Below are 72,089 nucleotides of genomic sequence, written 5' to 3' on the forward strand. Positions count from 1 at the left end.
ATGGGTTGGAACACCCCCTGATGTGTGTGTGAGCCAATCGGTATCCAGCTTTGAGTTGTAATGATTCAAAGCTAGAGACACTCCCTGAGGATATTCAAATTGAGACATGTTCCCAAATTCAGTTAGTTAGCCAGTTGAGAGTCTTCAGAGCGAGAGAGCAGCAAAGAGAATAGTTCTCTCCCTCCTACCCCACCTGGGTGGGGAGGGAGGGGAATTGTCCTGCCCTAATGCAGAAGGCAGAGTAAAGAGCGAGACGCCTATGATGCTGTGCTGATGCTGTGCTGTGCTGTGTATGCTGATCTGCTCTGCTATTAAAGAACCACCAAAGAAGCTGCTGTGTGTGTATCACTGTCACTGTTCCTGTCATGAGAAGGAGAGAGTGTCAGTGGGGGTCTCTCCTCTGGAGACCCCAGGGGATCCCTACTAGCTGGAGGCACTGCACCACCTGAGGAGAACAAGGTAACCTGTCCCACCCTCCTGTCTCTGTCCTGGGCTCTCCCCACACCACCGCGGAGCCTCAGCCTCCTGTTCACCAGCAGGTCACAGCACCAGGACACTGTAATGTAACCAGTGAAGGAGTATACACCCCCCAATCTCACGTAGGATGGGGGAGGGGGAGGTAAGTGGGTTACATTTTGGAGGCACTGCTGAGATGAACTGCTCGACAGGACAGGTTTTTCATACGGGACAGGTTTTCAGGGACCCGTGGACCACACAGTGGCTTTGTATGCAGCAGAGAACAGCAGCCAGAGACTTTGCCGTAAGGGAACCTCTCCTTGACGCTTCCCCAGGGAGGGGGTTACCCTACACAGGGACTTTTGCATTGTTGGGGCTCTCCCTGGTGGCTATGGACCAGGGAGCGTGGATACCCACATGCACTTCAAGGGGACAAGGGCTGCACTATAATGGCATAGGGACCCATGTGCACCCATCTACACCACTATGAAGAAAATAGGGGCTGGCTCCTGAGGCTACACAAGGGAGCGGGCTGCCTATTAATGGCACTGCAGGAGGGGTGACTTCACTGAGGCGCCCTTAGGGAAGAGTAGCTACCCTTCTGTACCCCACCACGGTGTAAGGAATCCACTACTGGCTTTGACTACAGCCTTGCATACCTGTGCAGTTGCAAGCTTCCTCTGGCAATATATGGCACAGGTGCTGCCTCTCATTGCAGCTTCTGCCCTGTGCTCTTTCATTGGAGGAATTCTCACACACCCTCCTCCTGTGATTGGATCTCCGCCCTTTATATTCTAGGCGTCGGCACTGAACCAGTGCCGAGCATAACTATTCCTACCTCATGTTACTGTCTCTGCCACAAACCACCCCAGGCCTCTCTCCTAGCGTTCTTACCTTCCAAGTTCCTGAGTATCCAGAGGCCTGGTCCTGGACGTCTGTGCTGAAGCGTTGTTGCCAGCACTGGCCTGCTGCTATCTCCTCGCAGTGGCCTACCCTGGATGTCTGTGCTGAAGCGTTGTTGCCAGCACTGGCCTGCTGCTATCTCCTCGCAGTGGCCTACCCTGGACATCTGTGCTGAAGCGTTGATGCCAGCACTGGTAACTGCTGCATTCTCTCCTAGCAGTGGTTACCCTTCCTTTCTTGCGGCCTGCTGCTATCTCCTTGCAGTGGCCTACCCTGGACGTCTGTGCTGAAGCGTTGATGCCAGCACTGGTAACTGCTGCATTCCCTCCTAGCAGTGGCTACCCTTCCTTTCCTGCGGCCTGCTGCGATCCTCTTGCAGTGGCCTGCCTTGGACTTCTGCGCTGAAGCGTTGGTTCTTCCCAACGCTGCCCTGCGGTGAACTTCGGCCAGCCTGCTGTCTCCTCCTGCTGAGATCGGCGTCATGGGCCGAGGCCGCTCCTCGCGCAGAAGCCACCCCCGCGCTCACGCTCCTAAGCTGAAGCGGGGCACTCCTGACTTCCTGTTGCCGAACTCCTGCTTCATTAACGACGATGCTGCCTTCTCCAATCCTGACCCTGCGATGTACGACTACGAACTGCGCACTCCGGATCAGTCTGCGTGGACTAAGGTCGGTGATTATATAACCCCACCTCAGCCCCGCGGTCCGGTCCCGGTTTGTGGCGAGCATCGGCGTAACAGTATGCTCGGCCCATTAAAACCGGACCGCGCCATGGCGAGGGATGGCAATTTACCAACTGAAGTTATGTCCCGGCCTGCGTATCAGTCCCACTATGAAGGCCAGTATTTGTGTGAAGTACTACCCCTGATTGATGAAATGTTTAACCCCTTTGCAAAGACAATGCCGTTGTGATCTCTTTATTAAGGCTTACTGTATCCTGAACTTAAAACAGTCTCTGGCCGCTTGTGTTCGCTCCCCTGATTCCCCTTTAACCTGGGATAACGTGTACCCTATGGAACTGGCCGACGCCCAAGAGGCACTCTATGCCCTGGCCTCTTCACTGGACATTCATCTAGTACACCAGGGCGCCCTCCTCATGTTGGCTCAGTCTCAAGATACACTCCATGTACTTTCCTCAACACTAGATATTCACATAATAGACCAGGATCCCCTCCTTGCCAGCTACGCTGCTGCTTGGCAGAATCTCTATGCTGCCAGTCCTGTTGCTAAACCTGTGGGGGTACCTCTCTCTCCTAAGAATGTTCAAACCATTTCTCTGTCGCTGCCCGCTAAGGAAGAAGCTGCCACGCTCCCTAATCCTGAGTTAACCTCCCTAAGTTCTGTCCCTGAGGTTATTTCGGTCTTAACCCCTGCTAGTCAGGCCTATGAGTCCCCCACTGTAAATCCCTGCAGTCCCCAGGTCAGTGTGTCTTCCCTAGCACCAGAGAATGAATCCTGTTTGCCTTCTTTTTCTAACCCAAAAATTCTAAGCTCTGTTTCCGAGGTTTTTTCTGTATTAACCCCTGCTAGTCTGCTCTGTGAGGTCCCTACTGCTAACCCTAGTATTTCACCGTCTAATGATAGGTCCCTAGGGCAAGAGGCAGAACCCCCTATGACCCCACTCTCGGAGACTAGCTTCTATTTCTCTGATTCTCAGGTACAGAGTAATTTAACCCTTGAGGTTTTTCCTATGTTAACCCCTGCAGGTCAGCCCTATGAACCTTCCTTGGTAGATCCCTTTAGTTCCTCAGTCAGGGACACCTCCTTAGCCTCAGAGGATCAACCCCTTACGTCCTCTGACTCGGCTAAAATTCTCGGGGCTATGCCCCCTGAACTTTCGGCAATAATACTGGCTCCAGTAAAAAGTATTCTGGAGCCGTTTGTTTCTCTAAACCTGTTCGCAGAATCCTTACTCCTAGGTATTTCACTCACCCCGTCTGCCACTCAGAGAGCTGAGACCCCTGCTTCTGAGCATAGACCCCTTTTCGTGGAATCTGTTGTCGTTTCTGATGTCCCAGACACTCTTTCCCAAATACCCACTTCAGAGACCAGCACAGTCGTGGTTGCCCCACTTGCACTGTCTGAGTTCTCCTTTTCTCAAATCCTAGGGTTTAAAGCGAACAGTACATATTATGCTCCTTTCCAAGTGACCCCTTCTGAGATCAGCGTATCTGCTGTTGCTCCCTTAGTACAATTAAAGTTAGGGCCCTTCTTTTTGAAGGATCAGGCTTTCAAGTTTGAGACTCCCTTGATCCCTGACTTTGTAAATCTGCAGTCCCTTCTCACTGTAGTTAAAAGTTCTCCAGCAGCCACTGAGTTAAGCTTTGCCGCTGCCAAATCTTCTGTTATAGAAGCAACCTTGCCTAGCTTACTTCTGTCTGTCCTATCTGTGATGCCTATCACCTTTACTAAAATTTCTGTTTTGCAAGGTATTTCTCCTATTAAATCTGTGATACCTGCAAATCCTTTAATCAGTTCCAAAACCCCTGTCACTACGTTTCCCATGGAGTCTGATGCCCTCACTAGGGATCCTCAGGGACCCAATTCTGAAACAAGCAAGATGTCCCTTGTGTCTGTTGGAGAGTTTACCCCAGTTTCTCTCACGGATCATGCCACAGCCTCCGGGATGATTAAAAATGACTTTAAGTCTGGGATGCCCATTCCTGTAATAATACTGTTTCACGCTGATTCGCCCACAGTATTCGGGGTATCCACTACTGACTGTATGTCTACTACCACGAACTCAGGGGTATCGCATTTGGAACTTTCCCTTTTTTCAGAAGATCCCGTCTTTAAAATGGACTTATATTTCTCTGTGTCTTCCACAATACTTGGGGTACTTGCTATTGACTGTCCTGTCCCAAAACTAGGGTTACCTCTCAAAAAGGTGCCTGGAGCTACCGATGTTAAAAACCCTATGTTTAAAACAGTAACAATTTGCATTGCTTCTCCCACAGTATCATGTGAGACCTGGGTACCTGGGACCTCCACTCCGAAGCCAAGCTCTAGTTCTCTGTCTTCTTTCTCTGTGTTGGAGGCACCCAGCTTTAACCCCAAGACTTTTTTCCCTAAGGTTGATGCACCGCTTAACCGCCTGCCTTTTTTTGGGGATAAAATCTGTTTTCTCACCTTTCAAACAGACTCCTTACTCGCAGGTCTCTGTGCGGTGCCCAAAGTGCCCTTTCTGTATGGCAATTGGCCTCTCCCTAAGACGAAGACACCCTTACTGGACCTCGTCGCTTTACCTGAAGCGTCCGTCCCTGTTCTCTATGGGTCCACTATGGGTATAGACATGCTTATTATGTCCTTCGCCAAGGCCACAATTTCGGATTTGATTCTCTCTAAAGATCACAAACCAAAGGAAGCGGATCCTCCTTCAACTGCCAGTACCATTACCAAGAGTTGCATACACACTGCTACAGACTCTCGCAAATTGCTGGGGATAGCAACCCTGCTTGGTATCAAAAGTACCGCTGCAATAGTGTGTAGCGAACCCTCCCGCCCCATTCCCTTGCTAACCACCACCCGGAATTCCTTGGAAGCTAAAGACTCTCGCAACTTCCTCAGTGCTGATTTCACCAAAGACATTGCCTTCTCTGAAGGTCCCTCTGCCATTTTTGTCCGACAACCTGTGTCCTGTGTCCCGTACTCTTGGACTATTACTATGCACCGGACACCTGGCTACTGTCCTTCTGATGTTCCCATTCCGGAGCCCTCAGGTCCCATTGTCCATGTACCAAGAACTGCAGTACCACCGCTGTCTTTCATGGCACTCGCCAATGTACACCTGGATTGTGGACCTAATTCTCGCCGGAGACACTTCAGGAACAACTCAATGTCTCCCAGACCTATGAATGGTCCTGTTCACCCAGGCTTCTCACTCAGTGGTGGGGGTACTGTAAGGAATCCCAACAAACTATGGGCTTTCAACGCCACCTCTCGCCTAAGGAGGTTTAGGAACAATTCCATGTCCCCCAAATCTGTGATGGATCTTGTTCGTCCGGAGGCCTCACCTGAAGGGGGGGGGTACTGTAAGGAATCCACTACTGGCTTTGACTACAGCCTTGCAGACCTGTGCAGTTGCAAGCTTCCTCTGGCAATCTATGGCACAGGTGCTGCCTCTCATTGCAGCTTCTGCCCTGTGCTCTTTCATTGGAGGAATTCTCACACACCCTCCTCCTGTGATTGGATCTCCGCCCTTTATATTCTAGGCGTTGGCACTGAACCAGTGCCGAGCATAACTATTCCTACCTCATGTTACTGTCTCTGCCACAAACCACCCCAGGCCTCTCTCCTAGCGTTCTTACCTTCCAAGTTCCTAAGTATCCAGAGGCCTGGTCCTGGACGTCTGTGCTGAAGCGTTGTTGCCAGCACTGGCCTGCTGCTATCTCCTCGCAGTGGCCTACCCTGGACGTCTGTGCTGAAGCGTTGATGCCAGCACTGGTAACTGCTGCATTCCCTCCTAGCAGTGGTTACCCTTCCTTTCCTGCGGCCTGCTGCTATCTCCTTGCAGTGGCCTACCCTGGACGTCTGTGCTGAAGCGTTGATGCCAGCACTGGTAACTGCTGCATTCCCTCCTAGCAGTGGCTACCCTTCCTTTCCTGCGGCCTGCTGCGATCCTCTTGCAGTGGCCTGCCTTGGACTTCTGCGCTGAAGCGTTGGTTCTTCCCAACGCTGCCCTGCGGTGAACTTCGGCCAGCCTGCTGTCTCCTCCTGTTGAGATTGGCGTCATGGGGCGAGGCCGCTCCTCGCGCAGAAGCCACCCCCGCGCTCACGCTCCTAAGCTGAAGCGGGGCACTCCTGACTTCCTGTTGCCGAACTCCTGCTTCATTAACGACGATGCTGCCTTCTCCAATCCTGACCCTGCGATGTACGACTACGAACTGCGCACTCCGGATCAGTCTGCGTGGACTAAGGTCGGTGATTATATAACCCCACCTCAGCCCCGCGGTCCGGTCCCGGTTTGTGTCGAGCATCGGCGTAACACACGGCGAGAGAGGGGAACAGGAAGCTCTGGGATTGCGCTCACGACACCTGTGCACCCTGTGTTCTATGCAGAAAATGAAGAGTCAGGTCCCGATGCTGCACCGGGGAGCTGACGACCCATTATTGGCACTGCAGGAGGGGTGACTTCCCTGAGGCGCCCCCAGGGAAGAGTAGTTACCCTCCTGCACCCACGACGAAGAGAGAGGTGAGGGGGCAGGGAATCTGAGGTGCGCTCGAGATCCCTGCGTACCCTGCAATAAGAGTTATTGCGGTCCCTGTGCGAGGCGTTCCCTGATGCTACCCCAGGGCGCGTGACACTCAAGGATTTACAGGGACAGAACTGTGTATTTGTGGCTCCTGAATGCAAACGGAGACCACACTGTGCTGAACTATGTGCTATCGCACTCTGGCAGTTCCTGCTCCTACAGGGATGTCATGTATTTGTTCTACCTCAAATGGCGGCTCCAGCTCACTGGGGGCCGCATGGACTCTCTATGTGCTCAAAATGGCGCTTCCCGCCTTACCAGGGAAGCCATGTGCTGTTCTGCTAAATTTCTGCACTTTGCAAGCTTGTACTGCTCTTCAGCTTGCAAGAAAGTGCGGGAACTATTCAAACCCCTCCCCCTTTGCGTGCTCTGGATTGGACTGTCCTTTCTACCAGGGGGAGGAGCTCCGTGTGGCTGGAGGATCCTGCAGGAAGTGAGGAGCCAGGCGCACGTGTACCACAGAGACAGCAGTTGTGCCTTTGAACTGCTGCCTGCTATCTATGACCATGGATAATTGTGGACAAGTCTACGAATTGACCGGAGGAGTCTTAGTCATTATAGTCATTAGGGACTCCCCTGAGAATCAACTACTTGGGATCTCCCCTTATGTGACTATCCTGGCGGCTCTCTTCACCTTATGGAAAGCTGCTCCGCATGCCGTGTGGCTAGGCTTGATGGCCTACACCCTGGTGCGTAAGTTATCCCAGCTAGCTCAGGCATCCGCTGACGACGCTGCACACCACTATATCACTATGGTATACGAACTGGTCTATCCTGACCTACAAGTGGTGTCCATGTACCCCTCATCCAGGTCCAGCATGGACCTTCCTATCATCCGGTATGGCGGCTGGAAAGACGGCTCTCTGCTTGGGCCAACTGCCTGGGTGAATGCCTTTCACATTATACCTGGTGCTGCTCCACCTCCGCAGTCGTCCTCTGCACCTGTGGCGCTAAGTGGCCTGCAAGTCCGAGCCCTGCGGGACGCCCCCACCTGCCTACTGTGACGTGCGTCCTGCTACTGCTCCGGTGAGCCGCTCCGTGAGGGAGGTACCTTTCGTTGAAACTGCCGCTGTTCCAGCTACCACCGAGGTATCGGCCGACGCCTCCCACGTACCCAATGCTTCTGGGATCCGCCCTGCTGCGGCTGACGGTGGACGGCTGTGTATCCTGTCTACAGATCCCCGCTGGGATCAAGCCCAGAAAGCTGTGGAGCTGTATCTACGGCGTCAACAGGAGATGTGCTTGGCCTGCGCTCGTGCGTTGACCTACATGCGAGTTGCTGAACGCAACTACGATGACCTGCTGCTCCAGAGTCGACTGTCGGGAGAAGTACCGGCCGGTATCACCCCTGATGACTGCATCGACTCTACTGTCGCTACTCCACCACCGGGAGCTAAGATGGCCACTGAGTCGCCCAGCCGGGTGAGCTCCAGAGAGATCCAGGCCGCTCCGGTGAGTACTACCCTTCTGGTTGAACCTTTCCTCCTGACATGCAGGGAGCGGAAGAAGTCCCGGGAGGCCCTTCAGGCCAAAGTGCTGGCTGAAGCCCGCTGCCATAAGAGCAGAGGGAGGGGCAAAATGAACTTGAACCAGGACTGTGCCATTGCTCCTCCCGGGGAGAGTTCCCTGAACATGACCCCTAGAGACTTTGGTGCTGGCCCCTTGTCACCGGAGGTCCCAGTCCCTGAGTCATCTGCCCCTTTCGCCCCCTCTTCCCCGTCCATCACCAGTCCCACGGTGCGACCCTTGACCCCTAGTCCCTTGTCACCCGTGAGTCCCGTGGCTCTCTATGGACAATCTGATGTTATGTCTGTTATGGCTGATTTGCATTTGGAAGGGTCTGCGCAGTGGGGGGATTGTGATGATTTGGGGATGAGTTCAGAAGTATCCGCCAGTGTATTGTCTCCTATGTGGGAAGGTCCTATATTCTGGGTGCTGCCGGGTACTGCTACTGACCGAAGCCTAGTGAAATTTAGTAGAGCAGCCCGAGTAATTATTCATAGGTTCAGGAACATGGGATATGAGTTTCCATACCTTCCTGAAAAATTGATGCGCAGTGTTGAGACCCACTGCCTAGAGTGGGTGAAAGAAGCCACCCTGGCCCACCTAGCCCTCAATGCTAGTGACTCCTCCTATGTGGATGTTGATAGAGCTCCCCAATGATTAAAATTATGGATGGTTGGGAGAGATATTCACATAGATAGAGTGGAGTATATCTCCGAATATGGAAAGCGCAGGTGCTACTCCGTTAAAGTACCTGATGACATTGGAAGAATGATCAGGAAGCCTGATCCTGCTCATTATTATTGATGTATTCTATTACTGCTGTAGTAGTAGAAATGGTTCTATTCAGTCCTGTATTGCAATGTATCTGTGTAATGCAGTGTATGCCGTTATGTTATGCTGGAATGTATAGGAGTTAATACATTTCAGCTTATGTGAATTTACAGGTGTATGGTAAGGGTTCTACCTACTGTAGTCCAAGCCGGGACGGTTGGAGTTTACCAGGGGGAGTATATAGCCTGGCCTTCGGCAGCTATGTATTCTTCTGGGCTTTTCCTCTGTCAGTCCTGTTAGAACAGGCAGTGGAAAGGTTAATTCCTTCAGTTGGCCTGTTTGTGCATTTCAGCTCTGAGTATGTAGCAATATTCAGAGGCAGGCCTAAGCAACCTATGAGCATGTTAATCCAAAGGGTGGATATGGGTTGGAACACCCCCTGATGTGTGTGTGTGAGCCAATCGGTATCCAGCTTTGCGTTGTAATGATTCAAAGCTAGAGACACTCTGTAACAGGGGACTTATCTCTGTTCAGTAATGTACCTCTAATCCAGCAGTGTGGTGGTTAACTGCTGGTAGTCAATTAATAAACACCACCTGCCTGATTAGATGGCTTAGAAAAGTATGTCTTTTGAGACAGGAAGTAGGACTCTTTAGCTCTGACTGAGAGCTGAACTTGGGAGAGACAGAGCAGTGTTTTTGAGTCTCACAGGAGAGACTGACTAAAAGAACACCGATCTCTGGAGCTGACCGGTCTTGAGCTCTGCCCAGCATAGCTGATTGCAAGACCCCAAATAAGACTTCTAAACCTGGATGCTGATTTTCTGTGCACGCACGGGTGCGGTTCCAGGAGAGCAGAGAAGCTTACTGTACAGCTGATAAACAGATAAGACTTTCATTATTAAGAGACTGCTTATATCTGCTTCAAGATATCTGCTTCAAGATTAAAAAGAGAAAACTTAGAACTGAAAGAGAATTTTCAGTTGACAGAAGAAATCAAGGAAAAGTTTGACGCAGAGCACCGACTGCAGAACCAACTGCAAGGTCTGCGTACACTCCTCCAGTATGCTGAGGAGAAGCAGCAAACGCTACAGGAAGAAAAACTGCAGGCTGCTAAAGAGGCACAAGCGCTGCAGGAACGTCTGAATACCCAGTACGTCCCCACAGAGCAGTATGAGGAGCTAAAGGCCACGCTGCATGTCTTCAGAGCATCATTGGAAGCGGAGCTTCGATACCAAGTGACTCTGTATGAGAGGGAGCGTGAGAAGGCTCAGAAACCTGAGCAAGAGCTGGAGAGACAGAGAGACTGTTCCATTCCTTTCAGTCAGTATACCAAGGAGAAAACAGACGCAACGGCAACCTTGACGACAAAAATTACAGAGCTCCAGAATATGAAGGAGACTCTGATACAGACTCTGCAGACTAGTAACTTACAGATTCCTCCAATACGGAAAAAGGTATTGGCTCTGCCCAAGCACCAGTATCCCACAGTAACTAATGCCCGTGAGGTCAAGGGTACAGTGAGAGTTGGGGACTCCACGCAACTTCAAAACAAAATTACGAAGTTTGAGCCACCTAAGGAAGCACTAGCCCAACCTACAGCTGCCCAACAGGCAACAAACAGAGGTAGGAGTGCAGAATCAAAGCCAGAAGAATCCTTAGCTGAGGAAGCTGAAAAAATAGGACGTTCTCTGGAAAGGGAGGTGGAGGTTCAACTCAGTCCTAAAGAAGCTGAACTGGCGACTCTGTGGTGTGGAGAAACTGCAGAAAGACCGCTTCAAGAGCAGAAAACTCTAAGGGCTAGTTCTAACTGCCCTACAACTGTTGCCATACACTTTGTCTACAAAAAGAGGAGTGCCCGACGCAACAGAAATCTCATGACCACGCACGCAAAAAAAAGACTTTACGTGGGAAAAGTTCTCCTCGAGCGACTGAGGAGTGCTGATCTCAAGCAACTTCGAGAGGAGACAAAAATAAACTGGAGAAAGGGCTCCAATCCCAGCGGGACAGAGAGTTTTCTTCCTCCATCCACTCATTCAAGTCACAGAAAGATCTTGAATGAGAGTGGAAGGATGGGCTTTGGCCATGGTAAGCCCGAGCTTCCAACAAACAGGGGAGGTATGTAACAGGGGACTTATATCTGTTCAGTAATGTACCTCTAATCCAGCAGTGTGGTGGTTAACTGCTGGTAGTCAATTAATAAACACCACCTGCCTGATTAGATGGCTTAGAAAAGTATGTCTTTTGAGACAGGAAGTAGGACTCTTTAGCTCTGACTGAGAGCTGAACTTGGGAGAGACAGAGCAGTGTTTTTGAGTCTCACAGGAGAGACTGACTAAAAGAACACCCATCTCTGGAGCTGACCGGTCTTGAGCTCTGCCCAGCATAGCTGATTGCAAGACCGCAAATAAGACTTCTAAACCTGGATGCTGATTTTCTGTACACGCACAGGTGCGGTTCCAGGAGAGCAGAGAAGCTTACTCTACAGCTGATAAACAGATAAGACTTTCATTATTAAGAGACTGCTTATATCTGCTTATTTTCATGCTATATGTTTTGGGGCTGAGAGAAATGCTTGACTAGGGAGATGTGAATTAAGTCCATGGGATTTCACTAGAAATACTTCCAAGTGGATAGAAGCATTGTTCCCCCCCCTGTTTTTGGATAATTTCCTGATGAGAAGAAAAAGGCACAATAAAGCCTATTATAATTTCACCTTATAAAGCCTCCCAATTGTGTACCTCTGTGAACGTCCGTCTACACACTCCCTGAGGATATTCAAATTGAGACATGTTCCCAAATTCAGTTAGTTAGTCAGTTGAGAGTCTTCAGAGAGAGAGCAGCACAGAGAATAGTTCTCTCCCTCCTACCTCACCTCGGTGGGGAGGGAGGGGAATCGTCCTGCCCTAATGCAGAGGGCAGAGTAAAGGGCGAGACGCCTATGATGCTGTGCTGATGTGATGCTGTGCTGTGTATGCTGATCTGCTCTGCTATTAAAGAACCACCAAAGATGCTGCTCTGTGTGTGTGTGTATCACTGTCACTGTTCCTGTCATGAGGAGAGAGTGTCAGTGGGGGTCTCTCCTCTGGAGACCCCAGGGGATCCCTACTGGCTGGAGGCGCTGCACCACCTGAGGAGAACAAGGTAACCTGTCCCACCCTCCTGTCTCTGTCCTGGGCTCTCCCCACACCCCGCGCAGCGCGTCACACCGCTGGAGCACACTCTTTTCCTACCAAGGAAGGGAAGGAGGCGTTGAGGGGGCCATCTGGGCTGTATGTTGAGCAGGCCTGGGCTATAGCTTCTCTGTGTGAGGCTGACACGTAAAAGAGGAAGAACCTTCCGAGCTGAAGCAGAAAGAGGAAATAAGTGGCAGGGGGAGGCGTGAGCACAGAAAGAAGATCAGCTAGCAGGGGCACAGAGTAAATCACCAGACGTCACTACACACACGGCACAGAGTATATCACCAGACGTCCCTACACACACGGGCACCGAGTACATCACCAGACGTCGCTACACACACGGGCACAGAGTATATCACCAGAGCTCACTACACACACGGGTACAGAGTATATCACCAGAGCTCACTACACACACGGGCACAGAGTATATCACCAGACGGCACTACACACACGGGCACAGAGTATATCACCAGACGGCACTACACACACGGCACAGAGTATATCACCAGACGTCACTACACACACGGGCACAGAGTATATCACCAGACCTCACTAAACACACGGCACAGAGTATATCACCAGACGGCACTACACACACGGGCACAGAGTATATCACCAGAGCTCACTACACACACGGGTACAGAGTATATCACCAGATGTCACTACACACACGGCACAGAGTATATCACCAGACCTCACTACACACACGGCACAGAGTATATCACCAGACGTCACTACACACACGGGCACAGAGTATATCACCAGAGGGCACTACACACACGGGTACAGAGTATATCACCAGATGTCACTACACACACAGCACAGAGTATATAACCAGGCCTCACTACACACACGGCACAGAGTATATCACCAGACGTCACTACACACACGGGCACAGAGTATATCACCAGAGGGCACTACACACATGGGCACCGAGTACATCACCAGACGTCGCTACACACACGGGTACAGAGTATATCACCAGAGCTCACTACACACACGGGTACAGAGTATATCACCAGATGTCACTACACACACGGCACAGAGTATATCACCAGATGTCACTACACACACGGCACAGAGTATATCACCAGACGTCACTACAGACACGGGCACAGAGTATATCACCAGACGTCACTACACACACGGCACAGAGTATATCACCAGACGTCACTACACACACGGGCACAGAGTATATCACCAGGCGGCACTACACACACGGGCACAGAGTATATCACCAGACGTCACTACACACACGGGCACAGAGTATATCACCAGACGTCACTACACACACGGCACAGAGTATATCACCAGACCTCACTACACACACAGCACAGAGTATATCACCAGACGTCACTACACACACGGCACAGAGTATATCACCAGACATCGCTACACACACGCAGCACAGAGTATATCACCAGACGTCGCTACGCACACGGCACAGAGTATATCACCAGACGTCACCACACACGGGCACAGAGTATATCACCAGACGTCACTACACACGGGCACAGAGTACATCACCAGACGTCGCTACACACACGGGTACAGAGTATATCACCAGACGTCACTACACACACAGCACAGAGTATATCACCAGACGTCACTACACACACGGGCACAGAGTATATCACCAGAGCTCACTACACACACGGGCACAGAGTATATCACCAGACGTCACTACACACACAGCACAGAGTATATCACCAGACGTCACTACACACACGGGCACAGAGTATATCACCAGAGGGCACTACACACACGGGTACAGAGTATATCACCATATGTCACTACACACACAGCACAGAGTATATAACCAGGCCTCACTACACAGACGGCACAGAGTATATCACCAGACGTCACTACACACACAGGCACAGAGTATATCACCAGAGGGCACTACACACACGGGTACAGAGTATATCACCAGATGTCACTACACGCACAGCACAGAGTATATAACCAGGCCTCACTACACACACAGCACAGAGTATATCACCAGACCGCACTATATACGGTGGGAGATGGGGGTGAGATTGTCACTATGTTTCTCACCAGCCCACAGCCAGCACCATGTGCAGCTCTCACCAGTGGGCGCTCACCGCACCTTGCTTGGGAGCCCACCAGGGGTCACTGTTCCATATGAGCTCAGGAGAAGGTGGTTAGAGGCGCTCTGGCCTTCCCTCTTCCCTCTCTATAGTCGCGCTGCTGCAGCCGGATGTCCTGGTGTGTGAGGTTTGATTCCGGCAGGAAACACTGACCCTGAGCACAGACTGTCCCACATCCTGAGGGGGGAATCCAGGTCACTCCCACAGGGAAGGACTGAGAGATCACAGGGGCTCCCCCACCCTCCATAGGAAGTACACACACAGTGAGGGGGGGATAAAGTGCACATCTCAGGCACTGAGGGGGGGACACACTGAGGAATAGGCTCTGCAGCCTCTAAGTCCCTTTTCCTGTGTCCCCTCACATTGCCCACCCCCTGCTGCACAGAGATCTTCAGCCTGTGTTATTGGGTAAGTGCTTTCCTCCTCCTCCCTTCCCCTCCCTTGTGTGACCTGTGCACATTATCCCAGTGCTGCTCTGAGCTTCCTTACACACAGGAGCCTGAGAGGTTGAGCCTCTGATAGTGAGGGGGAGCCTCTGGCACTGGGGGGGTTACTCCTCCTGTATCACAGGGACTGGGAGATAATGGGGGTTATTTTACATTGGGAATTAACATTAGGGATCAGTGAGGATAAGATTGGGAAAGTTATTAAATAGAGTTAGAAAGTAATTAGATTGAGGGAGTATTGGTTGGAGTTTAACTCCTTCATTACCACAGGGGCAGCACCATGTGTGTGTTATGGGCTATAGCTTCTCTATACACGATACATAAAGCTTGGCCCCCTGCAGACGCACTAACCTGAACGCCCTCCTACTGTCTCTGTACGTTCTCCCCGCCAATTAGATTGTAAGCTCCCCGGAGCAGGGACTCCTCTTCCGAAATGTTACATTTATGTCTGAAGCGATTATTCCCATGAACTGTTATTTGTATTATTTGTTATTTATGATTGTCACATGTATTACTAATGTTAAGCGCTATGTACACTAATGGTGCTATATAAATAAAAACATACATACATACAATTGCTGTTGGTATGTACATACTAACTCATTTTGAATGACATCTTAAGAATGTTTATATAATTATTTCACATAACTCTGCTTAGAATATATGTATATATATATATATATATATATATATATATATATATATATATGTATATATATATATATATATGTGTGTGTGTATAACGGGTGTTCCCTGTGAACACAGACTCTACTGATGCTGTATATTACCTGTGTGGCCCTCAGGAGCCTAAGCCTCCGCTCGGGGAGCCTGGGGTACATATATATCTCTATCTCGTGGTGCAACGCCTCCACCTGGGAGGGATCCCGACAGGGCGGGAGGGGCCCCTCAGGGCCCCTCACAAGACTCAAACCAATGACAGCCACTTGGTTTGAATAAACAAAAGTATCCTTTACTGAACATGCATATATTCCTTATACTCTATAAGTCCCAATGTCATTCACTCCCACTTCTTAGTGTATACCCCTTGCCCACTACCGTGTACCCCCACACCGTGTCCACAGTATAACACCCTTGTCCCGTGGGCAACGCTGCCACTATGTGTGAGTACTCTGTAGGTGGTGCTCGTGAGTAACAATACCTGCCCAGTGCGAGGGCACCTGGGCGTTCAAAAGATCTTCAAAAAGGGTCGGACGACCTCCTGGTTCCACCAGTGGGATGATCGGTCAGGGTCGTCCACCCTGGCTACAGTTCCGCTCTCTCTGCGGAGTAGGCCTGATCCCAGGCCTCTGGGTAGGAAGCGCAGCGTCCACTGTGTCCCTGACTGGCACTGTATATGCTAAAGGGGCAGGTTCCCTAACAGTCCCTGCAGTAACACAATCTACTGAGTGGCTCAGGTGCTAACTGGGGCCTAAGGGGCTGCTGGCCTAGTGCAGTGGGTCACTGACCCCTGCACCCTCACCCCCTTCCCTAGACTCTCCTGGCGCCGACTGACGTGTTTCCCAGCGCGCAAAATGTATCAATCCCTAAGAGCAGGGAGATACTGCAGCCCTATTGGCTCCCTGGCATCATGTGGGGCGCTCCTGAGGCTCATGTGACATGTAGTCCCTGCCCATAGCTTCTCCTGATTGATGGGGGGTTCACGCGCTATAACTGCGCATGCGCGAGCTAGCCGAAGGCCTCCGCAACTACTGCCCTCACTGCGCATGCACCAGGCAAAAGAAGATGGCGGCGCCCTGCAATGGGAGCCGCCGGGAGTACCTGGCTACGTGATCGCCGCCACACCAGCAACCGCCCGCACCCACTCTTGCTGCCAGCTGATGGGTCAGTCGCTGTGTTCGGAGGCAACCGCCGCCAAGGTGAGGGGGTACTGGAAAGCCCAAGGGGACCAGGATATATATATATATATATATATATATATATATATATATATATATATATATATATATGTATATGTCCATTATTACATGGAAAACCCTTAAGCCAATGCTTGCTGCTTTAAACACAGCTTTTAAACATAGCCTGGGATGAGGTGCAAAGCCAATAAACCCACTCACAGACAGACTGTCTTATTGTGTTTACAATGCTTGTATTATACGTGTGGATACGTTCCACAGATATAACACAGAGAATAGAGCTTTTGATTCAGTATCAGAATATAACTATTCCTCTGGAAATTATCTGGGTTGGGAAGCGGTGATCCCGTCATAATAGGACGGGCTGATAAGGGTGTGAGCAGGTCAGAAGTCTGTGTCCTACCTTCAGATGGGCAGAGCCTATTCCCTCATGTCATGTGCTGACATTGAGAGACCAGGGGAAAATAAATAATCAGTGAGTAAAATGTCAGTGTTTCCCCAGGCATTCCTTTATATAAGCATGTCCTGCCAGGTACAAATGTGCTGAATGTGAGAAACTGGAGGTGATCGAGGAACAAATTAATGAGGGTGTGAGGGATCAAACCCCCCTATTTATTATGGTGGGGTAAGGTGAGGGGGAGTTACTGCACTGGTTCCTCTGCATTACCCACTTCTCACCGTATGAAATAGGAAAGTGAGACTGTGTCAGTATGGAGCAGAACTGCTGGACCTGAGAGAGTATCGGGAGCATTTATCAAAGTCTCACTCATGTACTGTATCTGCTTTTTATTCATACTATGGAACTGTACAGTATGTTACTATGTTACACTATGGGGACTTTACTGGTCTCTTGGCTGCTAATCTCTGACTCTCTTTATACTTTTCTAGATGGTTGTGTTGTGACACAATCCTGAGCCATTAAAGTTTTGCACCTCTAGAGCAGCACTGTCCACTGCCAGCACCTCCCAGAGGACCACTGCCCACTGCCAGCACCTCCAGAGCAGCACTGCCCACTGCCAGCACCTCCAGAGCAGCACTGCCCACTGCCAGCACCTCCCAGAGGACCACTGCCCACTGCCAGCACCTCCAGAGCAGCACTGCCCACTGCCAGCACCTACCAGAGCACCACTGCCAGCACCTCCAGAGGACCACTGCCCACTGCCAGCATGGATCCACGCTTGTCAAGTGAGTAGATTAGATATTTTAGTGTCTTTGGAATATGCAAGGGGGGAATATCTGATTATTTTGCAGTTATGTGAGTCAAACACCCAAACTAATCTTGTTTGCTTATAGAACCACCAGCAGGTAAGAAGATAATATATCTTCACCTCTGTCATGTTCTGCCAGAAAGGCTAGTAATACATTTCTAATTTAAAAAAAATGATTTATCTAAGGTTATATTGGGAATATTATTGTTATTGAGGTTTGAACATTGGTAGCTCCAAATCTTTTCAGCACTCGGGGGTAAAAACTTCTTCAGCAGTCAAAGGGTTAATAACAATGTAAATTAAATCACTTCACCCCATAGGAATCAGTATAGAGTATTTCTGTGTACTGATATCACAGTATATATCACATTTGCTCGCTCCCTTTCATATATCTCCATCTCTCCTTCCTTCACTGCTTCTCAGTTCACATGAACTCCTTTCTTACCTGCGCCCTCTGACACCACACAGCTATACCCCCAGCAATAAAGCACACCCCTACAAATCATCCTCACACATTATCTTTCTATCCATGCTTCTTCTCCTTGCTTCTGGGGATATCTCTCCCAATCCTGGTCCCTGCCTTATTCCTACATGCGCTCGTCCTCGCCTGCCAATTGCAACCTCTTCTTCTTCTGGTGTCAACCCCTCCAACCTTATACCCATCCCCTGCCACCCTCCCTCCTCTCTCCCTTTCTCCTGTGCCCTTTGGAATGCTCGCTCCCGTTCTAACAAGTTCCTTTCTGTGCATGACTTTTTTCTCTCTCGCTCTCTGCTCTTATTTGCTATAACTGAGACCTGGCTCACCCAGTCTGACTCTGCTCTGTAATATTCCAATTCTGTTTTATATACAGGCACATTCTAAAACCCAACACATATAGATTAAGTAACCTCCGGTCAGCACCCCCAGAGCAGCACTGCCCACTGCCAGCACCTCCAGAGGCCCACTGCCCACTGCCAGCACCTCCAGAGCAGCACTGCTCACTGCCAGCACATCCAGAGCAGCACTGCTCACTGCCAGTACCTCCAGAGGACCACGGCCCACTGCCAGCACATCCAGAGCAGCGCTGCCCACTGCCAGCTCCTCCCAGAGCAGCGCTGCCCACTGCCAGCACCTCCCAGAGCAGCACTGCCCACTGCCAGCACCTCCAGAGCAGCACTGCCCACTGCCCGCACCTCACAGAGCAGCGCTGCCCACTGCCAGCACCTCCAGAGCAGCACTGCTCACTGCCAGCACCTCCAGAGCAGCACTGCCCACTGCCAGCACCTCCAGAGCAGTACTGCCCACTGCCAGCACCTCCAGAGCAGCACTGCCCACTGCCAGCACCTCCAGAGCAGCACTGCTCACTGCCAGCACCTCCAGAGCAGCACTGCTCACTGCCAGCACCTCCCAGAGCAGCGCTGCTCACTGCCAGCACCTCCCAGAGCAGCGCTGCTCACTGCCAGCACCTCCCAGAGCAGCACTGCCCACTGCCAGCACCTCCAGAGCAGCACTGCCAGCACCTCCAGAGCAGCACTGCCCACTGCCAGCACCTCCCAGAGCAGCACTGCCCACTGCCAGCACCTCGCAGAGCAGCGCTGCCCACTGCCAGCACCTCCAGAGCAGCGCTGTCCACTGCCAGCACCTCCCAGAGCAGTACTGCCCACTGCCAGCACCTCCCAGAGCAGCACTGTCCACTGCCAGCATGGATCCACACCTGTTAAGTTAGTAGAGCAGATATTTTGGTGTCTTTGAAATCTGCAATGTGGGAATATATGATTATTTGGCAGTTATGCGAGTCAAACACCCAAACTGATCTATTAGTATTCTTCTAGAACCACCAGCAGGTAAGAAGATTATATATCTTCACCTCTGTCATGTTCTGCCAGAAGGGCTAGTAATACATTTTTTTACAGGAGGTATTATATTATACCAATATCAGAGGAGGTGAAATCACAAGAAGCGCCCCCACTCCCAGCTTTATATGATGGATTTTCCTTTGCTTGTGTGCTTTGCTTTGCTTGCTTTTGTTATTGCCAGGTTTCCCAGTGGATGTACCGGAGAGGTTAGAGATCAAATCAGAGAAAGAAGAGGCGAACACTGAGGAACATGTGACCCCAATAAAGGAAGAAATAGATGCATTTCCTGTTTGTGGTAAGTACCCTTACATCCTCACTTGTCTTTATTCAGTATGTTTAAAAATGGACTGAAATGTGTACAATATTTTGGGAAATAATATTAAAGCGTGCATACAATTATAAGATACCTATCCTAATGAAAAAAATCATTTGTCTAAGGTTATATTGGGAATATTATTGTTATTGAGGTTTGAACATTGGTAGCTCCAAAATGTTTTCAGCACTCGGGGTAAAAACTTCTTCAACAGTCAAAGGGTTAATAACAAAGTAAAATCAATCACTTCACCTCTCCCAATAGGGATCAGTATAGAGTATTTCTGTATACTGATATCACAAGAAGCGCCCCCACTCCCAGCTTTACATGATGGATTTCCCTTTTCTTATTGCCAGGTTTCCCAGTGGTTGTACCGGAGAGGTTAGAGATTAAGTCAGAGAAAGAAGAACCGAACACAGAGGAACATCTGACCCCAATAAAGGAAGAAATAGATGCATTTCCTGTCTCTAGTGAGTACCTTTTCTCCTATGTCTGCACAAAGGGATGTTATCTTGTAACCACCAGAGCAGCGCTGCCCACTGCCAGCACCTCCAGAGCAGCGCTGCCCACTGCCAGCACCTCCAGAGCAGCGCTGCCCACTGCCAGCACCTCCAGAGCAGCACTGCCCACTGCCAGCACCTCCAGAGCAGTGCTGCCCACTGCCAGCACCTCCCAGAGCAGCACTGCCCACTGCCAGCACCTCCAGAGCAGCGCTGCCCACTGCTGGCAGCCCCAGAGCAGCACTGCCCACTGCCAGCACCTCCAGAGCAGCACTGCCCACTGCTGGCACCCCCAGAGCAGCACTGCCCACTCCCAGCACCTCCCAGAGCAGCACTGCCCACTCCCAGCACCTCCCAGAGCAGCACTGCCCACTGCCAGCATGGATCCACGCTTGTTAAGTGAGTAGAGGAGATATTTTAGTGTCTTTGGAATATGCAAGGGGGGGAATATCTGATTATTTGGCTATTATGCGAGTCAAACACCCAAACTCATTTTCTAATAGAACCACCAGCAGGTAAGGAGATAATATATCTTCAACTTTAAGTCATTTTCTGCCGGAATAGTAATTATTTCTAATTATAATATATATATATATATATATATATATATATATATATATAATATAATATAATATACGGCTAGTAATACATTTCAAATAAAAATATGTGACTAAGGTTATATTGGGAATAATATTGTTATTGAGGTTTGAACATTGGTAGCTCAAATGTTTCAGCACTCGGGGCTAAAAACTTCTTCAGCACTCAAAGAGTTAATAAAGTAAAATCAATCCGTTCACCCCTCCCCCATAGGAATCAGTATAGAGTATTTCTGTATACTGATATCACAAGAAGCGCCCCCACTCCCAGCTTTACATGATGGGTTTTCTTATTGCCAGGTGTCCCAGTGGATGTACCGGAGAGTTTAGAGATTAAGTCAGAGAAAGAAGAACCGAACGCTGAGGAACATCTGACCCCAATAAAGAGTGAAACTGTTCCATTTCCTGTCTCTGGTGAGTACCTTTTCCCCTTTGTCTGCACAAAGGGGTGTTATCTTGTTACAAGACACATGGTCACATTTAGTGAATATTCATGGTTAATTGCCTCTCATAGGAAGTCCCCAGGCCTGCTGGGTGTTCTGGGACAAGCCACATGCAGCAGAGTTAGAAGTGCAATATGGGTCTCAAACACGTATAAAGGTTGGAAATGCAGAGTTATGGGTATCTGACCATCAATAGATACGATAAAACGCATTTGGGAAAACAAATTCAAGGGACCCTTCCCTAACTAACCTGGTTCCCCAGCTTAAACAATACCCTCTCATTAAGGGTCATTAGATACGCAATAATAGCCACAGTCTTTAGACATAGCTTAACTGATAGATGGGGACAGCGTCCCAAGAGTCCAGGCAATTCTTCCGGACAGTGAAAGTCATGATGGGGGCGTCCTCCCCGAACTGCATACAGGGGAGCAGCGTGCCCCCAGCCTCCAGGCTCTAGGAGAAAAAATGAAGCAGCAAACCTAGCTGTCATAAATACCTGTTCCTTAGTTTGGGTAGCAGGTGAGGGAGAACTAGATGATTTAACTGCCGAGTTTTCATCCCTCTGTAGGCAGCCTGTAGGACGATAGTTGTGACGCGTATACGCCGATAATTTTCTCTTTCTTCTTCCGTGGATAAGAGCTTTGCGGTGCTTCTGAATCATTTAGGATAGTAGAACAGAGTTCAACAATAGTGCTCAAATGTCTATAGGTAATCAGTCTTGACAAAATCAACAATGGTTTCTTGATTGAAGAAAGAAATCAGACAGGCAAAGTAACAATAAGGTGAGTGTTAGGTATATAGGTGGGCGTAATGCATAGACATATATCTGATGTCCTGGTTAGTGTTGTAAATGGAGAATGATTAGCTCCAACACATCACTGCCAATAAGGACAATGTCACAAACGCTTGCAATCACCTTTTGGTATACCTCCCAATATAAAAAATGGTTTAAACTCACATAGGAAATGCCTGTATTCTTCTGATGGGCGTGCCTCTGTATTAGACAGTAGATCAATGGAGATTCCACACGAAGCGGTGAGGCAGAGCACAGCTGTTCAATGAGGATATATCAGGATCACAGCAGCAAGGTAAAAAACTTCTTTATTGAAACACCATGGTGCAGACAGGAATGGAGGGTAGCTCTTACGCGTTTCACGCCTGTACGGCGCTTTGTCAGAGACGTGAAACGCGTAAGAGCTATCCTCCATTCCTGTCTGCACCATGGTGTTTCAATAAAGAAGTTTTTTACCTTGCTGCTGTGATCCTGATATATCCTCATTGAAGGCTGTGCTCTGCCTCACCGCTTCGTGTGGAATCTCCATTGATCTTCTGAATCATTTGAATGCTTTTCTCCCTTTTCAATATGTTTAGTCCACTTGTGAGAGAATCCTGTTCCTTGCGTACATCTCGCAATTCTGCTCTCAGAGCCTCCATCTCTTCCTGGCGCTGGCTCTGTGTGCATGAACGCATCCCTCATTACGTTTAGGAACTCTGCCTTCATTACGTCTAGCGCCTCTACAAATCCCGTTGCTAGGGTCCCATCAGCTTGTCTTTCCCAGGTTTTTTTCTCCTGGTCTTCCCGACTGTTGGGGATGGAGCAGCGTCTGCTCCTCTATTTCATTCTTCAGTTTCTGGACCTTCTCGTGCTCCCTCTCATACTGCTCTGCGGGGACACACTGGGTACTCAGACGCTCATTCCTGAAAGAACACCACTTTATGTGGTCAGACACATGATGCATTAAACACATTTTTTCCTCCATTTTTGCACTTTCAGGTGTATTCTTCACCCTGACCTCTGGGGGTGCTATTGCGTCCCTGTGTATGCTGTATGCAGAACTGGTAGTCATACACAGTAGGACAGACTTTACTCAGAGTCTGTACTTTACTTTGGATGGGCGGCCATTTTAAACCCCCGCATTTATTTGCAAACCCACTGAGATTGGTGTTGTAGCCACAGGGTTATAATATACACCAAATAAACTGGGTTGAATTGAATACGACTGTGATATAATAAAGAGATTTTTATTCCTTAAAAGACAGGTGGACACACAATGTTGGACAAATAACAAACGGAATATATACACTTAGGGAAGGGCCAATGAAATAACCAGGATTCAGGTTAGCAGTTCATCAGGCATCAGGTATCATTCAGGTAGAATCACGAAGAACACTGGGCATAGAGCTTACAATCGTTTATATGTGGTTTGGGCTCCATCCCTATGTGACGGAAGCTTGTCCAGGGTTATAATAATACACACACATAAAAATATCACTGGGTTGAATCGAATACGGCTAAGATATGATAAATTAAGTTTATTCCTTGAAAAAGGTGAACACACAAGATTATACAAATTACATAGAGAATATGGACACTTATGTTAGATGGGGCAATGAAGTAATCTGGATCTGGATTAGCAATTCATTCATCAACACAGGATAAAAAACGAAGAAATGATCGAAGACAATGGGCATAGAGCTTACAATCAGTTATATAGGACTTAAGCCCTATACCATAGCATTGGGGGCCAGGTATTGGTTATCAATTACCTCTACCCAATTACCCTTTGCCACCTCAAGTAGGAAGCAAAGGAATACCTGCCTCCAGGGGTGGGCATTATTCTAATCAGGGGCTCATTTCCCTAGCCCTCTTCCCACCAGACCAGTGTCCCCTAGTCTGCTTTGGGCAGGAAAACCTTTGTCTGTGTCAGGGTCGCCTAGACCTCCTGCCTAGCCATAGTTCTTCTTTGTCCACTGGGTGTGCTGCTGTCTTCTGGTTCCTCTGTCTGCCTGTCTATCTTCTTTTTGCTCCTCTCTCTGTTTTATAGCTCGGCTTCCTGTTTGTTCCCTTGCCTTTGTTTCAAGTCAGACTCCTATGCACATGCCTCTGTCTTTGATCCTGACCTGTTCCTGTATATTGATTCTGTTCTTAGTAAAGGCCCTTGCTGGTAATCTGGCTTGTCCCTGTTTATTGCCTGGTCTCAGTCCCTGCTCCCCTGTCCTGTTCCAGTCTCCTCGTTGCTGACCTCTGCTTGTTACCTGACTACACTGTCTGCCGCCTGCCTCGAACCCCTGCTTGTCACCCGACTGCGCTGTCTGCCGCCTGCCTCGGACCCTCTGATTGTGACCCCTACTACGCTCCTGCTGTTTCGGCCACCGAGATCCTACCCGCCACAGGAGTCTCCCGTGACAGTCTGAAGGTGTGATGTATAACACCTACAGAACAACTCAGGTCCTGCTCTACTCCGCCCCAGCATATACAATCAGGGTGGGGGAGCCTTTGACCAGGGGGCCTGTTGTAGACCTACAATCGCCCCCTGAACATTAACATACCGCAGAGCCAGTATCCTTCCTGGGCTTTTATGCCAGACACCAAATACAGTACATTTCCACAATTATATTTATATTAAAATAATCCGTTCGGCTGGGCCGAGCGGGCTACAAATTGCCATATCCTCATGCCGGAGGGGATTCTACACGGTGGCCAATTTTCAGCTCGCTGGGACCCACCGAACCGGAGTTACAGAAATACACCTTAAATGCACATTTACAGAAATTGCATTTTTCTGCCATTGATGTCAATGGCAGAAACCCAAATTAAACAACCTGACCGTCCTGTTCCTCAGAGATGGTCGGTATTTGCCATGCAGTCATGCCGGAACGAGGACTACATGGTGGCCAAATCCCAGCTCTCTATTCCGCACAGAACCGGAGTTATGGACTTCAGTTTTTTTCAGTTTTTAACTTAGCCGTTTACCTTGCGGCTTCTACTTCCATTGGAATCTATAGGGCCTCTGCTACTATTGGAGTCAATGGGCAACTCACACTTTTCACAGTTAACCCTACTCCGTTTGGTTGAGGGGAGAGGGCTGGAAATTGCCATGCAGTCATGCCGGAACAGTGATTATATTCTGGCTAAATCCCAGCTCTCTAGTCCCCACGGAACCAGAGTTATGAGTTTTCAGTTTACACCGTTTCATACTTAGTGTTTAAAAGCCACGCGGCTTCCCTCCACCATTGCGGTCAACGGTAGGACTCATGGCCGGCGCGACCCTTTCTCGTCGCCATTAATTGTCGGACCCGATTGGGGTCGAGTGAGGGGCTAGGGGCAAAAAGAATTTTATTTCGGAATGCCGTAGAACAAAAGTTTCCCATGCTAATTGGTGGTGAACTTGACCGAAGCTATGTTCCCACGCCAATTGTGTGATAAAAGCTCCTCATTGACATTGTATCCGCTTCTGCGGTTTTGCGGTCTGGCTGGCTGCCAGCTCGTTCCTGGAGGTCGGCTTCGAGGAATCCCATTGAAATACATTACTCCTGTCACTTTCAATCGGGAAGCTCCGCTGCTCCTCTCGGGCGCCACCTGCAGGTCTTCTATGATATCGGGCCCAAACCACTGAAATTTCCATTAACTTGCATGGGGCTTCAATGGCGGCCTTTAGACAGGCTGCAAAATTGAGCCTGAAAAGGCAGGAAAGGGGTCAAAGGGCCATAAACCTGCAAATGCAATTAACACTTTCCCTCCCGGCCGGATCCCAGTGTATGTGGTTGATGCATACACTGTACAGGTACAAACACCAATAATTGTACCAACATATACATCTAGCAATTGGAACCCATTTAACCATGAGTCAGGGGAATAAGAATACATGAAATCCCTTTAATTGTGGGAACCGGATAACCAAGGGACATACCTTCTGGTTAAGAAGCAGGGGAACATATGTATTATCGGTACATTTCAGGTTAACCCCTCACTTCCCAGACGGTGGGAGGGGTGCCTAATGGGGGTGACCCCTTTATTACTCGCTTGGCACCCCTCACCCATCACACCCTAACATTGGGACTCGGGTACTGGATGACAATTATCTGGACCAATTACCTTTTGCTAATGTGGAAAGCACTCTGGTACCTGCCCCAGGTAGCTGGTACATGCGCACATCACTCTGGCCAGAGACCCATTTTCAGCACCCCACTCTAATAAGCTGGCGACTTAAAGTCTGCCTTTTGGGTATCTGGCCCGGGAAACTCTGTCCAGGGGTGTGAAGTATAGCACTTACTACAAGTACCCACGTCCTGCTCTTCTCCGCCCTAGAATACTTAATCAGGGTGGGGGAGCCTTTGATCAGTGGTCGTTCTGTAGGCACACTGTCGCCCCCTGACCATTAACATTCCTTAAAGGCTATTAACTTTCGCGGCTTACTGTAGGCATAAAATACATTGAACTTACAATATTTTATATACATAAAAATATTCCGTTCGGTTGGGCCGAGTGGGCTAAAACTTGCCATGCCCTCATGCCGGAGGGGACTCTCCATGGTGGCCAAGTTTCAGCTCGCTGTGACCCACCGAACCGGAGATACAGTAATGGATTTTAAAACCGCATGTTGTACAGATTGCATTTCTCCGCCATTGGAGTCAATGGCAGAAACACAATTTTAAACAGTTAACCATACTCCGTTCGGTTGATCAGAGAGGGCTGGAAATTGCCATGCAATCATGCCGGAGCGGTGACTGCATGGTGGCCAGATCCCAGCCCTCTAGTCCTTACCGAACCAGAGATAATGGTTTCAGGTTTTTACACTTTCGCACTTCGCGTTTTAAAACCTAGTGGCTTTTCTTCGCCATTGTGGTCAATGGCGGCGACCCTTGTGGCGGCGGCGACCCTTTCTCGTGGCCCTTGCCCGTCGGAGCCTGTTGGGGTCCAGTAAGGGGGTTCCCATGAGCTAGGGGCAAAAAGAATTGGACTGCTAGCTGCCCCAGAAGCAAAGTTAGGATTTTATTATGTTTGAACTTGACCGTGAGCAAGTTCCCACGGTAATTTATGAATCAAAGCTCTTTCTTTGAGGTTGTAAATATTTTCGGATACTGCGGTTTGGCCGGCAGCCAACTCAGTTCCTGGAGAGCGGACTCAAGGTATTTCCCATTGAAATGCATTACGCTGTTTATTTCAATGGGGAAGCGCCACTCTTCCTCTCGGGCCCCATCTGCTGGTCTTTCTTGATATAGGGCCAAAAACCTTGAAATCTCCATAGACTTTCATGGAGCTCCAATGGCGACCTATGGGACAGGATACAAGAAGGACTTCGGCGCAACTGCGCATGTCTGATTCAATAAAGCTCCCGGATGTTCTTCAAACAACTTTATTTGAACAATAACACACAAGGGCTACACCGCAATCTCCCCCTCTACGCGTCTCTCCGAGACGAAGCCCTATCTGTAAGGGTGAAACGCGTAGAGGGGGAGATTGCGGTGTAGCCCTTGTGTTTTATTGTTCGAATAAAGTTGTTTGAAGAACATCCGGGAGCTTTATTGAATCAGACATGCGCAGTTGCGCCGAAATCCTTCTTGTATCCTGATACTCCAGACGGCGGCACGCAGGAGCAGCTGAGGTGAGCGGGTCCCAGACCGGACATGCAGGTGAGGTAAGATCACAATTCCCCCTGCTCCGGTCAACTCCATGGCCACGCTGAGCTCCCTCGCACGCTGCCCCAGTGTTTGATTAATCATAGTGACCCAAATACACTGAAGCGCAGGACAGACCCCTTGGCTATTCGACCTATGGGACAGGGCTGCAAATGGGGATTAAAAAGGCGGGAAGGGGAACAAAGGGCCATAAACATGCAAACACAATTAACCCTTTTCCTCCCGACCTGATCCCAGTTTATGTGCTTGGTGCATACATTGTAAGGGTAAAAACACATGTAATCAGTGACATACATTTTGTACTGAGGTAGGGGCATAAAAACACACTTAACCATCATTATTATGGTTAACCCCTCGCCTCCCACACGAGGGTAGGGGTGGCCAGCTGGGGTGTAACCCCTTTATTACCGTGCCAGCCCCCCTTCCCTCGTCACAGCCATTCATTTCAATGGGGAGCTCCGCTCGTCCTCTCGGACTCCACCTGCTGTTCTTCCTCGGTATAGGGCCAAAAACCTTGCGATCTCCATAGACTTCTATGGAGCTCCAATGGCGACCTATGGGACAGGGCTGCAAACGGGAGGTAAAAAGGCGGGAAGGGGAACAAAGGGCCATAAACATACAAACACCGTTAACCCTTTCCCTCTTGACCTGATCCCAGTGTATTTGCTTGGTGCCTACACTGTAGGGGTAGAAACACATGTAACCAGTGAAATACATACAACCAAAGGGGGGAACACATATTGTACTGAGGCAGGGGAATAAAAACACATATAAGCATTATTACAGTTAACCCCTCGCCTCCCACATGATGGTAGGGGTGGCCAGCTGGGGTGTAACCCGTTTATTACCGGGCCAGCCCCCCTCCCTCGTCACAAGTGTCGACCCACATTCTCCACCCTTGCGTATCGCTGACGTCTGTCTGGACTCTTAGGGCTGGGACCTGCTGCGGGCGGCCGCAAGAGCGTTCCCCACCAGCAGGGGAATCCTCCCGAGCCAGTCCCACCTGGCTGCACAGCTCACTACACGCTGTGACGCGTCAGCCGCCAGGGGATTCAAGAGAATCCCCCCCCGCTCGCAAAAATGGTCCCTTTGTACCGGAAAAAGCCCCAAGTGCCTCTCCACGCGCCGCTTGTCTGCAGTGCGGGCGCGTAGTCTGAGGCAGCGGGGCCTTAGCCTTACCGACACAGTCTTCTAGGGTTTATTTAGAAAAACCACAAGAATAAGAGGTAGCAGTATAGTGCGTAACTCCAGGCTTCTGCCTGTTTTATTTCATCCCAGTGGGGGACTGCAGATTCAATAGATACATGTTGGAGGCACTCAGCCATTAACCTTCAGCGGTTTACTCATATTAGTGTCTTAACTCTATGCCCAGGACATACTTGAAAACGAGAGGTAACTCTCAATGTATTACTTCCTGGTAAAATGTTTTATAAATAAATAATAAATAAGTGACACTAAACATTTCAAACACAGTCACTTTAAGAAACCATAAAAGTAACACCTATCTCTCTTTTTTAGGGCTCTAACTATACAGTAGTATCAGCCTCTCTAACGGTTGCCGAGCCAACTAACCTGGTACCCCAGCTTAAACAATACCCTCTCATTTAGGGTCACTAGATACACAATAATATCCAGTCTTTAGACATAGCTTAACTGATAGATGGGGACAGCGCCCCAAGAGTCCAGGCAATTCTTCCGGACAGTGACAGTCATGATGGGGGCATCCTACCCGAACTGGATACAGGGGAGCAGCGTGCCCCCAGCCTCCAGGCTCTAGGAGAGAATGAAGCAGCACGGCTAGCTGCCATATATACCTGTTTCTGTAATTAGGAGAGCAGGTGAGGGAGAACTAGACCCAATGTAAACTGTGGCCTGGACTTTCCATCCACCAGCCTGAGTAAATGTGAAGCTGTGGGATGGATCCTTTTGCACTATTCCTGCACTTTCTGACCTAAATCAGGCAGAAAGCTGCCTAATATCCTGGGACTAAGTCACAGTATTTATCACATTTTTCACTTTATTAAGTTAAGATTATTTAGCACATTTTATTGTCATCTCCACCTCCTTGGAGCGCCTTTTTCGTTTTCTATCACATGACCACCAGCAGGTAAGAAGATAATATATCTTCAACCCTAAGTCATTTTCTGCCAGAAGGGCTAGTAATACATTTCTTTACAAGAGGTACAGTTAAACGCCGTTATAGCGCGGTCCTCGGGGTTCACCCGAAACCACCGCGTTGGTAACGGGGTCGCGAAAAAACAAAATAACCGGCGTGATCTGGGACTCCACGCTGCCGAAGGGGGAGAGCTGAGATAACTCTCCCAGAGCCCAGTGTCGCAATGGCAGGCCCCCGGACCCCCCCCCCCCCCACTCCCAGCAGCACTTACCCTTACCCAGCATCTGCAGCAGTTGATCTGTGCAGAGAAGCTGCGAGGGGGAGGAGAGCTCACGGGATGTCAGCTGTTTCTGAGTTCCCGGCCAGGGATCAGCTCCCTTCAATGCTCCCCCACAGCCACAGAGATACAGACAGGGAGAGGGCGGCTCTTTGAGCTGGTGTGTAATTTGAGCAACGGGGGCTGTGAGCAGGGGGGGGGACACTGAGAGAGGGGGGGATGTTTTGTCCCAATTTATGCCCACCCCAAAAAAAAATTTAAAATAATTTTTTTTTTTAAAAATTACAAATAATTTTTAAAAAACAGGAGCCACGTGAAAACCGCGTTATAATGGGTCACGCTATAACGGGGTTTACCTGTATTATATTATACCAATATCAGGAGGTGAAATCACAAGAAGCACCCCCAATCCCAGCTTTACATGATAGATTTTCCTTTTCTTGTTGCCAGGTTTCCCAGTGGTTGTCCTGGAGATTAAAGAGTAAGGCGGTCCATTGTGGCTAGCATTGCATCTTTGGGACATGGTTTGTCGCGATATGTTAATGGTTTGTTACAACATATACCATCCTTTTTGAGAGACACTACAGATCTGTTATGTGCTAAAAAAGCTGTTAAATGGCATAAGAACTATAGATGGGTTACGATGGACGTTATGTCATTATACTTCATCATTGATCATGACCAGGGTATTAAGGCTACTCAATTTTTCCTTCAGTCCTCCTCATTATCTATTTCACTTCGCACTTTTCTTTTAGATTCCATCACATTTTTATTGACTCACAATTATTTTTTATTTGATGCACAGTTTTACTTGCAGTCACGGGGTACGGATATAGGTACCTCCTTTGCCCCGTCGTATGCTAATCTTTTTATTGGTCCCTGGGTGTTAGGTCCAATCTACCAGGTACCTAGGGCAGGTAACCTTACTCGACCCGGGGAGCTTTCATCACGGCACCTGCTATATTCTTTTGGTCTCAGATATGATAGTTACGAGCCCGGAGTGCGAGAAAGCAGTAACACAGGGATACTGAGTTCTCACAACTGATTTAATATGTGGACGGGGCGGTCTTTTATATATAAGGCAAGGACAAAAAAAACGTTGTCAGTTGTATTGTATGTCTTTATTTATATAGTGCCAAAAGTGGACTCAGCGCTTCACAAAGAATACAGTACAGGGAATTATAATAATACAATAAGTGCAGCAAAAATCAGACAATAGGAAAGGAAAACCCTGCCCCGAAGAGCTTACAATCTAAGAAGTTCATTACATCTGTTACAAATTGAGTTCCCACATATACATCACACATCTAAATTTACATGTAACCTTTAAAAATGCCTTTACTTAAACATTTTACTGCTGAGCAATTGCTATTTAATGGGGTCATATAAGGCTTTGGTGGTTGTGCTTCTTGTGTCGATGACATGTTGAGCCAGCTGATCTAAAACTTAACGGAGACTAAAATATGTAACTATTTAAGTCCCTGAGTAGAATGAAGCTGACACACATTGCTTTAACCTTTTCAGTCCCTGATGGGAACAAAACTGACATATACAATTTTTAACCTTGCACTGGGGATCCACATTTATTTTTGGGGATTCTAATCCTTTTCGGTATCATATTATTTTTTACAAGCATTATATTGATGACCTGATTATGATTTGGGAAGGGGATTCACATTCACTGGACACTTTCATTAATCCACTTAATTCCAATATGTTGAATCTTAACTTTACTTATGAACACCATGTTAATCACATTAATTATTTAGATATCACTTAGTTTATTGACATTACAGTAGAAATACAGACTTTCTTAAAGCGGATAGCAATCACCCCAGGTCACTCATCCGTGGTATACCCAAGGGGCAATTCCTCCGCCTAAGGCGGCTTTGCTCTAACGAGGATTCTTTTGATCAACAGGCCACCGAATTGGCAAACAGATTTTCTGTCAGGGGCTGCAGAACAGGGGATACAGAGGAGGTTTACATGAATGCCAAACTCTGTACTCCTGCTGAGTTACAGTCTTATGGTTTGACTGGTTCTAGGCAGGGGGTTTAAATCAAGGAGAGACCAGGGCACTCCCGAATGGTCCAATCCGCTGTTACACGGCATAGGTCAAATCCGCTCAATCATCCAGAAACATTGGGAAGTGCTCACCTTGGAGGAAGACCTTAAAGAGTCAATTGAACCAGGACCAAAAATTGCATTTAGAAAGGCTAAATCCTTGCCAAACTATCTTTCGCCTAGTTTATTTACCTCCAGGTCAGACAGTAAATCAAATTTAATACACGGGTTTTTTTTGTTTGTTTTTTTCAAATGTGGTAAATGTGTATTTGTTACTATGCCAATCCTATCAAATCTATTGATATTGTACACAGTAAAAAAAAACACAATTCCAGTTTTTATTTATTGTAATTGTAATTTTGTGATTTATTACTTAACCGGCGATTGTGGTCGAGGATTTGTTGGGCGGACAATCAGACCAGTAAAGGTCAGAATTATGGAGCACATTTGGGTTCGATGAATAAATAACATCAGCCATCTTAGCTCTCTACTCGAACCCTGCAGCCAGGGTGGTACACCAGGGCTTCCCTTCCAATCCCAGTAGAAAATTGTTCAGTTCGCGCTCTTGCTCTTTATGGATGTGGAATGTTGATTCTTTTGCTGCTCCTGTAATTCGAGGTGTCTTCCCCCACCTCCAAGATGGACCCCAACGGAGAACTCCGACGGCGATACCAAAATAACCAAGAAAAAAAGGAAACACAAGAGCGCACCAAGATAAGAGAAATGAAGTGTATTACCAATAATAAAAGATAGTAACCACTTACATGGAGTAAAACTTTAATAATCCCCGATCTCAACGATGACTTCTTTGGTGGGGCATCACATAAGGGCTACAGGGGCAATGTTAGTCCTCAGAAATCAGTCCCGCGCGCTGGGGCTGTCTTCATGAGTCGTATACGAAACGCGTCGCGAATTGTGGTGCTGGCCCATACTCCTATGATAGCCAGCACACACACAAGTTTCCGATTACTATGGCCTCGTTCAGGGTGCTGGCTTCGGAGGGAGGGCGTGCTGCAGTTGGACACAAAGTATTCAAATTGAATACTGGTTGTCAGGGTAGCAGCTGCCCTGTCTCTGAAGCCAGGAGTTGAAGCTGGCTACAGTTTCACTAAACGAAAATTTCGTTTTTTGAAGCTGCAGCAGCGTCACAGGGACCCTAGGCAGCCAATGAAATCATTCTTGAGAATGATTTCAAGACTGCAACACTGATCCCTGCTGTCTGTCTGTGTCCCCTCCAATGTCTCCTTGCACCAAATAAAGTTTTTTTTGTCAGTTCTGTTGTTTCAGTCTTTGGTCACGAGAGAGAAGCAGTTTCCACTGGAGCTGCTTTTCAAAAGTTATATTAAATCTTCATTTGCATTCCCTGTTATATATTTGATGATTTGAAATATAGTTTATATCAAAATATATTTTATTTTTTGGTATTTAGTGCCCAAAAATATTTTCTGGAAAAATTTTATTTTTCATAATTAAGGAAAATTAACTTTGCACAATGGATAGTGCTTCAATAGAACTACTGATTTCTGAAGTTCAGCTGCGTGCACCGCTTTGGGATCAGCGTTGTCCTGCGTATCATGATAGGCACAAGAACGACAACGCATGACGAGAGATTGCAGAGATTATGTGTACGACAGGTAAATATTATTGCCCACGTTCACACAGGGGACTTGGGAAGCATGCATTTGCGTGTCCGCGCCACCGTCTTCTGGGCGGTGGCACGTGCGTAAATTACTATGATAAATAAAACTTATTTGGTATTATTATTGCTATTGTTCATTTTAAGGGCGGGGTGTGTGCGGGGGGCAAAGGGCGGGGTGTGGGCGGGGAGGGGGAAAAAGGACGGGGAGGGGGGCAAAGGGCGGGGAGGGGGGCAAAAGGCGGGGAGGGGATGGAGGGCGAAGGGTAGGTGAAGGGCAGGGGTACGGGTGAAAGTGAGGCACAAATTGTTGGCAGGAGTAAAATGTCCCTCTCCCCACACACACACACGACGGGAGTGAGAGGTGGTGGAAAGTGGGACTGGCGCAGATCCGAGGAGGCTGCTTGGCCCCCCAGCGGCCGGGGAGGTAGCGCCGGGGAGGTAAGGGAGCGTTGGCGGCTGGGGTAGGAGGGGCGTGTCGCGCTTCCCCTCCGTCCGGTAGCCGGTGCAGGGCGGCGCACGTGATGGGGGGGGGGGGAGGGACAGACGGACTGTGTGTGTGAGATCTTTGGCCCGTCACTCCGCCTCAGGCCAATGAGAGGTGTGTGGGGGCGGGCCAAGGGAGCCATCTCATTGGCCTGAGGCGTGGTGACGGGCCAAAGGTCCAATTTGATTGTCCCTAGGGACAGGACAGACAGACAGGGAGATATACATACAACGGTTTGAGAAATATATATATATATATATATATATATAACAAAACAAAAAATTTAAGTAGCGCCGCTAAATTACCAGTTAATTGTAGATAATAATAGAAGAGACAGTAGCTAATATGGTATGCTTGAAGGGGTAGCTAGATAGGGCTAATACACTAAGATAGAGACTTTAAAAGATACAATTAGCAATACAGTCTCTTGACAAAACCCTAAAGGAAAAAATTGTAAAAAATCTAAAAAATGTATTTAATGAAAAAATATTAAAAAAAATTGTCAAAAGATAAAAATAAAAATAAAAAACCTTCAATACATAAAGTCCTGTTCCAGTGGAAATGTCAATGGTTTCTTGCAGCCCGTTCCAAAGGGATCACCAGTCCCTAGTGATATCTGGAAAAAAGAACAAAAAAGAAACAGGCGCACACCTAGTGCATTACCACAATAAAATTGTATTAAATGAACATAAAATCTATCAAATGGCCACTCACAAAGGTACAGCAAATAAAATCTATCTCATAAATGCTTTTATTTGCTGTACCTTTGTGAGTGGCCATTTGATAGATTTTATGTTCATTTAATACAATTTTATTGTGGTAATGCACTAGGTGTGCGCCTGTTTCTTTTTTGTTCTTTTTTCCATATATATATATATATCTTCATAGATAAAATTGAAATTTGTGGGGTTGAAAGTAGATGTGGTGAATCTGATTGGTCCATGGTCGTCACTCAGCCTCTGGCCAATCAGATTGGTCTGGATCCCTGCCCTGCCCCGCACGCCTCATTGGCCTGCGTGGCTCTGACGCAACCCCGCTGCCACTCTCTTCTCCTCACACGCATCTCACCTTCCCCCTCTGCCTCAACTTCAACACACACGCACAAGCATAACCACCCAGCCACTGTCATCTTCACCCAGCTCACCTCCCCGCCGGCTCCCCCATCACCCCCCCTCACTTGCACCACCCGGCTCTGCCGCTCCCTTCTGTCCCGCTCACCCCCTGCAGCCTCCTCCTTCACACGGATCTATGTACTCTCCTGCTCCCAGCCAACACCCCAACCCCCCAAACCCACTTTCACCACTCCTCCCAGAGTCTGCCACAATCTGAAAAAGCCAAGTCCCGCCCCCCCCTGCACCTGATGGGAGTGCGCTGGAGAGGTACGCTGGGTGTTGGTGCGCAGTCACTCCTGCCGTGAGGTGGGGAGCCGCCTCTTCGGATCGCCGGATGTGCCAGTCTCCCTACCCCCCCTCCTCCTGTCCAATGTCCCTCCCTCCCTCTGGGGGGTTGGTTAACGGATAAAGAGGGTGAGCACAGAAAGAGGGGGAGAGGAGGGAGCGGCAAATTTAACTCACGGACAACGCCGGGTCTCAGCTTATATATATATATATATATATATATATATATATATATATATATTTATTTGGCATGTGTCTTTGCCAAAAATAAAGTACATTATGGTAAAATATGCTGAATATTTATTCAAATATACCCATTCCACCAATAGAAATCAATTTAATATTTTCACAGGGAGTGTTCTCTGTGAATTGCCAGTGCTTACACAATGGGGACATGGGGTCAGTGACTTCAGGATATGGAGGGGAAGGGGGGGTGGACAGGTAGATGTGTGTTCCTGCAACAGGTCAAACAAATTGCCACTGTTTTCATTAACATTGTGTTGGACCTTACATGGTATTGAAATATGTTTTTTTACATTTTTTTGTAGTTGTCATTTTGAAGGGGAAATGGAAGAATCTACGGGATTCTTTCAGGCGCGAGATAAAGAAAATCCCGCCTAAACGCTCCGGTGATGCTGGTCCCAGCAGTAAGGACACACAATCGAACTGGCCGTATTTTCAGAACATGATGTTCTTGAAAGATCAAATGAAACCAGCCATTACGGAATCGAATCTGGACCGTCCCTCAACGTCTGGTACGGCTCCAAATTATATTGTGTCGTTACCGTATGTGTCCAGACCGTGTACACCATCATCACTTTCGCAGCACACAGATGATGGTGCAGAAGTGGTGCCTGTGGTGTACTCAAAGGATGGTCTCGACATGCCGGAGATCGTTGATGTGGATGATGCGGTGTTTCAGGTGCTGTCCCAAAGCGTGGAACCCAGCTTGGCACCGAGCTTGGAATCTAGCATGGATCAAAGCGTGAAACAAAGCATGGAGCCGGCCAAGAAAAAAAAAAGTGGTGCACAACTTCAATGATCTAGTTGACATGGAAGCCAAGAAAATTCAAATGATGCAAAATATGTTTGCAGGCCCATCGGACGCTAATATGGATTTTCTGAAAAGCCTCTTGCCCTTTCTACAAAACCTGCCACCTGCAGAAAATATGGAACTTCGGCAAGAAATTCAAGCCTGTGTCCTAAGGACACTACATCGCTGATTATCTGAAACATGCAGTTTTTGTTTGTTAATGGTCGCTAAGTTTCAATTATGTTGAACCTGTTAAAGTTGTTGTAAGTAGTTATTGTTATTTAAGTTTTATTATTGTTATTTAAAGTTTATTAAAAAATTTTTGTATTTTCACATGTGTAAGTGACACTTATTTTCCAAAGATACATGATTTTCATTGTGTCATGCACGTGTGTGTGAGTGTGTGGTGTGTGGCGGGCATGTGGGTGGTACTGGATGTGGGCTTTTATGTCTTTCACAAGTGCCTTAATTTATGTTGTTGATTTTTTGGAAACTGTACAGCCATACCTGTTTAAGGACACTCACGTTAAGTACACTCGCAAGTAAGTACATATCACCCAATAGGCAAACGGCAGCTCACGCATGCGTCTGTCACCATGTCCTGAGACGCAATACCGGCTCACTTCGGGCTGTTATATACAGCATGCATCCGTGCGTGCCTATGCGAACGCGAGGGCACGTGCCTCAGTCTTTTTCTGTTTATAGAGCCGGGACCTGCAGGTAATGTATGTGTGCATGTCTTTTGTGAGTGAAAGTAAGTCCTAAATAAAAAAATTTAAAGAACAAGAAATGTTTCAAAAATATATATTTTTTGGTTTTGCAATCCTGCACGCACACACACGCGAGCACACACGCACACACCCACACACCCACCCACACACCCACAGACGCTTTTATTAAGTTACTTTCCATGCAAGCAAATAAACAAAATGCTTGCTCCCTGGACAGCGCCATTTTATTTTTCACTGTGACCGGGAGGATTAGCATGTGACGTCACGTCGGATGTGATGGCAGGAGAAAGACACGCCTACTGAACGCTTCTGAACGCTGGGGCTGTCGGCAGGGGATGATCGGACGTCTCCTAGAAAAGTAACGCGCGCTCTCGCGGACGCGCTCCCGCCATATCCCAAAGCAGGCACCCTGAACGAGGCCTATCACGATTACTGAAACGGACAGGCATCCCAAGGACAGCTACAGAGGGCTTCTGTTCCTGCGCATGCGCGCTACGCTTTCAGTCACGCATACACTCGTTGGTATTCGTAACAAAGCTCTATCCTGGATCTCCTCTTATATCTCCCATCATACTTTCAGTGTCTCTTTTGCTAACACCTCCTCCTCCTCTATTGATCTTTCTGTGGGGGTACCGCAGGGCTCTGTCCTGGGACCCCTTCTCTTTTCTCTTTACACACTCTCTCTAGGTGACCTAAACACATCTTTTGGGTTTAAATATCACCTCTATGCTGACGACACACAAATTTACATTTCAACACTGACCTTACACCTGCTGTACAGACCAAAGTTTCTGAATGTCTCTCTGCGATATCATCCTGGATGGCCATCTGCCGACTGAAACTTAACATGGCAAAAACAGAGCTCCTTATACTTCCCTCCCAAACCTGGCCTTACTACCTCCTTCCACATTACTGTTGAAAATACAATCATTCACCCAGTAGCCAAAGCACGCTGCCTAGGGGTCACACTCGATTCCTCTCTCACATTCTCCTCTCACCTTCAAAACGTTTCTAAAACTTGTCGCTTTTTCCTCCGCAATATTACAAAGATACGCCCTTTCCTCAGTTAATCGACTGCTAAAACTCTGACTCAGGCCCTCGACTCAGATCGCGTCTTGATTACTGCAACCTCCTGTTGTTCGGCCTTCCTGCCTCTCACCTGTCTCCCCTACAATCTATCCTAAACGCTGCTGCCAGAATCACTCTACTCTTTCCTAAATCTGTCTCCGCGTCTCCCCTCCTGAAATCCCCCTCCTGGCTTCTAATCAAATCCTGCATCTCTCACTCAATTCTCCTCCTCACTTTTAAAGCTTTACACTCTTCTGCCCCGCCTTACATCTCAGCCTTAATTTCTCGCTATGCACCATCCCGACTCTTGCGCTCTTCTCAAGGATGTCTTCTTTCTACCCCCTTTGTATCTAAAGCCCTCTCCCGCCTTAAACCTTTCTCACTGAATGCCCCGCACCTCTAGAATGCCCTTCCCCTCAATACCCGACTAGCACCCTCTCTATCCACCTTTAAGACCCACCTTAAGGCACATTTGCTTAAAGAAGCATATGAATAGCACTGTGGATAATCCTCGACACATGATACATAAAGCTTGGCCCCCTGCAGACGCATTTACTGGAATTCCCTACTACTGCTTCTGTACGTTCTCCCTACCTACCAATTAGATTGTTAGCACCTCGGAGCAGGGACTCCTCTTCCTTAATGTTACTTTTATGTCTGAAGCACTTATTCCCATGACCTGTTATTTATATATTATTTGTGATTTATATGATTACAACACGTATTACTACTGTGAAGCGCTATATAAATAAAGATATACAATACATGCAATGACTGCTTGAAGTCTGGAACGCATGGACATCACCAAACATTGGATTTCCTTCTTTGTGATGCTTTGCCCGGCCTTTACTGCAGCTGTCTTCAGTTGATGTTTGTTCGTGGGTCTTTCTGCCATAAGTTTTGTCTTCAGCACGTGAAATGCATGCTCGATCGGGTTGAGATCAGGTGATTGACTCGGCCATTGCAGAATATTCCACTTCTTTGCCTTAAACTCCTGGGTTGCTTTTGCAGTATGTTTTGGGTCATTGTCCATCTGTAAAATAAAGCGCCGTCCAGTCAACTTCGCTGAATTTGGCTGAATCTGAGCAGACAATATATCCCTATACCCTTCAGAATTCATCCGGCTGCTTCTGTCTTCTGTCACATCATCATCAAGAAACACTAGTGACCCAGTGCCATTTGAAGCCATGCATGCCCATGCCATCACACTACCTCCACCGTGTTTTACAGATGATGTGGTATTCTTCGGACCATTAGCCGTTCCAAGCCTTCTCCATACTTTTTTCTTCCCATCATTCTGGTACAGGTTGATCTTGGTTTCATCTGTCCAAAGAATGCTGTTCTAGAACTGGGCTGGCTTTTTTAGATAATTTTTGGCAAAGTCTAATCTGGCATTTCTATTCTTTAGGCTTATGAATGGTTTGCACCTTGTGGTGAACCCTCTGTATTTGCTCTCGTGTAGTCTTCTCTTTATGGTAGACTTGGATAATGATATGCCGACCTTCTGGAGAGTGTTCTTCACTTGGCTGGATGTTGTGAAGGGGTTTTTCTTTACCATGGAAAGGATCCTACGATCATCCCCCACTGTTGTCTTCCGTGGACGACTAGGCCTTTTTGTGTTGCATAGTTCACCAGTGCGTTCTTTTTTTCTCAGAATGTACCAAACTGGTAATTTGGCCACTCCTAATGTTCCTGCTATCTCTGATGGATTTTCTTCTTTTTTTTTTTGCAGCCTAAGGATGCCCTGTTTCACTTGCATTGAGAGCTCCTTTGACCGCATGTTGTGGGTTCACAGCAACAGCTTCCGAATGCGAATGCCACTCCTGGAATCAACTCCAGACCTTTTACCTGCTTAATTGATGATGAAATAATGAAGGAATAGCCCACACCTGTCCATAAAACAGCTTTTGAGTCAATTGTCCAATTACTTTTGGTCCCTTGAAAAAGAGGGGCCTACATATTAAAGAGATGTAATTCCTAAACCCTTCCTCCAATTTTGATGGGAATACCCTCAAATAAAAGCTGATATACTGCACTTTAAGCCTATTATTTAACTGTAACTTGAATTTATTTTTGTACACAGCCTAAATAATAAAACTTGTATCAGTGTCCAATTATTTCCGGACCTAACTGTACTGTATATTCCCTTTATCAAGATTCAAATTGTTCTTTGCCTTGGTAGTTGAGTTTACATTTATTATATGCAGTGCTCAACAAACCCGATTGCCAACTCGCCAGCTGTGATCGGATATTGGCTCGTGGCCAGTAACTTTTCCCCTGCTCTGCAAAAAAAAAAAAAATCCCCTGCTCGAAAAAAAAAAACCCCCTGTTTGGAAATAAAATAAAATCCAACTAGCTGATTGGCTGTAACGGGGATGGAGTTGCCAGGACTTTAAACCGCCCTTCCTTCTCTGCATGGGTAAGTACTGTAATGGGGGGGCTTGTAGTAGCAGCAGAATGTTTCTCTCCCCCCCCATCCGAACCCCCCCCTGCCGCAGCCCGCGTGGGTCAGGAAGTGGTACCAGGTTGTTTCTCTCTCCCCCTTCCCCTGGCGCTCCCGCGGGTCAGGACGTGGTACCAGGAAGTTTCTCTCTCACCCTTCCCCCGGCGCTCCCGCCGCCCACGCGGGTCAGGAAGTGGTACCAGGATTTTTATCTCTCCACCTTCACCCGGCGCTCCCGCTGCCCGCGCAGGTCAGGAAGTGGTACCAGGATGTTTATCTCCCCCTTCCCCCGCTGCCCGCGCGGGTCAGGAATTGGTACTAAGATGTTTCTCCCCCATCCACCCAGTCATTCCACCACCCCCACCCACCCAGTCAGTAATCCCACCCAGTCACCCAGTCAGTAATCCCACCCAGTCACCCAGTCAGTAATCCCACCCAGTCACCCAGTCAGTAATCCCACCCAATCCCCCAGTCAGTCACCCCCGTCAGTTAGTCACCCCCCCTCTCCCACTCTTCCAGTCTCTGGCTCTCTCCCACTGTCTTCAACTCTCTCCCACTCTCTCTCTCCCAGTCTCTGTCTCTCTCCCAGTCTCTGTCTCTCTCCCAGTCTCTGTCTCTCTCTCAGTCTCTGTCTCTCTCCCAGTCTGTCTCTCTCCCTCTCTGTGTGTGTCTCTGTCTGTCTCTCTCTCTGTCTGTGTGTGTCTCTCTCTCTGTCTGTGTGTGTGTCTCTGTCTGTGTGTCTCTCTCTCTCTGTCTGTGTCTCTGTCTGTCTGTGTGTGTGTCTCTCTCTCTCTCTCTCTCTCTCTGTCTGTGTGTGTCTCTCTCTGTCTGTGTGTGTCTTTCTCTGTCTGTGTCTCTCTCTCTCTGTCTGTGTGTGTCTCTCTCTCTCTGTCTGTGTGTGTCTCTCTCTCTGTCTGTGTGTCTCTCTCTCTCTCTGTCTGTGTGTCTCTCTCTCTCTCTGTCTGTGTGTGTCTCTCTCTCTGTCTGTGTCTCTCTCTCTGTCTGTGTGTCTCTCTCTCTCTCTCTGTGTGTCTCTCTCCTTGTCTCTCTGTCTGTCTGTCTCGTCTCTCTCTCTCTGTCTCGTCTCTCTCTCTCTCTGTCTCGTCTCTCTCAAACACTCTGGATCTGGATCTCTTATTTACCCTATATATATCTTAACTGCCCTATACTACACCGAAATAACCGATACTGCTTTCTTCCAGATCTGACTCTGGAGCTTCACACGGGAGACATCGGAATATTCCCCTATCCCAGAAGACAGGTAGGGAACACCTCCCCTCCAACATATAACATTGCGGGAATGAGGGTACCTGCACATTGAGGGACTGCGGATCAGTAAGATCCCAGACGGGATTGCTGCTTTAGATATTGTGAAGCGGGGGCATCCAGACACTGGTTAATGGGTGCAGGAAACTAGTCACACACACATAACAAGGACTAATTGTAGTAAAGTATAAATGTAATACAATAAATAAACTTATGTCAAAAACGAATGTTGTTCTTACTAGGAATTCATGTAAAAAAAATTTAAGCGGAGCTAGGGGAGGGGCTGGGGGCGGAGCTATGGGCGGGGCTAGGTGGCGAGTAGATTTTTTTGGTTCGGCGAGTAGATTTTTGGGTGATTTGTCAAGCACTGATTATATGTATATTATTACCTGATTATATTATATTATTTGGTGTTACAGTTAATTTAATTTAAATAATTTTATTCTCTCCACATCCTATCCATTTTTAAATTTGATGCTTTTTCATTTAATTTTTATTGTCCTTATGAGTCTATTTAAGTTTATTGTTATTGTATTCTTTTTTGTGTCCTTTTGCTGGATTTCTCCCCCACAGTTATACTGCCTTCTTTCCGTGGTTACATTTTCCCCGGACTGTTTTGTTCCCATGGTACGTTTCTACCTGGGATACAGGTAGGCAGTGTTTCTGGGTGAGAGTGCCTATAACGTGACACTCTCTAGACCAGTGATTCCCAACCAGGGTTCCGTGGAACCCTGGGGCTCCTTGAAGCAGTCTCAGGGGTTCCTCCTATGGACCACAGCCCCCCGCCCCCAGGGGTGGAGTTTTTTGGTATGTATTTTGTAGGGTGAATTGAGTGAGAGTGGTGTAATTGATGGAAGATAGGAGTGAGAGTAAGCAAGTGAGAGGGGCAGGAGGGAGTGAGTGAGGAAAAGAGTAAGAGTGAGACGCAGGGGATATATACATGCGAGGCGTGAGGGTGGGAGAGTGACTGAGGGAGACGGATGGGAAGAGAAATACATAGGTAGAGGGTGAGAACTAGAGGTGTCTTGTGTGGTGTGAAATTTTGTGATTTACCCCAATCGAACCTAATATGTGTCAGCCAGATAGGGGTTCCCCGAGATTTTTCGAAATATTCCTCCAAATAAAAAAGGTTGGGATACACTGCTCTAGACTCGGGAAACCACTCTTTGATAAAGCGCCCACGGCGAGAAACGCATTGGAGGTTTCTCTTTTAACTTAGGCTGTGTCTCAATAACTCTCTTATTTTTTCTACTTTTGCCTCCAGTTCTTCTTTTCTGCAATGCTCCTTTTTTTCTTTGTTTTGAATGTGAGAGAAGAAGGAAAGAGAGGAGTCAAATATTACACCAAGGCCGCGTGCTTGGGAAATTATATGAATAGTATTTGTGACTGACAAAATATGACACATAATGGAGCAGGTTTAGTTTGTGGGTCTTATGGCAGAAGATTACATGGGCAGTGCAGTCACTGCATCACTTAGATTGTAAGCTCTCCAGGGCAGGGATTCCCGTTCCTATTGTCTGATTTTGTTTGTTGCACTTATTGTATTATAATTCCCTGTACTGTATTGTTTCTGCTGTAAAGAGCTGAGTACACTGCGGGCCTTATATAAATAAAGACATGCATACATGGGCATCTACAGTATCTTTACACTATAGGTTGCTGTCTGGTTTAGTTGATATTATTAACGCACTAATATGATAGACCAGGAGTTCCTTAACTTTACTTCTCATGGACATTTTAATGTTAATTATTTGGAGGATGTACATGTATCCTTAAATAATGAATACAGTAATAAATACAAGTTATATATGTATCAATGATTTCACTGTGAGAGCTGCTACAAATACATTTCAGGCCTTCGGGAACAACCACCACAGTCATTAGGGGCCACTGGATGTCCATGTGCAACAATTTTAAATCCCTGGGTGAAGAGAATATTTAGTTAATTAAGTATTGGTGAAATAGATTCTTCAGTGTTTTGGATTTGTAATTTGCATTCAGTAATTTGATTGAAAACATTTGTTCTGTCTTTTTTGTTTACTTCTGTTAGAGATCGGCCTGAATGAGGAACAGAACTTGAGCTCTGATACATCCAGAAGCTGGCTGACTCCTCGCAGCCCAGAAGTGCAAAAAAACAATGATTCCTGCCACATTTTAGACACGTGCAAGGAACCAGTGAATGTTGGTGAATTTACAGACCTTGTACAGCACACAGCAGAGACGGACTCTAAATATGGGTCCAGCAAAAGGTATGCAAGAGATTTAAGAAGAAGCCGTGGTGCTCAGCCTTTTCTCTGTTGTCAGTGTGGCAAAAGCTTCACACTGGACAGGGACCTGCTCACGCACCTTTGTGTCCCCGCTAGGGAGCAAACCTTTACAGATGGTGGGAGCGGTTTCTCACTGCAGGGGAAACTTCTTCCACACCAGATGATTCAGACAGCAGTGACTCCTTTTACTTGTACAGTGTGTGGGAAACAGTTAAGTACCAAGGGGACCCTCCTCAATCACCAGATGATTCATACAGGGGAGAAACCATTCACATGTGCAGAGTGTGGGAAACAATTCAGTACTAAGGGCCACCTTCGCATACACCAGATGACTCATACTGGGGAGAAACCATTCACATGTACAGAGTGTGGGAAAATTTTTTGTATTAAGATAACCCTCCTCAGACACCAGATGACTCATACAGGAGAGAAACCATTCACATGTACAGTGTGTGGGAAACAATTTACAGTTAAGAGCAGTCTCCTCATACACCAGATGACTCATACAGGAGAAAAACCATTCACATGTACAGTGTGTGGGAAACAATTCAGAATTAAGAAAAACCTCCTCCGACACCAGATGACTCATACTGGAGAGAAACCATTCACATGTACAGAGTGTGGGAAACAATTCAGTACTAAGAGCCACCTCCTCAGACACCAGATGACTCATACAGGAGAAAAACCATTCACATGTACAGAGTGTGGGAAACAATTCACAGTTAAGAGCAGTCTCCTCCTACACCAGATGACTCATACAGGAGAAAAACCATTCACATGTACAGAGTGTGGGAAACAATTCACAGTTAAGAGCAGTCTCCTCATACACCAGATGACTCATACAGGGGAGAAACCATTCACATGTACAGAGTGTGGGAAACAATTCACAGTTAAGAGGAGCCTCCTCATACACCAGATGACTCATACTGGAGAGAAACCATTCACATGTGCAGAGTGTGGGAAACAATTCAGTATTCAGAAAAAACTCCTCCGTCACCAGGTAACTCATACAGGGGAGAAACCATTCACATGTACAGAGTGTGGGAAACAATTCAGTCTTAAGAAAAACCTCCTCAGTCACCAGGGGACTCATACAGGGGAGAAACCATTCACATGTACAGAGTGTGGGAAACAATTCACAGTTAAGAGCAATCTCCTCATACACCAGATGACTCATACAGGGGATAAACCATTCACATGTACAGAGTGTGGGAAACAATTTAGTTTTAAGAGCCGACTCCTCAAACATGAGCAGACTCATACAGGGGATAAACCATTCCCCTGTTCAGAGTGTGGGAAACAATTCAGTACTAAGGGCCAACTCCGCAGACACCAGATGACTCATACAGGGGAGAAACCATTCACATGTAAAGAGTGTGGGAAACAATTCAGTATTAAGAAAAACCTCCTCAGACACCATATGACTCATACAGGGGAGAAACCATTCACATGTGCAGAGTGTAGTAAAAGCTTTTCTCGGAAGGCAGAGCTCCTCAACCATAAGCGGATTCATACAGGGGAGAAACCATTCACATGTACAGAGTGTGGGAAACAATTCAGTACTAAGAAATCCCTCCTCAGTCACCATATGACTCATACAGGGGAGAAACCATTCACATGTGCAGAGTGTAGTAAAAGCTTTTCTCGGAAGGCAGGGCTCCTCAACCATGAGCGGATTCATACAGGGGAGAACCAATTCACATGTACAGAGTGTGGGAAAAGCTTTTCTCTAATGAGCCACCTCCTCACCCACCACAGGATTCATACACAGGGGAAACCCTTCCCATGTACATAGTGTGGGGAAAGCTTTTCACAGAGGATCAGCCTCCTTACACACATGAGGATTCATACATGAGATAAAATATGTGATTGTTCAAAGTAGGGTTGGGCAATATACCAGTAGCATAGTAATACTGTGTCACGGTAGGGCAGGCCAAATACACCTTTATATTTAAGGGATCAGTCACAAGGCAAAACAGGCAGTAAAATAAATTGTGGTTTATTCGGATAAGACCTCGGAAACACACAGAAATACAAGAAACAGAGAATATACACACTTACTGGGGTCTGGGGAATGAGATCTACCCTTTCCTAGTTGCAAGATGCCTGCTTCCACAAAGGCTTACCTTGATAGGGCCCTGGTTCTGGGCTCCTGGACCGTAATCCAGCCTGCTGGCTAGGCCTCCCCATGCTTCCCTGTGTGAATAGCTCTTTCACAGAAGCACCTTTAGAGGCCCGCCAGCAGCCGCTTGTCTTCAGATTTCCAACAGGAAAAAGAGAGAGAGCTGCTTTTACTGCACGCTCTTATATAGGCTGGATTCCTATCTAAATCATTGAGGAGTGTAATAGCCAATTACAGCAGGGATTGAAATTACGCATTCACTAATAGGAGGGATAAATTCAAAACTTGCCAATAGAAACCTTGCTTATCTGTTTTGACATATAGGGCCGTTTTTCCCTGGCTCCGCGGTGTCTACGTAAAATAAAGACATCCTAATCTGAATATTCTGCTCGCCAAATGGTTTTCCCCCCTCTGCCATTCCTCTCCTCTTTGAACTATGGATTCTGTGCAAACTAGCTAGCATCTTCCATATGCCTGTGCTTTCTGTATAGAACCTTATACAGTAGTAAACATTAAAACACAATATAAAGTACACTTCCTTACAGAATATACTTTGGGGGACCTTATACTTATAAGGGAAATAAATTGGGTAGATTTGTGCTTGGAATCCCTATCTGAGCTGGGGCATTGAAATGCTAATTCACGTGGTAATTCACACTGCCTTTTGTCACCAACCTGGGTTTAAATCACAGGACAAACACAATGCATTGCAGTTTTAAAACACAGAGAACCAACATTTAGACACAAGAGCTTGCATTCCACCATCTGCACCTATCATGTGGGATTCTAAAACCTTCTCTTCTCTAAGACACCAGCTAAGAATACCTTGCTGGCAGGCAAGACAGGTTAAAATTATCCCCCCCTTTTCCCTCATGTTCCTGAAGCCCCTGCCCTGCAACTATTTCTCATAAGAGGCCACCCATACAAGGCAACCCACTTACAGTTTGTACAGGCAGTCGCAGGCCCATGAGGCAAAGGGAATACACAGATAATGCATTAAGTGGCCCACTGGGCTTACACAGTTAACACCACATACACAGTTCCTCGTTTATAACCCTATGGGGGGACAGTATAACAGAGGAACAAAATTACAGGCAACACAGTAAGGTACAATATTAGACCCAAGAGCTGACACTCTCAGCCCATACCATATGGTTTCAGGGGCAGCCAGCCGGGCTCCACCTTTATTAATGAAGGCCGGCTACGCCTACCGCCACATACTGCAGTAATAAAAATGGACGGTAACGCAATAGTTGCCATTACTTCTTGCCATGGCATTCCTATCAGCAGCTGCAGAATGGGGGTGGGTCTGGCAGAGAGGCGTGGGGGTGGGGACTGTGTCAGAGAGGGGACTGAGTATGGGCCTGGTAGAGACAGTGGAGTGGGAGCGAGTCTGGGAGCTCCTTGACTATCACATGCTGCAGCTATAAGGAATCCTCCTGCTGGTAATCTCACCCCTCCATATTAACCACTTCCCCTCTGCCATGCCTCTTATCCCTTCCCTTCCACCATGGCTCAACCCCTTTCTCTCCTCCCCCATATTTCTCTCGGCTCTCACCCGTGCCTCTTGACCCCCTCCTTCCCCTTGCCCATTAACCCTCGCCTCCCCATGCCCTATTAATGTGTACTGGAGAAGGGGTCGAGGGGATAATTATAAACTTTCTTACCGTGCACCCCAAAACTGGAACAACCTACCGGAGACTCTCGCATCCACCACCAGTTTAAGTTCTTTCAAAACTAAGGCAGTCTCGCATTTAATCTGGTCTGTAACTGTTACATACGCCTATAATATATATCATCTCTAACTGTGCATGCAATGTCTTGTATATAATGTGTACCCTGTTCCCTTATTTAACTGTATTTGTAACCATGTATTATTTGTCATCTTAACTCTATGCCCAGGACATACATGAAAACGAGAGGTAACTCTCAATGTATTACTTCCTGGTAACACATTTTATAAATAAATAAAAATAAATGGTGAAGAAAGGGGCTTTAGTGTGGGTGTAGTTAGTGTAACATTTTTATGGAATCATTTGTTATTCTTAAAATATACTAAAATGTATTTGCTTTTTTACATTTTATTAAGAATGAAATGCATTTGTATAAGAAATATGTTTCACAATAAATGACCTTGAACATTTTGAGGACTTTTGCTTTTTTGCTTTCTATTGGGTGTTAATATATTGCTGAATATTATCACGATAAATTACTTAATACTCTTATGGTGGGAAGTATTTTTGTTATTGTCTAACTCTAGTTCAGGGTGTTGGAAACAATTCAGTACAAAGTTTGACCTCCTGTCACACCCAAGTATTTACAGTGGAGAAACCATTTGCTTGTTCAGTGTGGGAAACAATTCAGTGTTAGGGGTCATCTCTTCAGATACCAACAAATTCATGCAGGGAGAGGCCTCTCACATGGACAGAGTATAGGAAAAACGTTTCTTGGATGAATGACCTCACACACCACATGATTCTCACAGGGGAAATAATTTGCTTGTTCAAAGTGTGGTAAACCATTTTATACAACGTGGGACCTCTTGTTACACCAGCAGATTTACACAAGGGAGCAACATTTTAATTTTTTGGGAAACATTTCAGCACTAAGAGGCACCTCAACACACACCAAACAATTCATAAAAGGGGATTACATCATCATCAATTCTGTAATAGGAGGACAGTCCTCAGACACCAGAGCATTTACACAGGGGAGAAACCTTTCCCATGTGCAGAGTGTATAAAATGTTTCTCGGTAAGAAAACCTTGTTACCCAAGTGTTTACACAGGGTAGGTATCTATGTCTTTATTTACATAGTGACATTAGTCACATTAGTGTACATAGACTTCAAAGCACTCATATAAATAACAAATAATACAAATAAAACACAATGGGAAGAAGTGCTTCAGACATAAAAGTAACATTTAGGAAAGGGAGTTCATGCTCCAAAGAGCTTACAATCTAATTGGTTGGTAGGAAGTATGTACAGAGACAGTAGGAGGGCGTTCTGGTAAGTGTGTCTGCAGGTTGTAAATTATCAGCCATGGAGCTACTCGTGCTTCCTTAAGCAAGGTGGGTCTTAAAGGTGGATAGAGAGGGTGCTATTCCGATATTGAGGGGAAGGGCATTCCGGAGGTGTGGGGCAGTCAGTGAGAAAGCTTTAAGGCAGGAGACGACTTTAGATACGAAAGGGGTAGAGAGAAGACATCCTTGAGCAGAATGCAAGAGTTGGGATGGTGTATAGCAAGAAATTAGGGCTGAGATGTAAGGAGAAGCAGAAGAGTGTAAAGCTATAATAGTGAGGAGAATTGTGTGTGATACAGGATTTGATATGAAGCTAGGAGAGGGATTTCAGCAGGGGAGACACTGAGACAGATCTAGGAAAGAGTAGAGTGATTCTGGCAGCAGCGTTTAGGATAGATTATAGGGGAGGCAGGTGAGAGGCAGGAAGGCCAGACAGCAGGAGGTTACAGTAATCGAGACGGGAGAGAATGAGGGTCTGTGTCAGTTTTAGCAGTTGAGCAACAGAGGAAAGGGCGTATCTTTGCGTAAGAGATGTGTGCAGAGGTGCATAGCATGGGGCTCCCTCCGGGCTCCCGTAGACCCTGTTGGTTCCTCCCGGGTTCCCCTTCATTCCCTTACCTGCCGCTGCGGCTATGACCGACAACAGAGAATGGGGAGGGTGCGGGGAGGGCTGTGGGTGGGAACTGAGGAACAGAATAGGTTGCAATGGCGATCACATCGCTGACGGCTACCTTTGCAGGCACCCCCATCTTAGAGGCAATTGCATGTGTGCGAGACGCTGCGAATTCGCAGGACAATCGCGCAAATGGCGGCCAATAGGTAGAGGCTCCAAGCAGGGCCTACATATCCCATGAGCCTCTGGGACAAAGTCACATAGCACGTATCAGCCAATAAGACTCCTGAATCCTCCTGCTCTATAGATAGATACTTTTTGTTCGCTGCAAGCCATGCCAGTCGGAGTTGGGACAAGGAAGGGGGTAAGAGGCCAGATCTCCCCTATTGGGCCCCAGCTAGGCCATGACTCCCCTGTGTAGCTTGTGGTTGCTGCAGGGACACTGCCCAGTAGAACCAATGCATAGGGACAAAGCTAGGACGTGGCTGCATCCTGAACCAGGATGATCTGGGACCAGATCATCCATCTATGCCCACAGAGACTCTAAGGTGGTACAATCGAAGCAGGACCCACCCAACGTAGAGGCGGAGGCGTCGCGGTTCATCGCTTCAGATCCATGGATCCCATATTCATAATGAGCGCACAGATGTGGACAAATCCGGCAGGTATTTCATCTAACCAAGTGCACCAGAAAAAAAAAAGGAACAGGCAGCGCTAACCAATACAAATATAGAACCACAATTTATAACCTTAAGTGTGGATAATATCTACACATAAGGGGCTGCCTAGGATACAACAACTGACCTCCTGGTCAGGAAAGTGTACAGAGAAAGGGAATATGTATCTATAGGCGCCTAATACTAATAAAAAGGATATTAACAATTGAATGAATACGTGACATCGTCACTGGAACATTCACAGAAGTACATTTAGGGTGCACATCACAATAATCATTTTTAATTTTATGAATAGATATAGTGAAAAAACCAAGGTGAAAAAGTGAAAAATAAAATAAAATATTGTTAAAACACGTTGAGCTGATGTTATCGATCCCGAACAACAACACTATTGAAAGTGAATGCACAGAAACTGCCAGGTACTGAAGCTATAGTGTGCTAATCACTGAATGAACCTCCTGCCTGATGTACATAAATCAAGTCCAAAACCTGCCAATCAATGTGAAGTCACAGATATAAAATCTAAAGGAGCGTCACCACACATATAATATGTGTCTTAGTTTATGAACTGGTAGGCTGTGTATTACTGCAAATCAGCAATCCGTGGGAGCAAAGATGGTATACAGAGTCGAGTTGAACAGTTAGTATGGGGATTCCCTCATTGCTAAGCTATCATATGAACGCCACTGCTCCGGGACTTCTCCAAACGTGGGGGGTACGCACGCCAGCCGGCGTTTGGGCGGATAGCCTCACTCGACACCCTATGGAGATCGTGCAGCTATTTCCGGATCAGCTACGGCAGATTCGTCTGGTACTTCAATATGTATTCAGCTTGCAAACGCTGATTCACCACCAATTTCGTGAAGGGGGATAGATATTAGTCAAATGAAACAGTTATGTCTCCGTTGCCGCCCTAAGCGTTTCGAAAATGACTGCTTTCTTCTTCAGGGGTGTAACAGGGGACTTATCCCTGTTCACAAATGTGCCTCTAATCCAGCAGTGTGTTGGTTAACTGCTGGTAGCAAATTAACTAGCACCACCTGCCTGATTATAGGTAGTAGAAAAAGCCTGTCTTGTGAGACAGGAAGTAACTCCTTAGCTGACACCTGAGCTGAACTTGGAGACACACTTGTCTTGAGCTCTGCCAAAAGATAGCAGAGCTGCTTTCAAGACACAGGGAAAACTTCTAAACCTGTATGCTGACCAACCCTGGAGACAAGGGAGCTGAAGCAGGGACAGTGAAGATTTTCCCTCCAAACCACAAGGAACAGATAAGACTTTTTATATATAAGACTTTTTAAATCTGTTCATTTCATGCTATGTGTTTGGGGCTGGGAGAAATGCTTGACTAAGGGAGATGTGAATTAATTGCCTAGTGTTTCACTAGAAATACTCCCAAGTGATTGGAAGCTATGTCCCCCCCCCCCCCCTGTGTTTGGATGGATTTCCTGATGAAAAGGAAAAGGCACAATAAAGCCTATTATAATTTCACCTTATAAAGTCTCAAATTGTGTACCTCTGTGAACGTCCGTCTACATATGGTGTCCGAAGTGGGACAAGAGGTGTCTTTGTAGTTAAAAAGGGCCGGAGATTTTTATGTGAATTTTTTTGTTATGCTTTTTGCCTACAAACAAATCTGAGCAACTTAAAAAAAAAATAAAAAAAACTCATGCAGCAGAGATCAGAGTTAAAGGGACACACCACTGAAACTACACTGCATTGAAACTTACAAAAACACAGATGGACTCTTTGCCCCAATCCCAAGAGGAGAGAGACTGCTGAAACAGCTAATCCTTTTTTGCCTATCACAAAGTGTAATATGGTCATTAAAATAGGGGTTTTGCCTTCCAGCCATAGTCAGGGTTCAAGAAGTGAGTCAGCCCTTAAAAAGGGATAGGTGTTTGTTGTTTTCAAAAGTTTCGCTGAAGCAGTGAATACATATGGTGACCCACAAGCAGTACTGATTTTGCAAATAAAGGTGGCCACAACGCATAGGACTACCAGCAGTGAATGGAGTATATGCAGAAAAGTGTGAAAATTGATACAAGACTGTGCTGAAGCAGGGGAATTTTTAGCAAACAAATGCTGAGTGTAAAATTGCCCTATAGGGGAAAAAGTGATTTCTGAACTGTGTAAAAGGTTTTTCAAAAAACTTGCTGAATGTTGAGTCACCCTGCCGGGAATGAAAGAAATAGTCCACTGCAAAGAATGTTTTTTTTTCTGCAAGTAAAAAAAAAAGTCTGCCTATATATATCTTGGGAGCAAAAACGGACACCCAAAGTGTGAAGTGTGAATGTCATAATACCCAAAGATAAGACTGAAAATTACTGAACTCAGGCAGAAAACCAAATTCTGTTGCTGAAGCGGAGGGGTTGCACCTAGCAAGAAAATGGTGTAAAGCAAATAGACTTTTTTTACCTAGCAACTGCACATCTTGTATACCTGATAAGAAAAAAATGCATGCACAGTACTGCTGATATGGAAAAAAAAAATTACCCAAGAAAGAAAAGTCTACAGAGATGCCTGTGAGAGCTACGACCTCTACAAGCAAAATATGCCCATCTGTAGGACCACCACAATTGGGGGTTCTAGCAAATACAGTGGTAACAGCTGCAATAGCGCCTCCTGAGGTCAGGAAGAAAATTACACCCGATAGCCTAATAATGGAGGACAAGATGTAGTGTTCCTGTAATGAACCCTACCCCACGGAAGAGTGGCCCTTCCAGTCTAATAAAGAGGAAGACATCTCTTACGGGGAACCCGAACAGAGTCACACCCACAAAACACCCCAAGAATGGTGGGGGTGCCTGAACTCGGCATGAACAGAAAAGACCACTCCCTTTGTTGACGAATATGATCAGCAGGAGACAGAGTGAGAGCAGTGGATCACCGAATATTTCCAACAGCTATTACAGTTGCAGAAAAGCCGGGTGGATCCAGTGAGGCTGCTAAAATTTCAAATGAAGATGGAGACCCCATATCCCTGAAGGGACGGTGTCATCCAAATCAAAAAGGCGGAAAAAGAAAAAGAAAAGCGGTTCTTCACTTACCGTGGAAGGAACAGACACGTCCGCAGATCCTGTGGAGGAAAAGGGGGACCGAGTTGCCCTGCAGCCTAGAGAAAATGGAGAATTCATCCCGCGGTTAACCGAATATCCAGGGGGCCCAAGGCAGAAGTCGTGTACCCCAAAGGACCAGTGAGTGACGATCCCTTGACCAGCCCTGAAGACGCCCTGAAAATTGCCAGGCGTGACTGTGATCTACTCCGTGAAAAATAACGTGAAGCTGCAAAAAGATGTGCACACAATTTACTCTTTAGCCAGGACAGAATTGGACGATCTCAAGACTGAGCTAGATACTGCAAATGCTACTATTTCCGCCATGGATGAAAAGCAGAGCCAATCTGACAAAATGGTGACTCAGCTGAAGCGGAAGTATGAGGAGGCACTGAAGCAGATGACAGTCTTCCAGCAAGAGGTTCACACTCTTCGCATAGAGCTGAATGCCTCACAACAGGAGGTCAACAGTGTCCGGATAGAGGTGGACGTATCTCAGAAAGAGGTTCAGACACTCCGCAGAGCACTGGATGCCTCACATCATGAGACCAACAGCTGCCGCACAGACCTGGAAGTTTCCAGAAAGGAACTACACAGTCTCACTGAGGAGCTGGACATTTCTAAAGAAACGATTGTCAGTCTTAATACAAATCTCCAAGTCTCCCAGAAGGAGCTTCAGACCCTTAACCTAGAGAAGGATGTCTCACACCAGGAGACTGTCATTCTCAAAGCAGATGTGCGGAAATGGAAGGAGGTCTGCAAAGAGGCCCTGAATAGTAGAGAGACTGAAAAAGGAGAACATTTAAGATTACAAAGAAAAAACGTAAAACTCGAAGAAGAAAATTTTAATTTGACAAACGACGTCAAGGAAAAAAATGAAAAGCTGCACGAGCTTAAAGAAATAAATAGACTTTTGGAAGGTGAGACGTTTGAAGCAGAGCACCGACTGCAGAACCAACTGCAAGGTCTGCGTACGCACCTCGAGAAGGCAGAGGAGAAGCAGCGAACTCTGCAGGAAGACAATCTGCAGGCTGTTAAAGAAATTCAAGTGCTGCAGGAACGTCTGATGACCCAGTATGTCCCCGCAAAACAGCATGAGAAACTGAAGGCTACCCTGAGCATCACCAAAGCAACGCTAAAGCCCAAGCTTAGAACCCAGGGGACGCGGCACAAAAGGGAGCACAAGAAGGTCCAGAAACTGAAACAAGTAACTGTGGCCCAAGCAAAGAAGTTCATAGTGCTTCACAATGCAATAAAAATGTGGAAGCAAGCTCAGAGAAAGCAAAGCATGCAGATAAATTCCCTGTTAAGAGACTTGCAAGACGCACTCAAAAAACAGGGATCTCTCGCGGATGAGATTACAGTCCTACAAGGACAAGTATTGACCCTGACTAAGCGTCAGTATCCCATGGCCTCAAAAACCCATGAAGACAAGGGTACAGTGAGAGCTGGGAATACCGCTCATCTGAAAGACAAGGTTGCAAAATTTGAACCACCGAAACAAGCACTACCAAAACTTTCAGCCACCCAGCAGGCAACAAAAGAAGGTACACGTCCTGAATCAAAGCCAGAAGAATCCTTAGCTGAGGAAGTTGAAAAGATAGGACGTTCTCTGGAAAGGGCGGTGGAGGTGCAACTCAGTCCCAAAAAAGCTGAACTGGCGACTCTGTGGTGTGGAGAAGAGCAGAAAACTCTAAGGGCTAGTCCTAACTGCTCTACAACTGTTGCCATACACTTTTTCTATAAAAAGAGGAGTGCCTGACGCAACAGAAATCTCATGACCACGCATGCGATAAAAAGACTTTACGTGGAAAAAGTCCTCCTCGAGCGACTGAGGAGTGCTGATCTCAAGCACCTTCGGGAGGAGACAAAAATAAACTGGAGAAAGGGCTCCAATCCCAGCAGGACTGAGGGTTCTCTTCCTCCATCCACTCTCATTCAAGTCACAGAGATATCTAGAATGAGAATGGAAGGATGGGCTTTGGCCGTGGCAAGCCCGAGCTACCCACAAACAGGGGTGGTATGTAACAGGGGACTTATCCCTGTTCACAAATGTGCCTCTAATCCAGCAGTGTGGTGGTTAACTGCTGGTAGCAAATTAACTAGCACCACCTGCCTGATTACAGGTAGTAGAAAAAGCCTGTCTTGTGAGACAGGAAGTAACTCCTTAGCTGACACCTGAGCTGAACTTGGAGACACACTTGTCTTGTACTCTGCCAAAAGATAGCAGAGCTGCTTTCAAGACACAGGGAAAACTTCTAAACCTGTATGCTGACCAACCCTGGAGACAAGGGAGCTGAAGCGGGGACAGTGATGATTTTCCCTCCAAACCACAAGGAACAGATAAGACTTTTTATATATAAGACTTTTTAAATCTGTTCATTTCATGCTATGTGTTTGGGGCTGGGAGAAATGCTTGACTAAGGGAGATGTGAATTAATTGCCTAGTGTTTCACTAGAAATACTCCCAAGTGATTAGAAGCTTTGTTCCCCCCCCCCCCCCCCTGTGTTTGGATGGATTTCCTGATGAAAAGGAAAAGGCACAATAAAGCCTATTATAATTTCACCTTATAAAGTCTCAAATTGTGTACCTCTGTGAACGTCCGTCTACAAGGGGTTATAATGAAAGTGTCCTCGAGTGTCTATTAAATAGGAAATCCATTAATTAGTTGATTTTCACCTGCAGTTTCCTGCACATGCGCATATGGACAGTCTTAGCAATCAGTGGTCGCGCTGTGGTGTTATGCACATGCGCATTGATTAGTCCCATAGCGTTAGTATTCGTGCTGCTGGTTTGACGGTCTCAGCTGATATACATACATATAAAACATACATTACTACTCTAAAACAATCTGGTATACAGGGATTGTGTGGAAAGTGATAAGAGTGCTTAGATACCCTAATGAATTATCTGTTATTACAAGATAAAAGTGCTTAATTCAAAATATGTGATGTAGATATACAAGAGTGCGTGATTGAATATATAAACTAATATGGTGTGTGTATTCCCATTAACTTAATATAAGTGTATTGTGCATAATAGTTATGCTACAAATTTAGCATTACCATATATATAAACATAGAAAGAAAAGGTGATGCAAAAAAGCGCTAATGGGAATGTATACAGTGAACCCTGCTATGAGGGGGAGCCCTATTGATAGGAATGCAGCCTGGTGGAAAACTGATGGTACAATCAGATAAGACAGCATAAACAAAAAGAGATACCGGCGCCTAATGAGTCCAAAATAGATGGAAGTCCAGTTGAAATAGTCCCAGTCCCAAGATGATCTACAGTCACTAAATCCTTAGGTGCTCCGTTAGGACTTCATGCAGGGGAAGTGGAACATGGAATGAAAGAAGAGAGATATTTAGTGCAACACAGCTATATAGATTACACAGACATATAAATGCAAACTGGCTGCCACATGGGGACAAGACAAACAGACACAACTAGACAAACAACATTAAAGCAAAGCTATTAATAAAAGTTAATTTATTAATAACTAAAAATTATAAGATACTACAAGATGCTGATGTGCCGCTCCGGTGGGTTAAAATCTAGATAACACTCACAGGACGGCAGATGTAAAATCGCATTAGACCAATGTGAGCTGGTATCCACGTGTAGGGGGTTCGCAGGGTATTCAGGATGCCGTGCACTCCTTCCGTTTCTCCTTGCTGGCAATGACCGGAAGTGACGTCTCCGTCGTGCCGAAACCGGAAATAGTGTCGCCGGATGTGACGTCACGGACTGGCAATCTCCAGTGAAGCCTCAGGAAAACGGCAATCCGCACCTCCTTGCCCCTCTCTCGCTCAACCAAGGCACTCAGCGATTGTACTGCTTGTAGTACTACTCAGCAAATGTGTCCAAAATCGAAATAAAATAGCCCTACGCGTTTCGTGTGTCTAAACACACTTCCTCAGGGGATATGAAGTGATGGCAGTGAGGCCAGGTATATATATCCTCAACTTGGCTCCGATTGGTCTGTCAATCAGGGCTATCATGAGGATGCACCTGTTAGCATGGTTAATCACTGACATTTGATTCAGCTTTGCAGAACAAAAACATAGAAAACTTAACACAACATTTAACATGACATAAAACCAGATAAAATAGTGATTTGATAAGATCAATGGCATTTGGCAATAAACAGTAGAGTATATAAAAATACATAAAAAGTATATATATATATATATATATATATATATATATATAAAAAGTCCCCTATTTAAAGTGTGCAAGAATAAAAGAAAAACGTACACCTGATGTTATAAGAACGCTCCTAGCTCAAAGTCTATATTTAACCCTCTTGGGGATAATGTTTTAAGCTCGTATATCCAGTATGCCTCACGCATACTGGCTCTTTGTAATCTATCACCACCTCTTACACTAGCAGGAATTGTCTCAATGGCCTGACATTTAAGACCGCTAGGGTTTTTATCATGATGTGTGAGGAAATGGTGGGATACGCTATGGGTTATTAGTCCTCTTTTTATATTGTATATGTGTTCATATACTCTCCGATATACTCTCTCTCGTTCACATACTCTCTGATATGTTCTTCCGGTCCTTCCCACATATTGCAGGCCACAAGGACATTGGAGCAGATATATGATAAAACACATATGACAGTTAATATGTGACTTGATAGGATGTACTTTCTTGGTAACGTTAGATTTAAAACTCTTAGCATTATTACTGTATGCGCAAGCCATACACTTTGAACATTTAAAAAAACCTTTATCTATCATAGCTCTATTCTCTTTTAGATGAATGAGTGGACAACTAGGAGCTATCTTGGATTTTAGATTTGACGCTCTAGTAAATATAATTTGCGGTTTCATAGGTAGAACTCCTGCTAGGACATTATCCCTCAATAGGATTGGCCAATGTTTGTTGATTATTTTTTTGATTTTTGGTGCCATGCCATTATATTGTGTAATAAATGGTACCTTTTCAAAGAAATTGTTTTTCAGGTCTTTTTTCTTATAGACAAGAAGATCCTCTCTTCTCATATTGGTAATATCATTGATAACCTCATCTAGAGGGTGCTCTGGGTAATTCCTACTGAGAAACTTGCACTTCAGTTCCTCAGCCTGTGACGCAAAGTCACCAATATCAGAACAATTGCGTCTCAAGCGGTGAAACTGACCCCTCGGTATGTTCTTTATCCATAATGGGTCATGAGAACTATCGGCTCTTAGGTAGGTATTAGCCTGCACTGGCTTGAAGTAAGTTTTAGTATGTAAAGTGTGATTGGTGATATAAATATTCAAATCTAAAAAATCAATGTGCTCTGTACTGTGATTAAAAGTAAACTCAAGATTTTTATCGTTATTATTTAAATAAGAAAAAAAGTGTTGTAATTGAGCTTCGCCGCCGGACCAGATGAATATAATGTCATCTATGTAGCGTTTCCAGAGCACCAGGTCTGCCCCATATGGACAGTTGTTCCAAATCGAACCTTCCTCCCAACTGTCCATAAAAAGATTTGCATAACTTGGGGCAAACCTGGTGCCCATTGCGGTTCCACATACCTGATTATAAAATTGTGAATTGAAGGTGAAATAATTGTGGGTTAAAATAAAAAAAATGCTATCAATCAAAAAATGTTTTTTAGCAGATGTAAGTTGAGTGGTGGAATCTAATTTTTGAGATATTGCCCTGCAGCCCAATTGATGGTCTATAACTGTATACAGTGACTTAACGTCCGCTGTTACCAATATGTAATTGGGCTGCCACTCCAAATCCCTTAGGATTTGAAGTATGTGGGTCGTATCTCTCAAATAGGACTTGCTATGTACTACATAAGGCTGCAAATGATAATCAATAAATTGAGATAAATTAGAAGATAAAGATGAAATGCCAGAAATAATAGGTCTACCCGGTGGTGATGTGAGGTGTTTGTGTATTTTGGGTATAAAATAAAATAAAGGTGTACGTGGATGTGGTATGCTAAGATAAGCTGCCTCATCTTCAGTGATAGCTCTATTTTTCAAGCCAGTGTCAAGCAGAGCCTCTAGATCTTTTTGGTATTGATCGAGGGGATCATTGCAGAGGGGGAGGTAAGTAGCTCTGTCATCCAACAGTCTTTTAGACTCAGCCAGATAGTAAGATCTATCCATTACCACTATACCTCCCCCTTTGTCAGCAGGTTTTATAACTAACAGTTCATTGGTCTCTAAATTGTGCAAGGCTTCTTTTTCTTTTATGTTCAAATTATCATTTTTAATTTTGAATGATCGACTGGAATCTTCCAGATCTTTAGTGACCATATCGACAAAAGAACTTACTATGTGCCCCTGAGCAAATTTGGGATAAAAGGTAGATTTCCTTTTGAAAACATTAGATGATGGTATATCTGTTTGTACCTCTTGGTTGGTACCAATTTGGCTAGAAATGGCATCCCTAATAAAATACTTTTTTAAGGCCAATTTCCTAGCAAATTTGTGGACGTCTATATACAGGTTGAAACTGTTTGGACCACAAACTGGAGCAAAAGTGAGTCCTTTCCCTAGGACTCGTTTCTCTAAATTAGTCAAGGTGTACTGACTAATATTGTAGATGTTAGATTCTTGTTTGGGTCTGTTTAGTCTAGTTCTACCAGTACCTCCTCTTCTTCCTCTGGCCCTGTTTTTCTTTTCTTGTAGTTTAGAGGTCGGATAGGGTCCACATGAGGTTTGATGATTTCTACCTCCGGGAAAATGTGGTCCCTCTCCTTCCGCCACTCTAAAAAAGAGAAATTGGTCTTGTTAACAGGGGTGGGTAAGGGTGTAAAAGAAAGACTGTCTGTCTCACTTTCTGACTCTATATCGGTCAACACAGTATATTTATTACTCATAACAATAGGTATTTATTGTGTCTTTGTTATCAGATCATACCGTTCTTTAGCTTTTTTCTGTTGAAGATAAAGGTTTTTGTTGTGTATAGGTAATGCAACCTGAGTTGTTTGGCTAGGAACCAGAATGTTACTGCTAGGTTTTATTGAAACAGTAGCATTACTTCTTTGAGCTGGTTTTGCCCTTTGTGCCCTTGTATTCTTGTTAGTGTCTTGTACTAACGGAATTGGTTTAGTCTCTACTCTTCTTGTATTATTAGCATAAACATGTATATATATATATATATATATATATATATATATATATATATATATATATATATATATATATATATATATATGTAAACCATGCAATATATTTGAATATGTGAAAATGTGATTATATAAATAAATAAATGTCTTTATTAGTTAAACTAATTTGTGTGTATTCCTATTTGTGTTTGATAAGTGTATAAATATATAATATTATAATTATAATACCCGTACATAAAACATACAGTGACTATACAGTAAATAACAATGCCGTTAGATTTAGATTATATTCAACAGGAAGCTATAAACAATATATAGAATTAGTTACCAAAAATTACACAGAATTTACCAAAAGTTTGCAAAACTTGTTAAATAACAATGTTTAGCTAAATAGCAATACAGTATGGATATAGTGCAAAATTAACTATATGAATATAGTGCAAAATTAACCAACCAAAAATGCCTTTAAATCAAAATCTATGTTGAGGCCTAATGGGGATAGAGTACGTAGTTCATAAATCCAAAAGGATTCTCTCCTCCCCAATAGGCTCACAACATTACCTCCTCTCCAATTTGGAGTAATGGTTTCAATTGCAATACACCTTAATCCTATAGGATTTTGAGCGTGCACTAGAAGGAAATGGTTTGATACATTGTGTGTTATTAGACCCTTTTTGATATTGTATATATGTTCGTATAGACGTCTTTTAACTGATCTTGTGGTCATGCCCACATATTGCAGACCACATGGACATTCAAGCAAATAAATTACATATGAACTATTGCACGTAATATGTTGTTTGATGTTATAATTTTTTAGAGTATTATTTGATATAAATGTTGATTTTTTTGTACTATATTTGCAAGCTGTGCATCTATTACAAGGAAAGTATCCCTTACATGGAGTGATCTTACGGTAAATTGGTTGCAGCGATGGGCAACTTGGAGCCAACCTTTGTCCTATTTTGTGTGCTTTTGTGAATATAATCTGTGGATGATCTGGCAATATGCCCTCTAATTCCTTATCTTTTTTGAGAATCGGCCAATATTTTTTAAAGATTTTACGTATATTGGGTGCCATTTGGTTAAACTGGGTTATGAAAGCCAAATTTGAAGTTTTATTAGTATTTTTCTTCTTATATTTCAAAAGATTGGATCTGTCCATCGCTGCAACTTCAGTTATTATATTATCTAAATCCTGTGAGGGATACTTCCTTTCTATGAATTTGTTTTTGAGATCTTCAGCTTGGATGGTCGGTAGGTTTCTGGAGTGAGGCCTAGGCGATCCAGAATAGCAGCTTTTAGTTGCTGATAGTCCATGGCCTCGTCTGCTGGAAGAGCCTGGTAGGCTGCCTGAGCTTCTCCTACGAGGAGTGGAGCCAGAGTCGTTACCCAGCGATCAACTGTCCAGCCGTGGGCCGTGGCTACCCTTTCAAAAGTGAGGAGAAATGCCTCTGGGTCTTCGGTTGGCTTCATTTTATGCAGCATCACCGGTGGGTTATTTGGAATCTCTGGTCTGCCTGGGGCTGGACCTTCGGCCAGCAATTGGAGTAGCTTTTCCTCTCGCCGGGCCTGATGCTCATCTTGCTGGGCTTGTCACTCAGCTTGCTTCTCTGCTAGCTGGACCTGTTGCTCAAGGAACTGAGAAAAAATTGTCTCCATTTTTTTTCTGTGTGGCCCTTCAGATACAGGGGCCGTCCAAAATCCCACTTCTGCCACCACTTGTGGCAGGACGGCCTGTAGCCGAGATCAGGGAACAGTCCACACGTGTAGTTTCAGGATAAATGAAAACGTTCAGTGGCTTTATTTCTCCACAGCAACATAACATGCGGGTACACTGTCCCTTTAAACAAATAAATCCTGCTCCACTGGGGAGAAAAACTGACTAACACAGCAGACCTATCTAGCAGGCTGGCTGGCTAAACCATAACCAAACCTTAAGAGTCTTTTAAGCAGTCATGCAAACAAATGAAACAAATCTTACTTTGGCTGCAGTAAGTATTGTGCTGTATCCGCCTGGCTAGCAGCACATATATCCATGTGCTCTGGTCTGAGAGAGAGCCAGCTACTGCTAGTCACAAGATCCTTTTTCTACCTTGCTGGCTCTCAGGTGTCAGCTTACATCCTGACTACCTAACTTCCACCTGAGTTAACCCTTATGAGTGCTGGATGAAGGACTCAGACATATGTCTCCCAGGCGTAACTGATAGGAGTTGACTTCACTCTGTCACAAACACCATGTATTGCAAGTTCTTAGGGAGGACTAGTTGTCGTCTGTCGGGGTGGTTATGGTATTGTACCACCCGATAGAGTAAGCAGTTGTCGATTTCGAATTTGTCTGTTTCCCGCATGAGCAAAGCAACCAAGTCTTTGGGCGCATGCTTCAAGAGAGCTGGGTTCCTCTTTTCAACGGCTTGCCTAATAATACTAACTACAGGGTCCTGTACTTGATAGTCTACTAGATCTTTCCACCGCAGCACTTTGTCATGAGTTATGTTCATTCCTTTCGGATCGCAGTAGGCGGCGGGGACAGCCTGCGACTGGCATCCCAAGGAATCTGCAACCCGTAATTCGGAAGGCCACTTGATCGTTGATGATGACGGCAATGCTACACATAGCTCGCACCCCTGGTCCTGGGAGTTCTTCCCATTCCTCATCATCTAGAGTAGCACTTAGCCCTGGTCGTCAGGATAGGGCGTCAGCCCCTACATTCAACGGCCTCGGCTTATACTTCAGAGAGAATTGGTAATTGTTTAGAGCTGCCAACCATCGGTGCCCTGCTGCATCCAATTTGGCCGAGGTATTGATGTACGTGAGGGGATTGTTATCCGTCCTTACCTCAAATGTTACATCATACAGGTAATCGTGGAGTTTTTCCGTGATGGCCAATTTGAGAGCAAAGAATTCCAACTTGTGGACAGGATATTTCTGTTCACTGGGTGTCAGACTGCGGCTGATATAGGCCACTGGGCGAAGGCCCTCGGGGTGCTTCTGGTGCAAGATGGCGCCCAAGCCATTTAGACTGGCATCCACATGCAGAACGTATGGTTGTTCTGGATCAGCATACGCAAGCACCGGCGCTTCGGTCAGACTTTTCTTCAACTTCAAGGAGGCCTGTTCACACTCGGGCGTCCATTTATCGCCAAACGGTTGACGGGCCGACGTGGCCTTCCTTCTGGTATCTTCAGGGTATATCTTCAACAGATTGTTCAGGGGTTTAGCTCGACTAGAGTACCCTTCCACGAAGCGCCGGTAATACCCGCAGAAACCCAGGAAGGATCGCAGCTCCGTGACATTCTCGGGACGGGGCCAGTTCATGACCGCTTCTACTTTGGCGGGGTCGGTGGCGATTCCTTGTGCCGACACGATGTGTCCCACGTAAGTCACCGAGGTGTGACAGAAACGACACTTGTCGAGGGACAATTTCAACCCTTCTTTCCCAAGACGGTCTATCACTTTCAGCAGTCTCTCTTCGTGCTCTTCCAGAGTCCTTCCGAAGACAATGATGTCGTCCAGGTAGACCAGGCACTCCCGAGGGTTCATATCCCCGATAGTCTTCTCCATCAATTGTTGGAAGGTAGCAGAGGCCCCACATATACCTTGGGGCATACGTGTAAATTGATAGAACCCCAGGGGACAGACAAAGGCTGTTTTCTCCTGATCCTCGGCATTCATGGGTACCTGATAGTACCCGGATCGTAGATCGAGCACGCTGAACCATTGGCTTCCGTTCAGGGCATTCAGGATCTCTTTAATGCGGGGAAGGTTGTACTGGTCCGGTATCGTACGATTGTTCAGGGTTCAATAGTCGACACACAGTCGTACAGATCTATTCTTTTTTCTCACCACCACTATGGGGGAGGCGTAAGGGCTCCGTGACTCCGTCAAAATCCCTGCGGTCTCCATTTCTTGCAAGACGTCCGTCACATCGTCCACATCCCTTGGAGCGATGCGACGAGAGCATTCCCGGAACGGAGTGGCATCACTCAGTCTAATGGTATGTTGAGCGCTGCGACTGCATCCTACATCCATCTCACTCGTGAAGAATACAGTCCGTCGTTTATTCAACTGGGTGGTCAGCCGCTCTTTCCACTCCGTTGGCAATGTTGACTCGCCGAAGTTGAAGTCTAACTCGACTAATCGTTTATCCACTGCAGCAGCGTTCACCTGAGACGTTGTTTCTACGGGGCTAACCGGATATATGCATCCCAGACTCTGTCCGGCATCAAGATCCATCGGGAATGGGGAGATGTTCTGCACATATACATAAGTTCGTAGAGGGATTTTAGTCGTCCACTCCCTTACTTCGGGTAGTATCCTGTACCCTCTCTGAACTTCTTCCTCAGGGGTACTCTCCAGAGAGAAGAGCTGATCGTTATCATCTCGCTCAGGATAATGGCACCAGACGCCCATTCGTTGCACTCCCCCTGGTAATAAGGTCGTCATTCTGCGTTGACAATTGTAGAGATCCCCGTGACGCTCCAAAGCATATACCCGGTTGCACTCTTCTCGTAGGACGGGATCTAGGAGCGAATGGGCCAGCGGCAACTCGTTGGTCTCTTTCAGGTAGGCTCTGATTATAGCTTGCACTATATCAGTATTGGTTCCCAAGATGATCGGATACTTGCACTGGTCTTTGGGCTCCGGGCATACCATTGCCGCTACATGCATTGGGTGTTTCTTGCCGGTGTTCAGTTGGAGTATTTCCAGTTGAACCCTTATAATCCCATCGATGGGATAGTCTTCATTACTTAACCCCCTAACCTTCATATGTTCGGCCGACCTCAGGGGGCAGTGTCTAAGGTGCTGGTCATAGAACTTGCGGTATATAATGGTCACTTGTGATCCCGTGTCCAGTAGGGCCGATGCATAGATCTCTTCCAGTACAACAGGCACGATGGCCGCGGGGCCTACTTGACTGTAAGCTCCCCTGGGTGAGGCGTCATCACTGGGGCCGGAGTCAGAAGGGGCATCTTCGGTTCCAGAAGGAGAGGGTTCGGGGTCAGACTCTGCCATTTGTACGCGTCAGACCATTGATCGGGCTGGTTTCCCTCTAGCGGGAGGGTTTTCCTCTGGGGGATCCTCCATCTCCGGACAGTTGCTGGCGAAGTGGCCCTTCTTACCACAGTTATAGCACACAACCTCGCGGCGTTCTGGATGAACCTTAGACGGGGAAGGTGGTCTGTCGGGGGGTTTTGACTTGTACCCTTTGGACGGAGTGACCGACTCTTCTTTCTTCTCCATAGAGCCCTTTCCCTTTGGGATGGAGGGGCTCTTGGATTTTGCTCTTGGAGTGGCTCTTGGAGTGTAACAAGGCATGTGCCTCCTGAATTTTCACCTGGCGCAGCAACTCGGTGAACGTAGGGGGACTTCCGTTCATTATTTTGCTGCGGAGCATATTGGCTATGGGGTGAGTGGGGCTTGATCCCCGCAGGTACTGCTTCCGAAGCGCCTCATCCATCTCAGAGGCAGGAATCAGCTTACGATTGAATAGGATTCCCAAGACCAGTTGCAGGCGGTGTATAAAGGCCGACAAGTCCTCTCCCTCCTTCTGATAGAGATTGTAGTAATTCGTCCAGACCGCTCCTTCATCTTCTGCCAGTCCGTACGCTTCCAGCAGGAATTCCACCATCTCCAACGCTGTCAACTCTGGATGTTGGTCCCTGTGGATGGTTACAATGGTAGAAGCGGGAGGCCTGAGACACTCCATGATACGCTGCCTTTTTACGGTGTCAGTGCATGACCATTCCTCTACGCTTTTAATGCATTCTCCATCCAAAGGTCTATCCCTTCCTCCCCCTGTGGTGTTGGAAGTACTCCTGAGAAGGCTTTGAGTTTCCAGTAGCTTTGGGACTGGGAGGCCATGGTGATGGCTTCTACGAATTGGGGTAGAGTCACCCCCATTACGGAGTCTTCATTAGTTACCCTCTCTCTGATAGGCCGGGAGTTCACCTCACGGGGTGTGGGGGCTGGTGAAGAGGGCGGACTGTCAGCCCAACTAGTGGCTCCCGTGAGAGCGCTTGGAGTAAAGGAAACTTTGGGTGGGGGACGGTCGACCCGGTTTGGGGTACTTGACACTGGTGCAGTTGGTGTCCAAGTACTGGTAGACGGGTCATCTTGAGCCTGAGGAGGGGCCCTTGCTGAAAACATTTCCCGTATTACTGGTAATTCTGAGTATATAAGGGGGTAGCCTTCTGGCGGGCACTCGGGGGCTACTAGAGTGTTCGGGGCCGTTACCTGGCATATGTCCCGCCCCACAGTGAATAGTAGGGCACTCCAATAATAAGTAGAGTGGAACACCCTGCCACGGTACCATACTTTGTCTGCTCCTAAGAGCTTCCTCAGTGAGTCCCGGATGTCAGTTTCCGCCACTAACGCTGGAACGTTCCCTACGGCTACGACGTAACTAGGTGGTTCCAGGATGGTGGTGGCCCACGCATGGACCTCTTGACGTGAGGGAATTACCATGTTGCTGGTCTTTTATGATACTGTTTTGAATAGCGCACCCCAGGTCTGAATCTCAGCAGCGCCTCCAAATGTAACAGGTATTCCCTCTATCCCAATCACAGATACAGTGTGTGGGTGGAAACCTTTGTGTTACCAGGTGTGGTGCATTATACCTGTCAGGCTCACAGGAGGTCTGAGCCTCCGCCAGTGAGAGCCTGGGATTAATCCTCTGGAACGTTCTCGGTTTCAGCGTGTGGCAGGACGGCCTGTAGCCAAGGTCAGGGAATAGTCCACACGTGTAGTTTCAGGATAAATGAAAACGTTCAGTGGCTTTATTTCTCCACAGCAACATAACATGCGGGTACACTGTCCCTTTAAACAAATAAATCCTGCTCCACGTTGGGAGAAAAACTGACTAACACAGCAGGCCTATCTAGCAGGCTGGCTGGCTAAACCATAACCAAACCATAAGAGTCTTTTAAGCAGTCATGAAAACAAATGAAACAAATCTTACTTTGGTTGCAGTAAGTAGTGTGCTGTATCCGTCTGGCTAGCAGCACATATATCCATGTGCTCTGGTCTGAGAGAGCCAGCTACTGCTAGTAACAAGATCCTTTTCTACCTTGCTGGCTCTCAGGTGTCAGCTTACATCCTGACTACCTAACTGCCACCTGAGTTAACCCTTATGAGTGCTGGATGAAGCACTCAGACATATGTCTCCCAGGCGTAACTGATAGGAGTTGACTTCGCTCTGTCACACAGCGCCTCCACCTGTGTAGGGTTCTAGGGATGTAGAAGGTTGCCTACACAGGACCCACACATATAATAAGTACATACACAAGTGTAACGGGTACTCCCCCACCCCCAAAAAAGAATTAGACCGCTACCTGCCCTAGGATCGGAGTTACAATTTTAATAGGTTTGAACTTGGCCGTGACCAAGTTCCCACGACACTTTAGTGATCAAAGGCTCTTTCATTGAAATTGTATCCGCTTTCGGAGGTTGCGGTTTGGCTGGCAGCCAACTCGTCCTTGGAGAGCGGAATCGAGGAATCCCCATTGAAAGACATAACGCCATTCATTTCAATGGAGAAGCTCCGCTCCTCCTCTCGGGCGCCACCTGCTGGTCTTCTCAGGTATGGGGCCCAAAACGGTGAAATCTCCATACATTCCTATGGAGCTTCAATGGCTACCTATGGACCCAGTTGCAAATGGAGGGTGAAAAGACGGGAAGGGGAACAAAGGGTCATAAAGACACAAAAACCATTAACCCTTTCCCTCCCGACCTGATCCCAGTGTCTGTGTTTGGTGCATACACTGTAGGGGCACAAACACAGATAATTGGAACAATACAAACAACTAGAAAAGAGAACACATTTTGCACTAAGGCAGGGTAATAAAAACACATGTAATCACTGTTACATTTAACCCCTCGCCTCTCACACGGTGGTGGGGTATGGCCAGCTAGGGCGTAACCCCTTTATTACCAGGCCAACCTCCCCCCCTTCATCGCTACACCTCCCCTTCTCTATGGGTGCCCTGCGGCCCGCTGCCCCTCACGGGAAGCGGGTCATCGGTGGCACCGTTGGAGAACTCAAGTTCAGAGGGGTTCTCTTGACGTGATAGTCCATCTGCGTTGCTGTGTTCTCTATCCTTCTTGTGCTGGATAGTGAAATCAAACTCTTGCAGTGCCAAGCTCCAACGTAACAGCTTGGCATTCTCCCCTGATGCCCTCTGCAGCAAACTCATGGGGTTGTGGTCAGTAATGACCGTGAAAGAGCGCCCATACACATAAGGTTGTAACTTCCTTAGTGCCCACACAATTGCCAAGCACTCCTTTTCAATGCTGGCATATGCCACCTCTCTGGGGAGCAGCTTATGGCTGAGGTACACCACGGGGTGCTCTCGGCCATCCTCCCCACCTGGTTAAGCACAGCCCAAATGCCAAAGTCTGAAGCATCAGTCTGTACCAAGAAATGTTTGGAGTAGTCCGGGGCGGCCAAAATGAGAGCGCCGGCAAGGGCAGTCTTTAAGCCTGGAAAGCAGTTTCACAGGCAGAAGACCAGGTAATAAGCACAGTCTGTCGCTTTCTGGTCAGGTCAGTCAGGGGTTTGGCCATGGCACTGTACTGTGGGACAAACTTCCTATAGTACCCTGCGGTGCCCAGAAATGCCATGACCTGTTTCTTAGTTCTGGGAACAGGCCATTGGACTATTTCCTCTACCTTGGCTGGCTCTGGTTTGAGATACCCTCCACCCACCCTGTGCCCCAGGTACAGGACCTCAGCCATCCCTACCATACACTTTGTGGGTTTTAAGGTAAGCCCGGCTTCCCTAATCCTGTCTAGCACCGCAGCTACATGTCCTAAATGGGATTCCCAGGAATTTTCTGAAGACAGCAATGTCATCTAGATAAGCCCTTGCATAACTCTGCATCCCTTCCAGTAGGCGGTTGACCAGGCGTTGGAAGGTAGCCGGGGCATTCTTCATCCCGAATGGCATCACTAGGAATTCATAGAGGCCACTCAGAGTGATGAATGCTGACTTCTCCCTAGCCTCCAGGGTCAGTGGGATTTGCCAATACCCTTTGCTCAAATCCATGGTGGTCTGATACCTTGCCCCCGCGAGTTCATCTAATAACTCATCCATGCGGGGCATGGGATAGGCATCTGAGACCGTCCCAGCATTGAGCAAGCGGTAGTCCACACAGAACCAGGTGGTTTTGTCGTTCTTAGGAACCAGGACTACCGGACTAGCCCAAGGACTCTAGGACGGTGCAATTACCCCTAGGGTCAGCATCTCCTCTATTTCCCTCTCTATACTCATCTTGACCTCTACTGACACTCTATAAGCATGCTTATGAAGAGGTCGCAGGTCCCCTGTGAGCACTGGGTGATCTGTGAGGTGTGTTTTCCCTGGCATGTCAGTAAAGAGAGCCCTATACTTTTCTAGCATCTCCCTGGCCTCTACCTTCTGCCTCACACTTAACTGCCCTCCTATCTCTAACTGCTGTACCGTGCCTCCCTGCCTAGCCTCCCCTAGGAGATCAGGCAGAACATTGCTCACCGGATCCTCCAGCGGTGGGCTACAAATGGCCATCACCACTCCCATACTAGGTGCTCTGTATTCCTTTAACATATTAATGTGGTAGGTCTTGTTCCTATCTGGCTCTACCTGTACAACATAGTTGTACTCATTCATTTATCGGAGAACCGGATACGGTCCCGACCATACAGCCATCAATTTCTTCTCCTGAGTGGGATTGAGAACAAGCACCTGCTGATCTGGGATGAATTCTTGGCTACGGGCATTCCGGTCATACAGTACCATTGCTTTTGCTTGGTCTGAGCGGCCCTGAGATGGTCCTGGGCCACCCTCATGAGCATCTCTAACCGGTCTCTGAGATCTACTACATACTGGATCACAGAAGCGTCAGTATCAGTAGCTTCCCCCTCCCATCCCTCCTGGAATAGATCCAGAGGTCCCCGTACCCTGCGGCCATATAGCAGCTCGAAGGGAGAAAAAACGGTAGACTCTTGCGGTACCTCTCGGTATGCAAACAGCAAGTGCTGCAGGTGAATCTCCCAGTCTTTCCCCTCCACCTCTATAAAGGTCCGAAGCATCTGTTTCAGGGTACTGTTAAACCTCTCACATAAGCCGTTTGTCTGGGGATGGTAAGGGGTAGTGCGCCGGTGCTGTAAACCGCAGGCATCCCAGAGACACTGTAACTGTTCACTCATGAACTGCGACCCTTGATCGGTTAGGATCTCACTAGGAAAACCTACCCTAGCAAAAATATTCAGTAGTGCCGCTGCTACTGTCCTGGCATCGATGGTGCCAAGCGCTACCACCTCAGGGTACTGGGTGGCAAAATCCACCACCGTGAGGATGTAGTGCTTCCCTGACCTACTAAGAATCATAAGTCCATGGCTACTTTCTGGAAGGGTTCCCCTATTACCGGTAGTGGGTTCAGGGGTGCCTTCATACGATCGCCCGCCTTAACTACCCGCTGGCAGGCGTCACAGGAGCGGCAAAAAGTGCCCACATCCAGGGACGCCCCCGGCCAGCAGTAACGCTGCAATAGCCGGGCACTCGTCTTAGTGACCCCCTGATGTCCCCCTAGTGGATTAGAGAGGGCTACCTGTAACAGTTGCTGTCTGTACCCCTGGGGCACTACTAGCTGTCGCCTACCGGTCAATCTTTCCTCTACCCCCGGGATCCCCGCTTCTCTATACAGGAGTCCCCGGTGCCATAGGCAGTGATAATCGCCCTCCCCTGCCTGAGACTCGGACGCCCGAAGTCTCATACCAGCCAGGCTGGGGTCTGATCGCACTGCCTCCCTGAACTGGGTCCCTAATTCTGGCCACCACCCAGTCATGTCTATGTCTTGGCTACGGGGTACGGTAAGGGGAAACAGTAAGTCGGTCTGCAGCTGCGACTGAACCTGGCTTACCTCCCCGGTCTC

The 72,089-nt window shown here is 46.9% G+C and overlaps 1 protein-coding gene across 1 annotated transcript; it reads left to right on the forward strand.

Annotated features, from left to right (window-relative positions):
* The first annotated feature begins 14,296 nt into the window (after positions 1-14,296).
* On the forward strand, positions 14,297-48,842 carry LOC142488052 (uncharacterized). The gene is made up of 6 exons (XM_075588416.1): positions 14,297-14,583; positions 17,384-17,680; positions 19,721-19,834; positions 20,209-20,322; positions 21,249-21,362; positions 44,380-48,842. The coding sequence occupies exons 2-6, from the start codon at positions 17,662-17,664 to the stop codon at positions 46,389-46,391; spliced, it is 2,373 nt and encodes a 790-aa protein (XP_075444531.1). The 5' UTR covers positions 14,297-14,583; positions 17,384-17,661; the 3' UTR covers positions 46,392-48,842.
* The last annotated feature ends 23,247 nt before the right edge of the window (positions 48,843-72,089 follow it).

Source organism: Ascaphus truei, chromosome 2, assembly GCF_040206685.1.
Source record: "Ascaphus truei isolate aAscTru1 chromosome 2, aAscTru1.hap1, whole genome shotgun sequence".
Taxonomy (NCBI): domain Eukaryota; kingdom Metazoa; phylum Chordata; class Amphibia; order Anura; family Ascaphidae; genus Ascaphus; species Ascaphus truei.

What these genes read in the sequence shown, in the direction of transcription:
- LOC142488052 (XM_075588416.1), top strand. An exon ending in AGATGCATTTCCTGTTTGTG is followed by an intron (nt 19,835 to 20,208) that starts GTAAGTACCCTT and finishes TCTTATTGCCAG; the next exon opens with GTTTCCCAGTGGTTGTACCG. An exon ending in AGATGCATTTCCTGTCTCTA is followed by an intron (nt 20,323 to 21,248) that starts GTGAGTACCTTT and finishes TCTTATTGCCAG; the next exon opens with GTGTCCCAGTGGATGTACCG.